Raw genomic sequence first — 60,225 nt, forward strand, 5'->3', positions numbered from 1 at the left:
CTCTGGTTGAGTGGGCTTTTAGCCCTGAAGGAACCGGAAGCCCCGCAGAACGGTAGGCCTCTAGAATTGGTTCTTTGATCCATCGAGCCAGGGTGGCTTTAGAAGCCTGCAACCCCTTGCGCGGACCAGCGACAAGGACAAAAAGTGCATCGGAACGGCGCATGGGCGCCGTGCGGGAAATGTAGAGTCTGAGTGCTCTCACCAGATCTAACAAACGTAAGTCCTTTTCATACCGGTGAACCGGATGAGGACAAAAGGAAGGCAAGGATATGTCCTGATTAAGATGAAATGAGGATACGACCTTAGGGAGAAACTCCGGAATGGGGCGCAGCACTACCTTGTCCTGGTGGAACACCAGGAAGGGAGCCTTGGATGACAGAGCTGCCAGCTCAGACACTCGCCGAAGCGATGTGATCGCAACGAGAAACGCCACCTTCTGTGACAGGCGAGAAAGGAAACTTCCTTCAGAGGCTCGAAAGGCGGCTTCTGGAGAGCAACTAATACCCTGTTGAGATCCCATGGATCTAACGGCCGCTTGTACGGGGGTACGATATGACAGACCCCCTGTAGGAACGTGCGCACCTTAGAAAGACGTGCTAGACGCTTCTGAAAAAACACGGATAGTGCCGAGACTTCCCCCTTAAGGAAGCCGAGCGACAAGCCCTTTTCTAACCCCGATTGCAGGAAGGAAAGAAAAGTAGGCAATGCAAATGGCCAGGGAGACACTCCCTGAGCCGAGCACCAGGTTAAGAAAATCTTCCACGTTCTGTGGTAGATCTTAGCAGAGGTGGACTTCCTAGCCTGTTTCATGGTGGCAACGACCCCTTGGGATAATCCTGAAGACGCTAGGATCCAGGACTCAATGGCCACACAGTCAGGTTCAGGGCCGCAGAATTCCGATGGAAAAACGGCCCTTGGGACAGTAAGTCTGGCCAGCCTGGTAGTGACCACGGTCGGCCGACCGTGAGATGCCACAGATCCGGGTACCACGATCTCCTCGGCCAGTCTGGGGCGACGAGTATGACGCGGCTGCAATCGGATCTGATTTTTTGCGCAGTACTCTGGGCAAGAGTGCCAGAGGTGGAAACACATATGTGAGCCGGAACTGCGACCAATCTTGCACTAAGGCGTCTGCCGCCAGAGCTCTGTGATCGCGCGATCGTGCCATAAATGCCGGGACCTTGTTGTTGTGCCGAGACGCCATTAGGTCGACGTCCGGCACCCCCCAGCGGCGACAGATTTGCTGAAACACGTCCGGGTGAAGGGACCATTCCCCTGCGTCCATACCCTGGCGACTGAGGAAGTCTGCTTCCCAGTTTTCTACGCCCGGGATGTGAACTGCGGATATGGTGGATGTTGTGTCCTCCACCCACATGAGGATTCGCCGGACTTCCTGGAAGGCTTGCCGACTGCGCGTCCCTCCTTGGTGGTTGATGTATGCCACCGCTGTGGAGTTGTCCGACTGGATTCGGATCTGCTCTCTTTCTAGCCACTGCTGGAAAGCTAGTAGGGTAAGATACCCTGCCCCGATTTCCAGAACATTGATCTGAAGGGTGGACTCCTGCTGAGTCCACGTCCCCTGAGCCCTGTGGCGGAGACAAACTGCTCCCCACCCTGACAGACTCGTATCTGTCGTGACCACTGCCCAGGATGGGGGTAGGAAGGATCTTCACTGTGACAATGAGGTGGGAATAAGCCACCATTGCAGAGAGTCCTTGGCCGTCTGGGAAAGGGAGACTTTCCTGTCCAGGGAGGTTGACTGCCCGTCCCATTGGCGGAGAATGTCCCCTTGCAGTTGGCGCAGATGAAACTGCGCAAAGGGAACTGCCTCCATGGCTGCCACCATCTTCCCTAGGAAGTGCATGAGGCGCCTTAAGGGGTGCGACTGGCCTTGAAGGAGAGACTGCACCTCTGTTTGCAGTGAACGCTGCTTGTTCAGCGGAAGCTTCACTATCGCTGATAGAGTGTGAACTCCATGCCGAGATACGTTAGTGATTGAGTCGGTGACCGATTTGACCTTGCCAAATTGATGATCCACCCGAAAGTCTGGAGAGTCTCCAGCGCAACATTCAGGCTGCGTTGTCATGCCTCGAGGGAGGGTGCTTTGACGAGTAGATCGTCCAAGTAAGGGATCACCGGGTGTCCCTGAGAGTGCAAGACTGCTACCACTGCTGCCATGACCTTGGTGAACACCCGTGGGGCTGTCGCCAGACCGAATGGCAGAGCTACGAACTGAAGATGGTCGTCTCCTATCACAAAACGTAGAAAACGTTGGTGCTCCGTAGCAATTGGCACGTGGAGATAGGCATCTTTGATGTCTGTTGAGGCAAGGAAGTCTCCTCGAAACATTGAGGTAATGACGGATCGGAGGGATTCCATCCGGAACCGCCTGGCGTTCGCATGCTTATTGAGCAGTTTTAGGTCCAGAACAGGACGGAAGGAGCCGTCCTTTTTTGGAGCCACAAAGAGATTGGAGTACAAACCCTCGCCCTCGTTCCTGAGGGGGGACAGGGATCACCACTCCTTCTGCTCTTAGAGCGTCCACCGCCTGCAGCAGGGCATCTGCTCGGTGGGGAGGTGGGGCCGTTCTGAAGAATGGAGTCGGAGGACGAGAACAGAACACTGTCCTGTGCACGTGAGCACAATGTCCGTCACCCACCGGTCTGTGACCTGTGGCAGCTAAATGTCGCCAAAGGCGGGGGAGTCTGCCATCAACCGCGGATGCGGAGAGAGAGAGAGAGCTGAGAGTCATGAGGAGACCGCCTTGGTAGCGGTTCCTCCGGCTGCCTTCCTTGGGCGTGATTGAGCCCGGCCGGAATCTGAGCCCGTCTGAGGTTTTGTAGCCCTTTTGCACGAGGACAATTGGGACCTGCCCGAGCTTGGGAAGGACCGAAACCTCGACTGTACTTTTAGGACAGCATTAATAGGGTAAGTCGCAGTGCAGACATTGCGGAGTTACGGACGCCTCTGCGGTACAGATGTACATGTGCTCAAGGCCAGCTGCGCAAGAACAGCTGAAAAGGTTAGGTTGCCTATACGGCTGTGAATGCCGGAGCAACCGACACGCCGATAGCCTCCTAGACAGATTTCAACCAGAGTCCATCTGTCTGTGAATGGCATCTTTAAGTGAAGCCCCATCTCCAGTGCAACTATGGCTCTAGACGCAAGCCTGGAGATTGGAGAATCCACCTTTGGACCCTGGGTCCAGCGCTTGACCACGTCAGGGGAAAAGGGATAACGTGTATCTTAAAAACGTTTGGAGAAGACGCTTATCTGGTAAGCGTGGTGTTTCTGGACTGCTTCTCTGAAGTCAGCGTGGCCAGAAAAATACTCCATATCCGTTTGAGATACTGAAAAGGGACTTCTGCTGTGAAGCTGACTCCTCCACTGGGGGAGCTGAGGGAGAAAGATCCAACCTTCCATTGATGGACGCTATAGGATCATTCCGTATGGCGTTACCATCCGGTGTATCCGGATTGATAGCGATGTCAGGATCAAAGTCCTGGAGAGCTGCCTTATCATACAGAGAGTCCTCCTGGGACCCCCCCCCGTTCCAAATGAGGTTGGTCAGGAAGATTGCCCATGGCCTGTCTGGACTGCAAGTCTCTATCTTATGACAATATATCTGTCGAAACTGCAACTCCGTCCCTGTCCTTGGGCAGGGATGACAGGTGGTTTCTTTGGCCACGACTAGTAGAGACCCCGGCAGACGAAGTGCTAGAGACCCCGGCAGACGAAGTGCTACAGGGGAGCATGCACACAATGGGACGGTGTCATGAACAGCATCCCATGTAGTAAAAACAGCACTGAAAATCTGTGTTGCTTTTTTGCCGCTGCCGACTAGCCATCTAGAAGTATATAGCCAAGATTGGTGACCGTACAGTGCAATGTATAGCATACAAGCATAAAGTACAAATGAACACTGCAGCACAAGCAATACAAGCAGCATAGAAGCCTGTGCCCTGGCACCTCTGCTCTTCTGCTGCTGTATACTAGTCATCTAGGGGAATATAGCCCAGAAGAGTGACCATACAGTGCAATGTATAGCATACAAGCACAAGTACAAATGCACACTGCAGCCCATGCAATACAAGCAGCATAGAAAAAAACCTGTGCCCCAGCACCCTTGGTTTTCTGCTGCTGTAGTCTAGCCATTCCAGGAGAATATAGCTAAGACTAGCGACTGTACAGTGCAGTGTATAGCATACAAGCATAAACACAAATGAACACTTCAGTACGTGCAATACAAGCAGCCTAGAAAGCCTGTGCCTTAGCACACCTGCTTTCCTGCTGCTGATGTGTCGCTCTCCAAGCGGGCATATAGCGACCTATGCAGTTAAAATACACATGTACACACTGCAGTATATATTGGGGTCAGCACTATGTGTGCCGCTTACCGCCCGCCTATAAGCGGGTGTATGGTCGCCACCGTCCTGCCTGGTTGCCGAAAGTCCGAGCTCGGACTGCAGTAATGGCTGCCGGCGTCTTCCCCAGCTCGTGTGAGGAGGGGCGGGCCGTGGGCGTGCCCCAAGTCAGAGCGGGAATCCGGCGTCCGACAGTGTGCAGTGAGAGGGCTGGAGCATGTAAATAAGGCTCCAGCCCTCGGCGCTGCTGATTGCTCAGCGCCTGTCCCCTTCCCTGAGTGACAGGGAGGGGGCGGGAACGAAGCGGCACTAGGCCGCAGAAGCCGGGGACTGGATTTATAAGCGCCGCCGCCGTAAAAGCGCGGTCGGCGCCCAGTCCCCGGCGAACTACAAGTCCCAGCCGCGCCGCCGCTCCCGGAGCGTCCGGCGCGGTAGTTCACAATACACAAAGTCACTCAGCAAAGCTGCAGTGACTGTAACCCTTTACTGTCCCCGGCGCACTAGCACACCCAGCAAGTCTGGAGTGTGCTGTGCCTGTGTGTACGGGGACACAGAGTACCTGTAATGGTGCAGGGCCATGTCCCTGAACGGTACTCCAGCTCCGTATCCAGCAGGTTCAAATGGGTCTGTGGATGGAGCCCGGCGTCAGAGCTTTGAGGCCGGCAGGATCCCACTTCCTCAGAGCCCCCCAGGGGGATGTGGAAGGAAAGCAGCATGTGGGCTCCAGCCTCCGTACCAGCAATAGGTACCTCAACCTTACAACACCATCAACGGGTGAGAAGGGAGCATGCTGGGGGCCCTATATGGGCCCTCTTTTCTTCCATCCGAAATAGTCAGCAGCTACTGCTGACTAAAATCTGTGGAGCTATGCATGGATGTCTGACCTCCTTCGCACAAAGCTTGAAAACTGGAGAACCCGTGATACCACGGGGGGGTATAGCCAGAAGGGGAGGGGCCTTGCACTTTTTAGTGTAGTGCTTTGTGTGGCCTCCGGAGGCAGTAGCTATACCCCAATCGTCTGGGTCTCCCAATAGAGCGCTGAAGAAATATATATGACTTTGTGCATATTTCGGGGTTAAACTGGGTGACCAAGAAAAACCTTTGGCGTCACAAAGTGATGTTGAAAACCTGAGACCGTGAACTAAGGTTCAGAGAAAGGGTCTAGTTCCAGTGTTTGACTATGTAATTTTCTCCCTATTAATTAAAATTTACACAACTATTGCACTCTTGAATAAACTTTTTTTTTTTTTGCATGAAATAAATATATTACGGGTCAGCGCTTCTTCAGAATTTCTCAGAACCCCCGATACTCAACTTTAAAACCTTTTAATGAAATATTAATAATTTGTGAAAAAATTGACGTATTGCATTTATTTTTTATAGAATCCGCACGTCATTGGCTAAAATCAGCAAAAATGCTTAGGTGAGCAGAAAATGTGTTCTTCAGACGTAGACCAGTGTTAATGATTGGTGAGAATCTGACCTCAGGGAATCGCACGGCTCCTGAAGATAAAGGATCTGCAGAGCTGATGTAGCCCGACGTACAGGGAACGTACGGGGAGATGTAGCACGTCACTGTGCAGGCAAAACTGCTACACCGGTGTCCTATCCCTTAATCCTCAGGATCATGGGGCTCCCAGTTTCTAAAATGATGGTGCATCCTCGTAGGGAAAACTAGTGATGAGCGAGCGCTACCATGCTCGGTACTCGTAATTAGCAATTTGTGCGCGGATGGGCTCAACTCATGTACTGGAGTATAATGGAAGTCAATGGGGAAGAGGAGCATTTTTATGGGAAGATTACCATTATACAAGGGTACTTGAGTCCAGACCGTTCGAGCACCAACTGCTCGTTATAAGAACCGAACATAGTAGTGCCCGCTCATCACTAGTTACGAGTACAGAGCACCCGAGCATGGTAGTGCCCGCTCATCACTAGTTACAAGTACAGAGCACCCGAGCATGGTAGTGCCCGCTCATCACTAGTTACGAGTACTGAGCACCAGAGCATGGTAGTGCCCGCTCATCACTAGTTACGAGTACTGAGCACCCGAGCATGGTAGTGCCCGCTCATCACTAGTTACGAGTACTGAGCACTTGAGCATGGTAGTGCCCGCTCATCACTAGTTACCAGTACTGAGCACCCGAGCATGGTAGTGCCCGCTCATCACTAGTTACCAGTACAGAGCACCCGAGCATGGTAGTGCCCGCTCATCACTAGTTACCAGTACAGAGCACCCGAGCATGGTAGTGCCCGCTCATCACTAGTTACGAGTACAGAGCACCCGAGCATGGTAGTGCTCGCTCATCACTAGTTACGAGTACAGAGCACCTGAGCATGGTAGTGCCCGCTCATCACTAGTTACCAGTAGCGAGCACCTGAGCATGGTAGTACCCGCTCATCACTAGTTACCAGTACAGAGCACCTGAGCATGGTAGTGCCCGCTCATCACTAGTTACCAGTAGCGAGCACCCGAGCATGGTAGTACCCGCTCATCACTAGTTACCAGTAGCGAGCACCAGAGCATGGTAGTACCCGCTCATCACTAGTTACGATTACTGAGCGCCTGAGCATGGTAGTGCCCGCTCATCACTAGTTACGAGTACTGAGCGCCCGAGCATGGTAGTGCTCGCTCATCACTAGTTACAAGTACTGAGCACCTGAGCATGGTAGTGCCCGCTCATCACTAGTTACGAGTATGGAGCACCCGAGCATGGTAGTGCCCGCTCATCACTAGTTACGAGTATGGAGCACCCGAGCATGGTAGTGGCCGCTCAACACTAGTTACCAGTACTGAGTACCCGAGCATGGTAGTGCCCGCTCATCACTAGTTACGAGTACTGAGCACCCGAGCATGGTAGTGCCCGCTCATCACTAGTTACCAATACTGAGCACCTGAGCATGGTAGTGCTCGCTCATCACTAGTTACGAGTATGGAGCACCCGAGCATGGTAGTGCCCGCTCATCACTAGTTACGAGTATTGAGCACCTGAGCATGGTAGTGCCCGCTCATCACTAGTTACGAGTATGGAGCACCCGAGCATGGTAGTGCCCGCTCATCACTAGTTACGAGTATTGAGCACCTGAGCATGGTAGTGCCCGCTCATCACTAGTTACGAGTATGGAGCACCCGAGCATGGTAGTGCCCGCTCATCACTAGTTACGAGTACAGAGCACCCGAGCATGGTAGTGCCCGCTCATCACTAGTTACGAGTACTGAGCACCCGAGCATGGTAGTGCCCGCTCATCACTAGTTACCAGTACTGAGCACCCGAGCATGGTAGTGCTCGCTCATCACTAGTTACGAGTACTGAGCACCCGAGCATGGTAGTGCCCGCTCATCACTAGTTACGAGTACTGAGCACCCGAGCATAGTAGTGCCCGCTCATCACTAGTTACAAGTACTGAGCACCCGAGCATGGTAGTGCCCGCTCATCACTAGTTACGAGTATTGAGCACCTGAGCATGGTAGTGCCCGCTCATCACTAGTTACGAGTACTGAGCACCTGAGCATGGTAGTGCCCGCTCATCACTAGTTACCAGTACTGAGCACCCGAGCATGGTAGTGCTCGCTCATCACTAGTTACGAGTACTGAGCACCTGAGCATGGTAGTGCTCGCTCATCACTAGTTACCAGTACAGAGCACCCGAGCATGGCAGTGCCCGCTCATCACTAGTTACCAGTACCGAGCATCCGAGCATGGTAGTGCCCGCTCATCACTAGTTAAGAGTATGGAGCACCCGAGCATGGTAGTGCCCGCTCATCACTAGTTACGAGTATGGAGCACCCGAGCATGGTAGTGCCCGCTCATCACTAGTTACCAGTAGCGAGCACCCGAGCATGGTAGTGCCCGCTCATCACTAGTTACGAGTACTGAGCACTTGAGCATGGTAGTGCCCGCTCATCACTAGTTACGAGTATGGAGCACCCGAGCATGGTAGTGCCCGCTCATCACTAGTTACCAGTAGCGAGCACCCGACCATGGTAGTGCCCGCTCATCACTAGTTACGAGTACTGAGCACCCGACCATGGTAGTGCCCGCTCATCACTAGTTACGATTACTGAGCGCCCGAGCATGGTAGTGCCCGCTCATCACTAGTTACAAGTACTGAGCACCCAAGCATGGTAGTGCCCGCTCATCACTAGTTACGATTACTGAGCACCCGAGCATGGTAGTGCCCGCTCATCACTAGTTACGATTACTGAGCACCCGAGCATGGTAGTACCCGCTCATCACTAGTTACAAGTACTGAGCACCTGAGCATAGTAGTGCCCGCTCATCACTAGTTACAAGTACTGAGCACCCGAGCATAGTAGTGCCCGCTCATCACTAGTTACAAGTACTGAGCACCCGAGCATGGTAGTGCCCGCTCATCACTAGTTACGATTACTGAGCACCCGAGCATGGTAGTACCCGCTCATCACTAGTTACAAGTACTGAGCACCCGAGCATGGTAGTGCCCGCTCATCACTAGTTACGAGTACTGAGCACCCGAGCATAGTAGTGCCCGCTCATCACTAGTTACAAGTACTGAGCACCCGAGCATGGTAGTGCCCGCTCATCACTAGTTACGAGTATTGAGCACCTGAGCATGGTAGTGCCCGCTCATCACTAGTTACGAGTACTGAGCACCTGAGCATGGTAGTGCCCGCTCATCACTAGTTACGAGTACTGAGCGCCCGAGCATGGTAGTGCTAGCTCATCACTAGTTACGAGTATGGAGCACCCGAGCATGGTAGTGCCCGCTCATCACTAGTTACGAGTATGGAGCACCCGAGCATGGTAGTGCCCGCTCATCACTAGTTAGGAGTATGGAGCACCCGAGCATGGTAGTGCCCACTCATCACTAGTTACGAGTATGGAGCACCCGAGCATGGTAGTGCCCGCTCATCACTAGTTACGAGTATGGAGCACCCGAGCATGGTAGTGCCCGCTCATCACTAGTTACCAGTAGCGAGCACCCGAGCATGGTAGTGCCCGCTCATCACTAGTTACGAGTACCGAGCACCTGAGCATGGTAGTACCCGCTCATCACTAGTTACGAGTATGGAGCACCCGAGCATGGTAGTGCCCGCTCATCACTAGTTACGAGTATGGAGCACCTGAGCATGGTAGTGCCCACTCATCACTAGTTACGAGTACTGAGCACCTGAGCATGGTAGTGCTCACTCATCACTAGTTACGAGTATGGAGCACCTGAGCATGGTAGTGCCCGCTCATCACTACAGAAAACCCTTTCACTTTTACACACATTTCGTAGTGAAATTTTGTTGTTCAATTTCTATTTTGAGGTCACATATACAGATCGCTGCCATTGGTGTGCGACTACATTACACGTGCTGCCTGATTATCCAGAACAGGTGATCGGTGGTCTCCGCCGCGCATTGGAGGGACAAGCAAAAATGTAGATATTATCAGAATTAAAAGGATGTTACCAAATAAGTCTACAAAAAGGTTTATTCATATATTAACACAACATGTCCAATGGGCTGACGACTGTCTCCTCTATATGTACACAGGGATGGCGGGGGTCGGCTCGTCCTCGTCTGTTTTCACTTTGCGTTGACTATAGGGGGCGCTGTTGAGGTCACTGCTGTTTAGAGCGAGGCCAAAACCGTCCGGCGATAGAACCTAGTGACATGGGCTGCCTCTTACTGAGCTGGGAGAGCTCTGCTAACCTCTGCTGCTCCTCCTGGGGGGAAAGGAGCACAAAGATATCATATATGCAGTGTTTAAACATGGCACATCACTCGAAAAACAAAGCAGTGGACACTTTTTTTTTTTAGTGACAGGCTGCAGGTTTTTTTTAAGCCAGTTCCCTACACCAGGTGGCGCTCTATGACACTACCTGCTCCAGCTGCGTCTGCCGTCGTTTAAAGGCTTCTAAGGGATCTTCCTCCAGGGAATAGTTCTCCAGGACCGTGCGGACGTCGCTGACACCACTGGTCGCAATGGCTGCAAAAGAGGAGAACAGAAAAACAATGAGGTTTGTACCTTTATTTGGAAAAAAAAGGGACGGCTGTTTTTGCCGATCGTTAATGGGAATGACACACTGGTCCAGAACGGCAGCACCGGTGATGCACGGACCGGCTGCGAGTCTCCTGACCTCCACTCTTTGCATGCTGATGTGTCACTGGAGATTCATCCTTAGGCCAGGGCCACACGGGGACTACTGCGATGCTCGCATGACAGCACAACAGGAGCCGAGAGTCATGCTAGTGTCCCTGCGACTGCGGTCCGACCTCAGCTGCAGGGGGCGGTCCGGCTCTGAGGAGGGGTTGCCAGCACTGCGGAGGGGCGGGCCAGCATGGAGGAGGAGAGGGAGGGATTTATCTCCCTCTCTCCTGCATAGCCGGCTATTGCGACTCTCGCTCTGCACTCGCGGTACACCGGTGTACCGCGAGTGCAGTGCGATTTTTCTCTCGCCCCATTCACTTGAATGGGTGCGAGAGAGAGTCTCGCATTACACCCGCAGCATGCTGCGATTGTTTTCTCGGTCCGATTAGGGCTGAGAAAATAATGGCTCATGTGTGCTGACACAGGCTAATATTGATCTGAGGGGAATGTGATGTTTTATCGCACTCCACTTGCACTGATTCTCTCGCCGTGTGGCTTAGGCCTTATAACAAGTCTCTCTGAAGCCCGATTTTTTTTTCGGGTGAATGCACCAGGGTGGCTCAGTGGGTAATACTGGAGTCTTGGACACACTGAGGATCTAACCTGCATGGAGTGCATACGTTTCCTCCTTTCCTCACGCTCCGAAATATGGAGTCAATAAGCTTCCTATGAAAACGGCCCTCGTCTTCTGGGAGCCTCTACCTGTATACGAACACCATGAGCCAGGGGAGCACTTACTTTTCAGGAAGACGGCGAGTTCGTAGAGCGCCCGGTCTTCAGAGTTTCCGTCCCATGACTTTAAGGCCAGGCCGTTGTACGGCTGCAGCTTGAAAGCTTCTCTGTTACAATCGACAATGACTACACGGGACGGGTCCCTGTTCAGACACGAGATGTCCTGTGCGCAGAAGACAGACAGAATGTGGGAGCGCACACAGCGGCGACGCTTCACCAAAGGCACCAATCCATCCCGAAACTTAGAGGGGTCATCAATGTTCACACTGAAATCCCATCTGATACGAGTGGACCAGGCTATGGATGGAGGGTCCGGCACCCCCACCAATTAGCTTCCTGGTGTACCCAGCTTTGTACACAAATAGTGGCTATTCGTGGGTATTGCAACTATGCTCCCATTGAAGTGAACAGGAGCTAAGCTGCAGTACCGTTAAATGGCCACTACACAGTGTACGCTGTGCACTATGGGCCACCACAGGCTGATCAGTGGGGGTACAGGGTGTGAGACAACCATCAATGATAGGTCATCTATATAACCCCATTAAGATGGTCCATAACTGCAAACTCCATAATAGCACATTAGATCAAGATCTCGCATTTATCATTCTAAGTCAACTGAGGAGAAAAAACCTCAAACAGCGAGAAAAGTAAAGGAGACGATGTGCAAACACCTTCCATGTGTTATGCAGATTTTACTTTAAATAATGTATGTTGTGCAAAAGTGGAGATCCCCTTTAAATCAAGACAGCCAGTAATAAATAAATAAAATATATATATATATAATATATACACACATATACATACATATTTATACACACACACACATATATATCTCGTCATTATGGATGAAAGATACACGCTCATTGACAGTATATGGAGGATTGCTTCCCTTCACCTTCACGTGGTGCCCGTCTGAGTACCGGGTGGCGTCTCGGAAAAGCCGATAGGATACAAATCCGTGTGGGTCTAAGCCATCGATGAGGGGGAATGCGGTCTGGAGAACAAAGCACAGTTTAAGCACAACTTACAAGTAGCAATATAGGTAGCTGCAATTTCTTTTTTAATTTTTCTTACTGTTTAGATGGGGGAAGACAAATCAGAAGATATTGTTACTAGAGGTGCAAGACCCCAACTGATTAGGGGCCATGTTGCTTATTTACAAGCCTGCAAGAAGTACTCAGCATGATATAGAAAATGCCTCAAGGGGCATAAACAATGCCCGCTATACCTGGAAGAGGCCACCGCCCCCCCCCACCCCTGACAGGCCTCCGCCCCCCCCCCCCCACCCCTGACAGGCCTCCGCCCCCCCCCCCCCCCCCACCCCTGACAGGCCTCCGCCCCCCCCCCCCACCCCTGACAGGCCTCCGCCCCCCCCCCCCACCCCTGACAGGCCTCCGCCCCCCCCCCACCCCTGACAGGCCTCCGCCCCCCCCCCCACTCCTGACAGGCCTCCGCCCCCCCCCCCACTCCTGACAGGCCTCCGCCCCCCCCCCACCCCTGACAGGCCTCCGCCCCCCCCCCCCCCACTCCTGACAGGCCTCCGCCCCCCCCCACCCCTGACAGGCCTCCGCCCCCCCCCCCACCCCTGACAGGCCTCCGCCCCCCCCCCACCCCTGACAGGCCTCCGCCCCCCCCCCCACCCCTGACAGGCCTCCGCCCCCCCCCACCCCTGACAGGCCTCCGCCCCCCCCCACCCCTGACAGGCCTCCGCCCCCCCCCACCCCTGACAGGCCTCCGCCCCCCCCCCACCCCTGACAGGCCTCCGCCCCCCCCCCCCCACTCCTGACAGGCCTCCGCCCCCCCCCCCCCCCCCACTCCTGACAGGCCTCCGCCCCCCCCCCCACTCCTGACAGGCCTCCGCCCCCCCCCCCCACTCCTGACAGGCCTCCGCCCGCCCCCCACCCCTGACAGGCCTCCGCCCGCCCCCCCACCCCTGACAGGCCTCCGCCCCCCCCCCCCCCACTCCTGACAGGCCTCCGCCCGCCCCCCACCCCTGACAGGCCTCCGCCCGCCCCCCACCCCTGACAGGCCTCCGCCCCCCCCCACCCCTGACAGGCCTCCGCCCCCCCCCACCCCTGACAGGCCTCCGCCCGCCCCCCCACCCCTGACAGGCCTCCGCCCGCCCCCCCACCCCTGACAGGCCTCCGCCCGCCCCCCCACCCCTGACAGGCCTCCGCCCGCCCCCCCACCCCTGACAGGCCTCCGCCCGCCCCCCCACCCCTGACAGGCCTCCGCCCGCCCCCCCACCCCTGACAGGCCTCCGCCCGCCCCCCACCCCTGACAGGCCTCCGCCCGCCCCCCCCCACCCCTGACAGGCCTCCGCCCCCCCACCATACTGCATTAGTCCTATAAGGAAGGACACTGCAAAATGCAAAGTGAAAATACCCTAATAGGGGGTAAGTCCTCTCTTGGCCCCTGTGTGAGGAGCCCAGGTGATACATGATGATGGGTTGTAATATTACATTTCCCCTACAGCAGTATGGTAAGACAAAGCACCCCAGAGACAGACGGCTGACCACTGCTCGCACCTACCATGCCAGTTTCGGAGGTAAATATAACGATTTCATACAGAGGCGCCAGCTGTTGGAACAGGTTGTCGATACCGGCCCGCTTCTTGAACCTCCATCCGGTTTCTAACTGAGAGCAGAGGACAAGATGAGAGCGGGGAGAGGACAACACAGACACCCAGTGATTTTATAGGGAAATTAAACCTCCACTGCACATGTACAGAGGAGCGGAGCCTGTTGTATACAGGGCAGATGCAGGCTGGGTCACACAGCCAGCATTAGCCTCCGTCAACAGAGATCGGTGCTAGTCAACGTCACAACATTTAAATGGCGCGAAAGTGCAGAAACTGTCTGAAAGGGGTTACAAAAGCACCGTCCTTGTTCATGAACTGTGTCCGGCAATTGCGTCATTCTGTTATATGCAGGACCAGACACCGCTCCGGAAAAAGAGAAGCCTCTTATTTCTAGTCTTGTTAAACCCCTCTAAGGCTATGTGCCCACGCTACAGGATTTATCGCGGATTTGACGCGGATTTAGCGCGGATTTGCCGAAAATCTGCAGCACAGCTACTCCCCAGCCATTTCAATGGCATTTTGGAAATGCTGTGCCCATGCTGCGGATTTTTCCGCTGCGGATTTTGCCGCGGATTTTGATGCGGAACAAACTGCAGCATGTCAATTGTTTGGTGCAGTTTTGGTGCGGATTTTCTGTTTTGAATGGGGGAAAAAAAAAAAAATGAAATCCGCATCAAAATCCGCGGCAAATCCGCGGTAAATCCGCGGCAAATCCGCGGGTGCGGATTTGCCGCGAAAGTTGCGGATTTTCAGGCAAAAAAATCCGCATGGACATTCTAGCGTGGGCACATAGCCTTAGGGTGCGGAGAAGACTTACCGACCACTCCGGATGCAGCAGGACGTTCTTCAGCTCCAGCACCAGCGTGTAGGGCGGCTGGTAATACGGCTCTTTCAAGGGATCCGGTAGCAATTTGGGACTTGTGGGTTCAATGATCATCTATGAAACGGAGGGGTACGAAGTTAGGGGTAAAGGGCCCCCTACGTGAGGGCAAGCGAGCGGAGGACAAAGCGAGAGCTCACCTGCCGATAGTCCTTGAAGTATTGGTACGTCCTTTTAACCTGCTGCACAACTGGAGGATCTGCAAGAGGACACGGCACGGGTTAAAGGCCTAGCAAACCATCTGCTTACTTCTAGTAATAGCGCCACCTTGATCACGTGGCTGTATTTGGTATAGCAGGCTTAATTGCTGTAATGGCAAATAAAGCTTCCAACAGAAGAACAGACAGGGAATCGGACTGTTCATTATGGGTAATTTATAAGGCTTCACCGCCCCTATAATGCGCCAATATCACCAGGAAACTGCCCACTAAAGTTGATAGGAGTGGGGGTGCAGCGCCTTTCACCTCTAGGAGAGGACACATGGAAAGGGGTGTCCCATATATAAATGGCTTTGAAGGCATCTTCCAGGACTCTGGTGTTAGGATATCAGATCGTTCGGGGCCGGACTCCTCACTCACCATACTTTGGATTACAGCCCAGTACCAACCACATGAATGGTCCTCATTAGCCACGGGTCCAATTATAGTCAACCAGACCATGACTAGTGACATCAATGTCAGCTAAGCGCCAACCCCACTATTGTAGGGATGGTTGAACGCCTTAGGAGCACATTCACATTTTGTTTTGCTGCGGTAGAGTCCAAGGTCCATTTATACAGGCGGATCATTGCCAAATGAGCCAACCTAAAAACTCTGGACTTGCTTTATTCTTGACACACCCAACAATTGTTTTTTCCTGGCTCAGTGGTTCGCTCTGTATGATATATAGTACAGCACGGTGGCCCAGTGGTTAGCATTGTATGATATATAGTACAGCACGGTGGCCCAGTGGTTAGCATTGTATGATATATAGTACAGCACGGTGGCCCAGTGGTTAGCATTGTATGATATATACAATAGTACAGCACAGTGGCTCAGTGGTTAGTACTGTATGATATATAGTACAGCACGGTGGCTTACTGGTTAGCACTGCATGATATATAGTACAGCACAGTGGCTCAGTGGTTAGCACTGCAGTCTTGCAGCACTGAGGTCCTGGGTTCAAGTCCCACCAAGGACAAGATCTGCAAGGAGTTTGTATGTTCTCCCCGTGTTTGCGTGGGTTTCCTCCGGGTACTCTGGTTTCCTCCCACACTCCAAAGACATACAGCTAGGGAATTTAAATTGTGAGCCCCAATGGGGACAGTGTTGCAGATGTACGTAAAGTGACAACATGCAAGTAATATGGAGACAACACGATCGGATGAAGAGTCACTGCCCTGTATGTAGTCAATCCGTGCTCATTTATTGGTATAAAGGGCTGTAGATGGCCAATCACTCATAATGCGGAAAGTGTGTCCTGCTGCCCCCCCATACACTGTGCAATCTGTATGTGTCCTGCCGCCCCCCCCCCATACACTGTGCAATCTGTATGTGTCCTGCCGCCCCCCCCCCATACACTGTGCAATCTGTACGTGTCCTGCCGCCCCCCCCCCCATATACACTGTGCAATCTGTACGTGTCCTGCCGCCCCCCCCCCCATATACACTGTGCAATCTGTACGTGTCCTGCCGCTCCCCCCCCCATATACACTGTGCAATCTGTACGTGTCCTGCCGCTCCCCCCCCATATACACTGTGCAATCTGTATGTGTCCTGCCACCCCCCCCCCCCCCATACACTGTGCAATCTGTATGTGTCCTGCCGCCCCCCCCCCATACACTGTGCAATCTGTACGTGTCCTGCCGCCCCCCCCCCCATATACACTGTGCAATCTGTATGTGTCCTGCCGCCCCCCCCCCATACACTGTGCAATCTGTATGTGTCCTGCCGCCCCCCCCATATACACTGTGCAATCTGTATGTGTCCTGCCGCCCCCCCCATATACACTGTGCAATCTGTATGTGTCCTGCCGCCCCCCCCATATACACTGTGCAATCTGTATGTGTCCTGCCGCCCCCCCCCCCCATACACTGTGCAATCTGTATGTGTCCTGCCGCCCCCCCCCCCCCCATACACTGTGCAATCTGTATGTGTCCTGCCGCCCCCCCCCATACACTGTGCAATCTGTATGTGTCCTGCCGCCCCCCACCATACACTGTGCAATCTGTATGTGTCCTGCCGCCCCCCACCATACACTGTGCAATCTGTATGTGTCCTGCCGCCCCCCACCATACACTGTGCAATCTGTATGTGTCCTGCCGCCCCCCCCCCATACACTGTGCAATCTGTATGTGTCCTGCCGCCCCCCCCCCCCATACACTGTGCAATCTGTATGTGTCCTGCCGCCCCCCCCCCCCCATACACTGTGCAATCTGTATGTGTCCTGCCGCCCCCCCCCCCCCCCCATACACTGTGCAATCTGTATGTGTCCTGTCGCCCCCCCCCCCCATACACCGTGCAATCTGTATGTGTCCTGCCGCCCCCCATACACTGTGCGATCTGTATGTATCCTGCCCCCCCCTCCCCCCATACACTGTGCGATCTGTATGTATCCTGCCGCCCCCCATACACTGTGCGATCTGTATGTATCCTGCCCCCCCCTCCCCCCATACACTGTGCTATCTGTATGTGTCCTGCCGCCCCCCATACACTGTGCGATCTGTATGTGTCCTGCCGCCCCCCATACACTGTGCGATCTGTATGTATCCTGCCCCCCCTCCCCCCATACACTGTGCAATCTGTATGTGTCCTGCCGCCCCCCATACACTGTGCGATCTGTATGTATCCTGCCCCCCCTCCCCCCATACACTGTGCTATCTGTATGTGTCCTGCCGCCCCCCATACACTGTGCGATCTGTATGTATCCTGCCCCCCCCCTCCCCCCATACACTGTGCGATCTGTATGTATCCTGCCGCCCCCCATACACTGTGCGATCTGTATGTATCCTGCCCCCCCCTCCCCCCATACACTGTGCGATCTGTATGTATCCTGCCGCCCCCCCATACACTGTGCAATCTGTATGTATCCTGCCCCCCCCTCCCCCCATACACTGTGCGATCTGTATGGAGCCTTGTACTCACCGTTATCAAACTCATCCGGGATCTAAAGAAGAAAAAAAAATAAACATTAAAAAGCGTCTGTGACATATCCCTCCATATTTTACATAACAGGACCCGGCCATTACCCAACAGGGGGCTCAGCAATGAATCTATAGGCGTTCGGACACCAGAAGCATTAGTGGGGGTCTCGCTCAATCCGAGGGTCCATCCATTGTAATAGACTGAGGCTTTGTAGCTATAGATTTGCAGCTTACGCCCAGAAGCCCCCTTATCTAGGACCCTCACACTTGGCACAATTGGTGGGAACAATGGAGAAGTGTGCTGCTAAACACACAGTAAACATCAAAGCCCGGGGACATGGAGTGTGCCGGGGTCCGCCCAAAGTCTGTCAGTCACAGCAAGGTGAGACCCTCGCATATCAAAGGCCAGGAGAGGAAGCCGGGGCGTCAACAGGAAGCCGGAGATGAAAGGGCCGGAATGGGCGCAGACGTACCTGCAATGTGTCAGGAGCCCAGGACCACTGTTCCCACACTGACCAAACGCCTGGGGGCATCACAGCCCGGACCCCATCCCTCCATGTACTGAGAGTCCAGACCTATCCGGGTGACAACCAATATGGCCGACGTGACGGCTTCTACAGGAGATGTCACCGCACTTTCAGCGAAATATTGGACCCAGCAGCCCTTATATCATCCAGACACAGATTTATAGAAAGTCTCTGGGGACTTGTCTTATAGGGCAATTATGGCTACCAAAGATATCCCCCTGTAAGGCCACGGCGGTCAAAAAATGCCCAGATGTTTTTCAAAACCTTGAAGTGGAAGAAAACCGCTCAAAACACGGAACACACCATGGCTCAGTGGTTAGGCACTGTACTATCTATAGAACAGCACATTGGTTAGCACTACTATATACAGTTAGGTCCAGAAATCTTTGGACAGTGACACAATTTTGGCGAGTTGGGCTCTGCATGCCACCACATTGGATTTGAAATGAAACCTCTACAACAGAATTCAAGTGCAGATTGTAACGTTTAATTTGAAGGTTTGAACAAAAATATCTGATAGAAATTGTAGGAATTGTCACATTTCTTTACAAACACTCCACATTTTAGGAGGTCAAAAGTAATTGGACAAATAAACCAAACCCAAACAAAATATTTTTATTTTCAATATTTTGTTGCGAATACTTTGGAGGCAATCACTGCCTTAAGTCTGGAACCCATGGACATCACCAAACGCTGGGTTTCCTCCTTCTTAATGCTTTGCCAGGCCTTTACAGCCGCAGCCTTCAGGTCTTGCTTGTTTGTGGGTCTTTCCGTCTTAAGTCTGGATTTGAGCAAGTGAAATGCATGCTCAATTGGGTTAAGATCTGGTGATTGACTTGGCCATTGTAGAATGTTCCACTTTTTTGCACTCATGAACTCCTGGGTAGCTTTGGCTGTATGCTTGGGGTCATTGTCCATCTGTACTATGAAGCGCCGTCCGATCAACTTTGCGGCATTTAGCTGAATCTGGGCTGAAAGTATATCCCGGTACACTTCAGAATTCATCCGGCTACTCTTGTCTGCTGTTATGTCATCAATAAACACAAGTGACCCAGTGCCATTGAAAGCCATGCATGCCCATGCCATCACGTTGCCTCCACCATGTTTTACAGAGGATGTGGTGTGCCTTGGATCATGTGCCGTTCCCTTTCTTCTCCAAACTTTTTTCTTCCCATCATTCTGGTACAGGTTGATCTTTGTCCTTTGTCTCATCTGTCCATAGAATACTTTTCCAGAACTGAGCTGGCTTCATGAGGTGTTTTTCAGCAAATTTAACTCTGGCCTGTCTATTTTTGGAATTGATGAATGGTTTGCATCTAGATGTGAACCCTTTGTATTTACTTTCATGGAGTCTTCTCTTTACTGTTGACTTAGAGACAGATACACCTACTTCACTGAGAGTGTTCTGGACTTCAGTTGATGTTGTGAATGGGTTCTTCTTCACCAAAGAAAGTCTGCGGCGATCATCCACCACTGTTGTCATCCGTGGACGCCCAGGCCTTTTTGAGTTCCCAAGCTCACCAGTCAATTCCTTTTTTCTCAGAATGTACCCGACTGTTGATTTTGCTACTCCAAGCATGTCTGCTATCTCTCTGATGGATTTTTTCTTTTTTTTCAGCCTCAGGATGTTCTGCTTCACCTCAATTGAGAGTTCCTTAGACCGCATGTTGTCTGGTCACAGCAACAGCTTCCAAATGCAAAACCACACACCTGTAATCAACCCCAGACCTTTTAACTACTTCATTGATTACAGGTTAACGAGGGAGACGCCTTCAGAGTTAATTGCAGCCCTTAGAGTCCCTTGTCCAATTACTTTTGGTCCCTTGAAAAAGAGGAGGCTATGCATTACAGAGCTATGATTCCTAAACCCTTTCTCCGATTTGGATGTGAAAACTCTCATATTGCAGCTGGGAGTGTGCACTTTCAGCCCATATTATATATATAATTGTATTTCTGAACATGTTTTTGTAAACAGCTAAAATAACAAAACTTGTGTCACTGTCCAAATATTTCTGGACCTAACTGTATAGGACATCATGGTGGCTCAATGGTTAGCACTGTACTATATATAGGTCAGCACAGTGGCTCAGTGGTTAGCACTATATATAGGACATCACGGTGGCTCAGTGGTTAGCACTTTAATATAGGACATCATGGTGGCTCAATGGTTAGCACTGTACTATATATAGGTCAGCACAGTGGCTCAGTGGTTAGCACTATATATAGGACATCATGGTGGCTCAGTGGTTAGCACTGTACTATATATAGGACAGCACAATGGCTCAGTGGTTAGCACTGTACTATATAGGTCAGCACAGTGGCTCAGTGGTTAGCACTCTATATAGGACATAACGGTGGCTCAGCGGTTAGCACTGTACTATAGGACATCACGGTGGCTCAGTGGTTAGGCACTGCACTAATATAAGACAGCATAGTGGCTGAGTGGTTATTACTGTACATACATATACATATATATATATATATATATATATATATAGGACAGCACAGTAGCTTAGTGATTAGGCACTGTTCTATACACACTACAGCACAGTGGGTCAGTGGTTAGGCACTGCTATATATAGGACAGCTTAGTGGCTCAGTGGTTAGCATTGCACTATATATAGGACATCTCGGTGGCTCAGTGGTTAGCACTGCAGTCTTGCAGCTCTGGGGTCCTGGGTTCAAATCCCACCATGGACAAATCTACAAGGAGTTTATATGTTCTCCCCGTGTTTGTGTGGGTTTCCTCCCACACTCCAAAGACCATACTGAGAGAATACAGACAGTGAGCCTCAACGGGGACAGTGATGCTGATATATGTAAATCGCTGTGGAATTAACAGCGCTATATAAAAATAAAAAGACAGAGGAACACACGACCAGAAAAACGGATTTCAGTAGAAATAATAAAAGTGGTGGTCCAGATTTTATAGTACAGTCCTGTCGTCTGGATTCTCCGGTGCTGCCAGCGAGTAGGTGACCACATAAATGCAATTTCATCATGCGCCAATCCGGCTTCTCTCAATCCACTCCTATTGAGAGGAGTTGAATCAGCAAATCACATATATGCAGCCATGTATACATTCCCATCGACAACACCAGAGAATGGAGACAGCGAGCGCACCTTCCGGCACGAGATCTAGCATACTTTGCATTCAAACATGGACAACCCCTTTAAGTGTATGCACACAGCGTCTTTTTCAGAATCCGTGCGAAAAATTGCAATTTTTAAGGACTGTTTGGAGCAGACCCCGCAGAATACTCTGGGTGCACAAGACCCCGTACACTGCAGTCTCCTGAGCGTGGGAAAGATGGCCGGAGCTTCCTCTTCACATACCCGTCCTAATAACAGTAATATGGCTGTATACCTTCTGTCCAACACCCTCCTGCCCCTCCCCGGCATCAAAGAGGAGCAGGAGGAAGCGGCCGGTGGTGGCACAAGTCCCCCGCATCAGAGAGGACACACTTGGCACCTGGCTGAGAAGTGGGCTCCATTATACCTGGTGTGTGATATTCCTGCAGGCGGAAGACGAGTCTGGGACCGGATCCCACACGGGGCAAGAGAAGGAGAAGTGTTTATAGGACAGTATACTCTTTGGGCGACACCTCGGAGCAGACTACAGTCATTCAGGCCATTACATTTGGGGGTCATCCCTTCTTGTTTTCAATTTTGAGCTCATCTTTTTTCCTCCTCTACTTCAAAGAGCCTCAACTTTATTTCTCCCCCGACATCGCCGTACGAGGACTTGTAGTTTGGAAAGACGCCGTTTACGCCTACCCCTTAGGCTAAGTTCACATTTCCGTTGATTTGTATCAGTCACATGCGTCGCTTGACGCATGTGACTGATGCGCTGTTCAACGCTGTACAACGGATGACAAAGAACAGAATTCTTTGTCGGATTCCGTTGTGTGCGGGGGGCGGGGCCAGGCGCTGAGGATGTCAGTGGAAGTGCTGCGGTCTGCATGGCTGGGGACAGGTGAGTGTATCTGTGAGTGAGTGAGTGAGTGAGTGAGTGTGTGTGTGTGTGTGTGTGTGTGTGTGTGTGTGTGTGTGTGTGTGTGTGTGTGTGTGTGTGTGTGTGTGTGTGTGTGTGTGTGTGTGTGTGTGTGTGTGTGTGTATGTGCATGTATGTATGTATGTATGTATATGTATGTATGTGTGTGCACATGCAAAGTGCGGGAGGGGGCGGAGCCGAGCAGGGGGCGGGGCCAGGCGCTGAGGATGTCAGTAGAAGTGCTGCGGTCTGCATGGCTGGGGACAGGTGAGTATGTGTGAGTGAGTGTGTGTATGTGCATGTATGTATGTATGTATGTATGTGTGTGTGTGCACATGCAAAGTGCGGGAGGGGGCGGAGCCGAGCAGGGGGCGGGGCCAGACGAGGGTGTCAGTGCTTGTCTGCATGGCTGGGGACAGGTGTGTGTGTGTGTGTGTGTGTGTGTGTGTGTGTGTGTGTGTGTGTGTGTACGTACATACATGTGCGGAGTGCGGGAGGGGGCGGGGCCGAGCGGGGAAGTGTCGGCCTCCCTGCACACGTAACCAGCCTAAATATCGGGTAACAGCAAAGCACCCGATGTTTACCTTGGTTACCCGATATTTACCTTGGTTACGGGCCTACACCGCTTAGCGTTGGCTCCTTGCACCGTAACCAGGGTAAATATCGGGTAACCAACCAAAGCTGGTGACGTGTGCAGGGAGCCAGAGAGCATGCGCAGCGAAATCCGACGGATCTCGTTGCTCAAAAAACGTTACATGCTGCGTTCCCCCCGCCCGGCGGTCAGTCGTTCCACGACTGATCAGTCGGGCGGAGGGTGCAACGCAGCATCATCAGTCACAATCCGCTGCTCATACAAGTCTATGGGAGCAGCGGAATCCGCTAAACGGATTCCGCTGTTTACAAGAGCAGCGGATTGTGACTGATAGATTTTAGCGGAAATGTGAACTTAGCCTTAGACTGCTTGTGAGCCACCGCGCCATCCATCATCTATGGCTCTACCGGTGATGTTGAGAGAGACCCGTAAGGTGTCCATCCCTGGCAGCCCGGTAAAAAAAGTGCGAGCAGCATGGCCAGCCACCGGCGCCGTTTCAAAGGATGGACCCCCAATGGTTCGGCACGTCGGAGCCGCATTATGCCAAGCCCCGGGTCAACGTAGACGTTTGAGATCAGAGTCACCTTTAATGATCAGAAATAGAGTTTATACATAGATACGGAAACTATCAAGAAAAGACACGTTGGGCCTCCTGTAGGTGGTATGAGGTGACAGAAGGACCACGTCGCGCTCCTCCAGGACACACGGCCATCTTCTTGTCCTGCGCTCATCCACTTTTATGACACATCAATTAGTCACGTTCTTACACTGAACTATGGAAGGGCAACAGCTGGGACCCCCGACAATATGTCTCTGGTTTATGGACCGCACATGCTTCTCAACAAACCGGCCTCCATAGTAAAATGTAACTACTGTATGAGGCCGACTGACCAACAACCCGACCCTCATAAAGATAAGTGGCGCCAGAGACCCGGCAGCTGCTCATCACCTGTGGTATAGACGCACAGAAGCCGGGGTCACAGCGTCACATACATTAGATCTGGTTACCCCCCATTCTCTATATTGTTTTAGGTTTTCACAACTTATATGGGAGTCTGTACACAGGTCTATGCCGCCAAGTGCTCTCCAGCCATACCGGGGAGCAGATCTGGGGGATTCATCGATAAAGGAGAGAAGGTATAGGGGGGCTCTCCATCCATAGAGGGGACAACGTCTGGGGGATTCATCAATAAAGGGGAGAAGGTATAGGGGGGCTCTCCATCCATAGAGGGGACAACGTCTGGGGGATTCATCGATAAAGGAGAGAAGGTATAGGGGGGCTCTCCATCCATAGAGGGGACAACGTCTGGGGGATTCATCGATAAAGGGGAGAAGGTATAGGGGGGCTCTCCATCCATAGAGGGGACAACGTCTGGGGGATTCATCAATAAAGGGGAGAAGGTATAGGGGGGCTCTCCATCCATAGAGGGGACAACGTCTGGGGGATTCATCGATAAAGGAGAGAAGGTATAGGGGGGCTCTCCATCCATAGAGGGGACAACGTCTGGGGGATTCATCGATAAAGGGGAGAAGGTATAGGGGGCTCTCCATCCATAGAGGGGACAACGTCTGGGGGATTCATCGATAAAGGGGAGAAGGTATAGGGGGGCTCTCCATCCATAGAGGGGACAACGTCTGGGGGATTCATCGATAAAGGGGAGAAGGTATAGGGGGGCTCTCCATCCATACAGGGAAGGAGGTCTGGGGGATTCATTGATAAAAAGGGAGGAAATCTGGTGTGGGGAGGGGGGTCCTCTCCAATACAGGATAGGAGCTCGGGGGAACCTCTCCATCATTACAGGGGAGTAGGTCAAGGAGGGGAAGGGGAGGCAGTTTTGTTGATAAAGGGGAGGAGGTATTGGGGGGCCTCTCCAATACAGGGGGAGGTCTGAGGGGTTTGCGCTCCCCACACTGCATTTTTCATGTGTCTGGCTGGGTGCTGTATTAGTGCATCACACTGTATTGTGCCCAGCACTAATAGGTGCCGTCTAAACACATACAGTATATGTAATGCCACAACCCCCCCCTCCCCCCTCAAACCACAGCGTGTGCTGCCCCCTAGTGCTGTAAGTTTGGATATAATTCTCCATCCAGCACTTCACCTACGCTGCCCCCTGCAGGGAATATAGCAGACCACCCGCATGCTGTGCTGGGAGTCATAGGTTTACAATCTTGGGAAATCCCTGCAGCTTTAACACCTTAAAGGGAATCTGTCAGGTTTTTGCTCCCTCATTTGAGAGCAGCATGATGTAGAGACAGAGACCCTGATTCCGGCAATGTGTCACTTACTGAGCTGTGTGCTGTCATTTTGATACAGTGCCTTGTGAAAGTATTCAGCCCCCTTGAATTTTTCAACCTTTTCCCACATTTCAGGCTTCAAACATAAATGATGAAAAAATGTTAATGTTCTGGAGAAGAAAACAAGTGGATACAATTGTGAAGGTGAATGAAATTTATTGCTTATTTTACATTTTTGTGAAAAATAAATAACTAAAAATTGGGGCGTGCAATATTATTCATCCCCTTTACTTTCAGTGCAGCAAACTCACTCCAGAAGTTGATTGAGGCTCTGTGAATGATCCAATGTTCTAGTAAATGACTGATGATGATAAATATAAGCCCCTGTGTGTAATGAAGTCTCCGTATAATGCCCCTGCTCTGTGATAGTCTCAGGGTTCTGTGTAAAGCGCAGATCGCATCATGAAGACCAAGGAACACAACAGGCAGGTCCGTGATACTGTTGTGGAGAAGTTTAAAGCCGGATTTGGTTACAAAAAGATTTCCACAACTTTAAACATCCCAAGCAGCACTGTGCAAGCAATCATATTGAAATGGAAGGAGTATCATACCACTGCAAATCTACCAAGACCCGGCCGTCCATCCAAACTGTCATCTCACACAAGGAGAAGACTGATCAGAGATGAAGCCAAGAGGCCCATGATCACTCTGGATGATCTGCAGAGATCTACAGCTGAGGTGGGAGAGTCTGTCCATAGGACAACAATCAGTCGTACACTGCACAAATCTGGCCTTTATGGAAGAGTGACAAGAAGAAAGCCATTCCTCAAAGAGATCCATAAAAAGTGTTGTTTAAAGTTTGCCACAAGCCCCTGGAGACACCAAACATGTGGAAGAAGGTGCTCTGCTCAGATGAAACCAAAATCAAACTATCTGGGCACAATGCCAAACGATATGTTTGGCATAAAAGCAACACAGCTCATCACCCTGAACACAACATCCCCACTGTCAGACATGGTGGCGGCAGCATCATGGTTTGGGCCTGCTATTATTCAGCAGGGACAGGGAAGATGGTTAAGATTGATGGGAAGATGGATGGAGCCAAATACAGGACCATTCTTGAAGAAAACCTGTTGGAGTCTGCAAAAGACCTGAGACTGGGACGGAGATTTGTCTTCCAACAAGACAATGATCCCAAACATAAAGCAAAATCTACAATGGAATGGTTCACAAATAAACGTATCCAGGTGTTAGAATGGCCAAGTCACAGTCCAGACCTGAACCCAATCGAGAATCTGTGGAAAGAGCTGAAAACTGCTGTTCACAAACGCCTCCATCCAACCTCACTCAGCTCCAGCTGTTTACAAAGGATGGGCGAGAATTTCAGCATCTCGATGTGCAAAACTGATAGACACATCCCCCAAGAGACTGCAGCTGTAATCGCAGCAAAAGGGGGCGCTACAAAGTATTAACTTACAGAAGATGAATAATATTGCACGCCCCAATTTTCAGTTATTTTTTATAAAAGTTTAAAATAAGCAATATCGTTCAACTTCACAATTGTGTCCACTTGTTGCTGATTCTTCACCAGAACATTAACATTTATATCTTTATGTTTGAAGCCTGAAATGTGGGAAAAGGTTGAAACATTCAAAGGGGCTAAATACTTTTGCAAGGCACTGTATCTCATCATGCTGGAAGTTTTTGTAGAAGCTTTACATTCATTGCGCTGCTCCTGTATACAGATCTGGTAAATGCTCCAGGGATGGGTCAGTATTGTGCCCAGCACTTAGAAGTTCTGTCTAATCATATATGTAATGCACCCCCCACCCCACAGCCTGGCCCAGGCGGTGACTCCTCTGGAGAAGAAGAGACTAAATGTGAATCCTGCTATTAAACCTCAGACTACAGCGTGTGCTGCCCCCTAGTGCTGCATTGTAAGTAATGATATAATTCTTCACCTACGCTGCCCCCTGCAGGGAATATAGCAGACTACCTGCATGCCGGGAGTCTTAAGCTGGGTTCACATATAGCGACAGCGACGTCACTGTTACGTCACCATTTTCTGTGACGTAGCAGCGACCTAGTAAGTCGCTGTTCTGATCGCTGCTTAGCTGTCAAACACAGCAGACGCAGCAGCGATCATAACGACACACGTCGCTGTGGAAGCCATGCTGCACTTGGTAACTAAGGTAAATATCGGGTAACCATTACCCGATATTTACCTTGGTTACCAGCGCACTACGCTTAGCGTTGGCTCCCTGCTCTCCTAGCCAGGGTACACATCGGGTTAATTAAACGATGTGTACTCCGGCTACATGTGCAGGGAGAGCCAGCGCTAAGCAGTGTGCTCTCACGCTGCCAGCGCCGGCTCCCTGCTCACGTAGCTGGAGTACACATCGGATAATTAACCCGATGTGTACCCTGGCTAGGAGTGCAGGGAACAGGGAGCCGGCACTGGCAGCGTGAGAGCGGTGGTGCTAGTAAGGCTGCTTTCACACCTCCGGTTTCTGCAATGCGGTACAATCTGGCACTTTGCAGGAAAATCGCAACCGTTTTTTTTTGCTGCCGGTTGCGATTTTCCTGCATAGACTTTAATTAGTGCCGCATGGCCTTGCGTTCCGTCCGGTTTTTGCCGCATGCGGCAGATTTAGCCGATGCGGCGGCCGGATGGAACGTTGCCTGGCACGTTTTTTCGTGCGGCAAATAAAAACGCATCGCGCCGCATTCGGCCAATGCGGCGCATTTTTCAATGCATGCCTATGGCGGCCGGATGCGGCGCGATGCGGCAATAACCGCATACGGCTGCCGCATGCGGTTTTTGCCGCTGTGCATGCTCAGTAGCATGCCGCAAGCGGCAAAAACCGGACTGGCCGCAAAGGAAAAACTTATGCAAAGAATGCGGTGTTTTCACCGCATCCGTTGCATAGCTTGCACAGCCGGATTGAGCCGCAGAGCTCAAGCCGGATGTGTGAAAGCAGCCTAACTAATGTAAATATCGGGTAACCAAGGAAAGGGCTTCTTGGTTACCCGATATTTACCCTGGTTACAGCTTACCGCAGGCTGCCAGACGCCGGCTCCTGCTCGCTTTAGTTCGTCGCTCTCTCGCTGTCACACAGCGATGTGTGCGTCACAGCGGGAGAGCGACGACGAAAAAATGAAGCAGGACATTCAGCAACGAGCGGCGACCTCACAGCAGGAGCCAGGTCGTTGCTGGATGTCACACACAGCGACAACGACAGGACGTCGCTGCTACGTCACAGAAAATGGTGACTTAGCAGCGACGTCGCTGTCGCTGTGTGTGACACCACCTTTAGCTATGTGCCCACGCTGCGGAACATTTGCGGAATTTGCAGTGATTTTTTTCGCAGAAATTCTGTGGATTTTTCCAAATTTCTGCAGTACAGCGAGTCCCCAGCCATTTCTATGGCATTTGGGGACTGCTGTGCCCATGCTGCGTTTTTTCCCACAGCGGAAATAATGCGGATTTCCCTGCGAAAAAATCTGCAGCATGTGAATTATTCCTGCGGATTTCTCCGCAGGGTCCCATGCTTACCTGCCTTGATTGAAGACACCAGAGTCACTTCATCTGGTGCAGAGGAGCGCGTTGGTGCCAGGAGCAGGCAGCAGGAGGTGGGCGGGGCCTCCACGAGCTCCGGTCATGTGACAGCCGGAGCTAGTTCAGGCCCGCCCACCTTCTCCTGCACAGTGCAGACAGACACGGACAGAAATTGAAGTGCTGCGTGATGGAGGCAAGTATGAACGCCCCGATCACTCAGCACTTGTTCTGCAATGAGGATGCAGTGCCGAAGCCATGGTACTGTATCCTCAATGCAGAATCACCGCAGCATATCCGCAGGACATTCCGCAGCACATCCACAGTACATATACGTCCGCAGCACAAAACAGACAAAGTTGTGCTGCGGATTTCTGGGAGCTCCTGCGGATATATCTGTAGCACACTTTCCCCGTGGGCACATAGCCTTAGGTTTACAACCTGGGGAGATCCCTACAGCTTTAAGACCTTAAAGGGAATGTGTCACCAGGTTTTTGCTCCCCCATCTGAGAGCAGCATGATGTAGGGGCAGAGAGCCTGATTCCAGCGACGTGTCATTTACTGAGCTGTTTCCTGTCATTATGACTGCAGATCTAGCAGTTATAGGCCCAGTGCCAACGCTGTGTAGTTTTGACGAGTATTTTCAGAAATCTGCAGCTAAATCTCCATGTCCATTGTGAAGCCAGCAAAGTCTATGAGAATTCACAAGTGCTGTGCCCACGTTGCTTATTTTTCCCTTGCGTATTTGGTGCAGAAAAAATGAAATCTGCACCAAATACGCAAGGGAAAAATACTCAACGTGGGCACAGCACTTCTGAATTCTCATAGACTTTGCTGGCTTCACAATGGACATGCAGATTTTGCTGCAGATTTCTAAAAATCTGCATCAAAATACACAGCGTGGGCATAGGGCCATACAGAGCTGGACTACCCGCAGCAACCACCAACCTCAGCTCAGATGATCTGGCCAATTATTTAAAATTAAATATTAACCATAGTCTCCCAATATCATGCATGCTCTTCCCTCCTGCACTCTTCATCAAGCTCACTTTCCATCTCCAAGCCAGTCACAGATTCTGGCAGCAGAAAACCATTACTAAAAAAAAGCCCCCAAAAATCCTGTGACCAAATCTGCGCTGATAAGTACAGAGCGGTCTCTGATCTCGCCTTCATCTCTAAACTCCTGGCATGCTTGGACCTGTCTTGTCTAATGCGCTCTCAGATAACTCTTCTTGAGCCTTCACAATCTGATTTCCGCTCCCTACACTCTAGGGAAACTGCCCTTACTAAAGTCTCTAATTGCTCTATCAGCTAAATCTAGTGGCCCCTGCTCTCTGCTGATCCTCCTGGATCTGTGTATTCGACACTATGCTCCGCTCTATCGGGCTCAAGGGCACCGCTCCCTTCTGGTTCTCCTCCTATCTCTCTGATTGTTCCTTCATTGTATTTTTTGACAGCTCCTCTTACTGTTGGGGTTCCTCAAGGCTCAGTCCTAGCCCCCCTTCTCTTCTCTCTATACACAGCCCCTATTGGACAAACAATCATTAGATTTGGTTTCCAGCTCCATCTCTGCTGATGACACCCAACTGTACACATCACCACTGAATTACTGCAAAACACCAGTGATTGTCTGTCCGCTGTCCCCAGCATCATGTCCTCCCTCTACATTTGAGCCTGTCACAGCCCATTGTGGTTCCTCCCTCTCCTAACCTTCCAAAACCCAATATTGCCATTTCCGTGTGTGGCTCGACCATTACTCCCCTGCAGCACGCCCGCTGTTTTGGGGTTAGATTTGACTCCGATCTCCCCTTCACTCCTTACATCCAATCACTCACGTCACCTCCACCTCAAAAACATCTCTAGAATTCGACCTTTTCTCACCGTTGATTCTGCAAAATGTTTACTGTCGCTCTTATTCATTGCACCTCTATAATAAACTCTCCCCTCCCCAATCCCTCCTGAATGCAGCAGCCAGGATCATTTTCCTCTCCAACTGCTACACTGACGCCTCCACCCTGTTCCAGTCATTGCACTGGTTGCCCATCCGCTACAACATAAACTTATCACTCTCACACACAAAGCTCTGCACAGTTCTGCACTGCCCAACATCTCCTCCATCTCTATCACCCCACCCGTGCCCTCCGTTCCACTAATGACCTAAAACTAAAATCCTCTATAACATTCCACTTCTGTTTCTAAGACTTCTCCCGAGCTGCGCCAATTCTCTGGAACGCACTCCCGAGGACAATTCAATTATATCCCAATACGCACAGTTTTAAGCAGATCCTATTGCTGGCCGGACCCTACAATACAAGCACTTTTTACCCTATTTCCTCAGATTGTGGCTTAGGAGCAGGACCCTCACTCCTTTTGGCATCTGTTGAGCTGTTACTCTGTATTTACCCCCTCTGAATTGTAGATTGCTGTAGCATATGTTGGCGCTATACAAATAAATATATTATTATGGTTCTGTCCTAGCAGGGGTGAAAGTGCTCCGTCCTGGTGGTCGGTGGGGTCCCAGCAGTCAGACCCCACTAACCTAAAAGTTATCAGTTTTAATAGGGAGAGGCGATAACTTCTGCCAACTGGAAGCCAAAACTTATACTGGTCTCGTCTGCAATTGTGCGCAGGGCCCCCCCAACACAGAGGTCGCCGCGCGCAGGCCCCCCCCCCCCCCCGACACTGAGGTCGCCGCGTGCAGGGCCCCCCGACACTGAGGTCGCCGCGCGCAGGGCCCCCCCCGACACTGAGGTCGCCGCGCGCAGGGCCCCCCCCGACACTGAGGTCGCCGCGCACAGGGCCCCCCCCGACACTGAGGTCGCCGCGCACAGGGCCCCCCCCCGACACTGAGGTCGCCGCGCACAGGGCCCCCCCCGACACTGAGGTCGCCACGCGCAGGGCCCCCCCCCGACACTGAGGTCGCCGCGCGCAGGGCCCCCCCCGACACTGAACAGTCCACAAAATCCAGTGGATCCGGTACAGGAGGCTGTTCTGTAATCTCAGCGGGGATGTCCCGGTCACTGCAGTATATGTGTATATAATATATCAGCGATTTACCTTATTGCCCTCCTCGTCCACCGCGCTGCTCCCTGCATCCAAAACAGAGAAGACGTAAGAAAAACAAGAAAGGTGACATCACCCACACTGGACCCCCCAGTATAGAACATGGGGTCCTCACCGAAGGTATACACCATAAAGCCGCTGCCCAGCACGCCCATGACGCCGGCCGCCCGGAGAACAAACTTTTTAGCCCTGGCTTTGTTTTCCTTCTGCTTCTTCTGCTGTTCCTCTGATTCGGGATTACTTTGGGGGTCTTCTGTGACCTGTGGATGGGAAAAAAGAAGGAAAGCAATGAGTCTGAGACAATATGAGTGGGTGAACGTATTGGTATGAGAAGAACAGGAGGCACCGGGTGCCATATGTAGGTGGGGGGGGGGGGGAAGAGGGGAGAGTCAAAGTGCGGAGAGGAGCATCGGGGGCAGAGGTGCCCATATACAGCACAAATAGGCAGAATACAGACATCAGCGGCAAAAGAGCTGAATATAATCTGCAACTTGTACCATGACACCCCCCAGGCTCAGCTCCATGGAAGCACCAGGATGGCAGGGACAGGGGCCTCAGCAACACCCCGGCTGCCAAAACAACCTATCAGCAGCCTGTAATGGCGCCATAGGGTCAATGCTCACACCACCCACAACCCTTCCATGAACATGCTGTTGTCAGACTGTCAAGCGGGAGGAGGCACATTACCCAGTGGGGGAGGTGAGGAGGCACATTACCCGGTGGGGGAGGTGAGGAGGCACATTACCCGGTGGGGGAGGTGAGGAGGCACATTACCCGGTGGGGGAGGTGAGGAGGCACATTACCCAGGGGGGGAGGTGAGGAGGCACATTATTACTCAGGGGGGGGGAGGAGGCACATTACCCGGGGGAAGGGGGGGGGTGAGGAGGCACATTACCCGGGGGAGGGGGGGGGGGGGGGGGGCGGGAGGTTTGGAGGCACATTACTCGGGGGGGGGGGGGGAGGAGGTGGTGAGGAGGCACATTACCCGGGGGGGGGGGGGGAGGAGGTGGTGAGGAGGCACATTACTCAGGGGGGGGGGGGGGGGGGGAGGTGGTGAGGGGGCACATTACCCGGGGGGGGGGAGGTGGGGAGGCACATTACTCGGGGGGGGAGGTGAGGAGGCACATTACTCGGGGGGGGGGAGGTGGGGAGGCACATTACTCGGGGGGGGAGGTGAGGAGGCACATTACTCGGGGGGGGGGAGGTGAGGAGGCACATTACTCGGGGGGGGGGGGGGGGGGGAGGTGAGGAGGCACAATACTCGGGGGGGGGAGGTGAGGAGGCACAATACTCGGGGGGGGGGGGGAGGAGGCACATTACTCGGGGGGGAGAGAGGAGGCACATTACTGGGGGGGGGGGGGGGTGAGGTGAGGGGGAACATTACTCGGGGGGAGGAGGCACATTACTCTGAGAGGGTTGAGGGAACAGCGGGGAGATGGGGCCTCCTCTACACTGGGGGGAAGGGCTTGATGACAGCTGTATAGGAGGGGAGGTCACAGGGTCAGGGGGAGGTGACAGGTCAGTGACAGGTGACGTTCTCCTCGGCTCTCACCTCCTTCTGTTGGCTCCGCAGCCTGTCCTGCAGCACCGCTCCGGTCAGACTCTCCCCCGGTCCGGTGCTCAGTTGCCGGCATGCCAGCGCGGCCCGGTTTGAGCAGAGTAACCGCACCGACCTCCCGCACGCAGGCACCAGCGAGGCCGCCATCTTTCCTGGCACTGCGCACTGCCAACCAATCCTAAGGAAGCCGGGAATAACAAGAGCCAATCAGGACCTCGAAAACGAACAGCGAATCAAACGCTGAAAGAGAGCAGCTAATAGGAGTGAGGGATTTAAATGAGCTGTCAGGGTTCGGCGGCCATATTGTGTGTGGCAGAGGGTAGTACCTGAAGTTACTTCACGTGGGGGGTGGCGCTGGTTACTATGCGAGGAGGAACCAAATAATAGCACTGTACCCCATTAATAATAGTGCTGCCTCAGAGTAATTACATTCATACTGTGCCTGGTGATACACCTAACAGCTCCATAATAATACTACCATAGAGTGTAATCATATAGTACTGCTACACTGGGTTTAGAAATATAACTTTAGTATAATAATATATTTGTTGAATAGTGCTGCCACACAGTGCCACATAAAGAGCCATCAAACACCAGTGTACAGTGACAGCCATCATCCAGCAACAAGGGCTTGTTCATCAGTGTCTAACATTCAGTTTTCATCCATTTTCTTCCCATTGTTTCTTCTATGATTTTTTTCATATGCAAAAAAAAAGCTTCCAAAATTCTCCTACCATTAGATAAAATCCGTACAGCCCCAGGATGATGTGACCCATGGATGGGGTCCGGGCGCTGCCCATTTATTTCATGGACCCACTGACTGACATGAGCGAGATTCACAATGAACTCGGATCCAAATCGGACGTGTCACCATTTTTTATTTTTTTTTACACTTGATCCGAAAAAAACCCCCATGGATATATGAACACCCCATAGACTACAATGGGCACATGCTCCGTCTGTGAGAAACTGACGTCTAAACGGAGCTTAAAATGCTGCCACATATCAGTGACACTGCTCATAGCAGCCACAGTGCCAAAAAATAGAGGAAAAGATGGTGCACCCCTGTAAGGGCTCATTACTGACTGGGGTCTGGACGGAATTTCATTGATACAGAAAACTATGGATGATACTGCCACCTGCTGGCCATATAGTATATCATCCACTGTACTCCATCCATCCGTCTGTCCATCCGTCCGTCTGTCCATCCGTCCGTCTGTCCATCCATCAGTCTGTCGATCCATCCGTCTGTCCATCCATCCGTCTGTCCATCCATCCGTCTGTCCATCCATCCGTCTGTCCATCCATCCGTCTGTCCATCCGTCCGTCCATCCATCCGTCCGTCCATCCATCCGTCCGTCCATACATCCGTCCGTCCATACATCCATCCGTCCATCCATCTATCCATCCGTCCATCCATCCGTCCGTCCGTCCATCCATCCATCCGTCCATCCATCCATCCATCTATCTACAGTCATAGCCAATAGTTTTGACACTCATGAAATTGTTACAGAAAATGAAGCATTTCTCCCTGAACACTATTGCAATTACACACCTTTTGTTATACACATGATTATTTCCATTGTGTGTATTTGAACAACAAAAAAAAAAAAAGAAATAATGGCAAGTATAATATAATTTCACACAAAACCCAAAAATGGGCCGGATTAAATTGTTGCCACTTTTCCAAATTGTGGGTTAACAACTTTGTTTCAAGCATCTGATGCTCGTTCAAACTCACCTGTGGCAAGTAACAAGTGCGGGCAATATGAAAATCACATTAAAAAAACAACTAAAAAAGGAGAAGTTGGCTCAATTTTTACATTGTGTGCTACACTAAGCATAGAGAACAGAGTGAGGCGAAGACAACTGTCTGAGGACTTGAGAACCAAAATATCACGTTGACAGGGCCTGCTCCAGTGACGTCTGCCTCGGTCACCAGGCGCCGCTCTACTGCCATGTCTCCACCAGGGCCTGCTCCGGTGACCTCTGCCCCAGTCACCAGGCGCCGCTCTGCTCACACTGCAGGCACTACTGGTAATGAGGGAGAGGTCAGTTCCCGTGGCTCTGGTGGGTGGAGTCGCCGCACATTCACCAAGCTTGGTCTGGCTGGAACTTGCAGTACTGCTGACTGACTGTAGGGGTGTGTGCCTTCCAGTTAGTATCAGCTCCTACTTCAGCTTATGGGAAGGCACCACACATTTTTTATATCCTTCAGTGTTCTTGGATCTTTGCCAGATATAGTCCTGTGTTGCTGTGAGCCACATCCTTCCTGGTACTGTGCACCTTGTTTGTTGTCTTGCATGAACTCGGCTTTGTTTATTGATGTCTCTCCTGTCTACTGTTTTGTACCTCGCCTGACATCATCTCGGTTTGACCTTGGCCTGTTTTCCGGACATTCCTCCTGCTTGCTGTTTTGTACCTCGCCTGACATCTCGGTTTGACCTCGGCCTGTCAACTATCCCCATCTCTGGACTGCAGCCTACCATAGGAGGCAGTGAACCCCTGGACCCTGCAGTAATTTTAGATCCCTGTATAGGGGTTGAAGGGTTTTTGTGGTACCTTAGGGTCCTGCTTAGTAGCTGGCTTGTCGCTACACAAAATTGTTGAAAACTATCAACAATCTTTAAGGTTACAAGTTTATCTCCAGAGATCTTGATGTTCTTTTGTCCATGGTGAGCAACATAATCAACACAATTTTCTAGGAGAAAGTACAGCATAACCAGGGCCTTTAGGGTTTTCTTATGTATTTTCCTCAGGAGTGCACCGTTCCTCTGCCTCTTGGCTTCCTGCTGTCAGTGGGAACATTGCGCTCCCGAGGATTGACTGTGAGCATTAGAGCAGCGCATGCTCCTTGACTAAAAAAAAACCCTCCTCAAGTAGCAGTTCTTATTGTGAATTTCTACTCTTCTCAAGGGGGCAACACCTTAAAGGGACCAGATCAGGAGGACACCGAGCTGGAAAGGCAGATCCTCATTTAGTTTTCAGGGTGATCTTGTTGGTTATCATGGTGCTTGTTTTTTTAAGGTGATCAATACCAACAATCCTTTTAGTAGAAACCTCTTCAAAAAACGTTCCTTTTTTGATGAGTTTGTCGTTTTTTGAGTGACTTTTCAGGTGTTTTTCAATGTGGACCCGCAAAACAAAAACCACTCCGTGTGCACATTCCCTTTATTGCCCCAGGGCTAACATACTGATGTAGAGGAAGATATTAGCAAGAGGCCTCTGTTGTTGGGTGACCTAGGAGTGTGTGAGCAAAAATCACAATAGTAAACATACAAAGATAATAATAAAGTTCATGTTTAAATATATTGTTTTTATTCCAGAAAAATAAATGCTTTTCAAACAAATCCAAAATATCCAACAGGAGAAAACATAGAAAAAGAACCACAGATAATAATAGTGATAGAAGTAAAAGTAATAATCAACATAATGATGAAAATAATAATAATAATAATAATTAGAGTATAATCATAAAAATATCATAAAATGACTCAAATGTATAAATATATAATAATTTTAATACCCAGAACAAAGATGAGGCAGAACATCCAGAGGGTGCAGAAGTGAGAAGAATCCTGGACGTTCTGCCCCATCTTTGTTCTGGGTATTTGTGGTGACCGTTGGAGGTTCTCGCACCCTCAGAAGATAAATAAATTAAATATAAATAAATATTTTATAAAAAAAAAATATCAACATTTAGGAAAATCCAAAAACATTTTTTTAAAAATACAACTTTTTGTAGATTCAGAAATCACTTCTGGACAGGATGAAGTTGTAGGGAACTTTTGTCTTCTGTGCAGACTGAGCTTTAGAAGCAATGGCCTCATATTTTCCATATCAAAGCTTAAAGGGAAACATTTGCTACTGAAACTTGTGATGAGGCCATGTAGGTGCTAGAACTTTTAGAGCCAGACCACTCGTGTCAGTAGTAAATGGTCCTGTCCGATGTATTCAGGATGTCCAAGGGAAGTCTTCAGTTGAGCTTGAACAATGAAAAACTTCCTCTAGGCTTGTGGATCTTCTCTGAAGGTTCTTTGTATTTAGTTCCCATGAGCCCAACACCCAACATCTTCCACCAGTAAAGGGATGAGTCCAAGTAACACAGCGTCCTGGAGACATTGTGGAGATTCCTACAAGATAATAACATCATGAGACCTTCTGCAAATCCAAGAGCATTTGGTGGTAGAGTCAGTGTCTGCCTCTTAATCTTCTACTCCTCTTGATAACCAAGTATATCTTCTCATATTACTATGGGTCAAAAAGCCCAGTGGGCTCTGGGGTAACCAAGCTTTGCCCGGTGTTGATCCTGTCTTGTGTCAGCATCTAACTTCTCCTGTGAGATATACCATATGCCAGTGGATGTAATGGTACACCTCAAATTGTCTACAAAGTGGGGTGTGTGTGAAATCAATCTTACAATAGTCCCCTTGGAATCTCTTAGACCCATGAGAACCCACAATGTGTCCTGCTAGATATCATCCTCCACCAATGGGCACCTCTGAGGGCTGGTAATTTAGTGCTAGTGCCTCCTAGTATTCGGTGCCGTTCAGTGGACATTGTAATAACCCATCAATGTGACTAACATCTCCCTTCTGCTTTACGAAGACTCTAGAAGTCCATCCCGCTCTCCACCACTGCTACGCTCCCGTCTTCAAAAATTGGTCCTACATCTCTCCTCTGGACACTGCACCTCCTTGATATTAAATAATTCACTTTATTGCCTGAGAACATCCACGTTTCTTACGCAGGACACTTACCTCATTCTTGAAGTCCTGGAGATGGTGCAGCCAAGGCTTCAGGTCCTCGGAGAGGGTCTCGCTGATTCCTGGTGACTCTTTCTGATGGACACAGAAGAGGAGGTTGATAAGTGATGGATGATAAGTCATGTTCATACAATCTAGAAGGAACTGGACATTGGAACTTACACAGATCGTGAGATCGTCTCTTAGTTTAAGGAAGATCATGAGTGACTGGGATCCGGGATCTGTAGCACCAGACGTGGACATGCTCTGCAGAACATCAACGGTTAGTGACACTCGTTTCAAGATCAAGATGAGACGATCGCTGGGCTGCGGAGAAGATGAGAGGGTCACATGGTTATTTTTTGGGTCTCTGGTGGGGTCAGTAAGAGCAGCAAGATCACTATGTATTTACCGTTAGGTCACAGACAGACGGCTTGTGTCTCCTCATACTTCTGTAGCATTTGATGGCACTGGTGGACATGTCCTTCTCCTGTTAACAGATAGAGCAGGATTTGTTGTAGGTTTTCAGCACATAACGTATGTTACATGTTCAGTATCAGAGAAGTCATCAAAATATCTACTGCATATTTTATTATCCAGAGGGAGGGAAAAGTCAGGAACTGACCCTCAACGCCTAACGTCCTTGGTCAATCTGTGCAGCTACTACGAGAGCCGCCATATCATACAGAATGGAGAAAATCCATTGTCTTACAGACTCAGATTGGTTCCTGATGTTGGCACCACCTATACATCCATGAATCTGTCCCCTCTATATAACACAACCCCCCTCCTTACATGTTCATTCTGCTGTTGTCGGATCACCCTGATGTCGGTGGACGATAAGGATTGATATCTGGACATCGGGCAGCGTCTCTGGTGTGGATGTCCGGTCACCGCCACAAGCACGAGGCTGAAGACCACCAGTCTGACGTCCATGGCTGGAGAATTGGTGCCGATCTGGAGACTTTCTTCTCTTCCTATGAACCTGCGTATAAGATATTAATGCATAAAACTTGATTATTATCCATTATGTTAATGTCCTCGGTGCTGTTTGTTTATGTACACCTGGTAGAAGATGCTCACCTGCCCGGTCTCCTTTCTTCTCTCAGTGGCTCGCAGCTCAGTGTCATATCTTCTCATATTTCTTCTTTTATATTTCAATCTCCAAGAGAGAAAATTCTTCATTTTCTGGATGTGCAGAGATCTTCGTCGTACGTCCAGAATACAAGTGACAGGAGACAAGTGACAGCAGCCGTGGGAACTTACGGCTTTCTGTTTCCCTAATCTCCAGTTGAGGAGACGTCAGGTCTCTGGGAGGAGACTCGTACAGGTGAAGCATCTACACAAGAATCCATCCGATGAGGCATGAAAGAAAAGGGTTAAATGTGATGGCTTCGACTCTCCAGTTGACCTCCAGTAGATGGGACCTCAAGGACCTTGAAGAAACAAGAACTTCCAAGGACTTCATGTAGGAAGAAATTGTACGGAAAGGACGTACGCTGATGAGTTTAGGACGTACATCAGAGATTTCATCCTGAAGAAGGAGCAAAGATTCGAAACGCATACAATAATAAAATCACAATATTGATATCCACCTGATCTCCTCTTCATTCTACACGGCAGAGCGGGATTTAACCCTTTTTTCCTCTCTTGCTCCATCCAAAGACCAGTGTTCACGGCTGTCGTGTAGGACATATAGTTAGTTAGGCTAGTCCAGGTGTCGGGAGGTAGCCATCACACATAAAGCCATATGGTACATGCGACAGTGGGTCCAACTTAGGACTAAGCTAATCTCATCCATTGAATGTGGCTTTGGGTTAAAAGGTGTCCGGTTGCTTGTGCTCAAAAGGGCAACCTAAGAAAATTTAAAGGGATCTTCCTGTTTCTGAAAACTCCTGTCCTCCTGTCTACAGTTTGTTTAAAAAAAAAACAAATAGTGCTTTACTCACCTTCCCCGGGTCCAACGATGAGTCTTCGCCGCTGCACGCGGTGTATTTTATTGTCAGCACTGCTGCAACCAATCAGTGAGCGCAGTGGTGAAAACAGCCGGGACTGGCGTAAAAACGACAAAGGTTGCAAAGTTTTTGTGTAACTTCGAGTTTAGGTTGTTTAATACCAAAATTCTGGAGTATACACCGCGATGAATCGTCTCTAGATTTATCTGCACTGACGTATTTGTGACAGGTGACCGGGATGAGTGAGCGTCCACTCAGAGATTGCTTGTCAATCTTTATTTCTGGAGGCATTTGCTTCTCATTAAGAAAATCCAGATAAAAATCAGGCAATGCTCCATGGGAAAAATGTATGCAAATTAGCTGTCCTCCAGAAAGAAGAAAACTGTCTCCCTCCCGCCCCCCATCAGACACTGTGCCCCTAAAAGTCAACGTCCAACACCCTTAAAGGGAATATGTGCTCAACAAATGCTTTATTAAGTTTTTATGTGGTTATATTTTATATATTTTTCATACAACGATATTCATGTTCTTTTCTGCAGTTACATGGAAAAAGGGAACAACAGACAACGGTGACACTATTGTGTTGTGTAGAAGTATTTTATAGGCAGAAGGGAAAGGTGAGCTGTGATATCACGTATTGTGAATGCTGGATCCTGTGTTATCAGTCATTGTATAGGAGGAGGTGAGCTGTGACATCATCTATTGTGTCTGGTGCATCATGTCTTATCTACTGTGTATAGAGGTGTAATCAATCATTGTACAGGAGAAGGTCACCTATTGTGAATTGTGTATTTTGTGTTATCTACTGTATAGAGAAGTGCTATCAGTTATTGTACAGGAGGAGGAGGTGAACTGTGATATCACCTATTGTGAATGGTGGATCCTGTGTTATCTTCTGTATATAGGGGTGTAATCAGTCATTGTACAGGAGGCGGTGAGCTGTGATATCACCTATTGTGTATGGTGGATCATGTCTTATCTACTGTATATAGAGGTGTTATTAGTCATTGTACAGGAGGAGGAGGTGAGCTGTGACATCAACTATTGTGAATGGTGGATCCTGTGTTATCTACTGTATAGAGAAGTGCTATCAGTTATTGTACAGGAGGAGGAGGTGAACTGTGATATCACCTATTGTGAATGGTGGATCCTGTGTTATCTTCTGTATATAGGGGTGTAATCAGTCATTGTACAGGAGGCGGTGAGCTGTGATATCACCTATTGTGTATGGTGGATCATGTCTTATCTACTGTATATAGAGGTGTTATTAGTCATTGTACAGGAGGAGGAGGTGAGCTGTGACATCAACTATTGTGAATGGTGGATCCTGTGTTATCTACTGTGTATAGAGGTGTAATCAATCATTACAGGAGAAGGTGAGCTGTGACATCACCTATTGTGAATTGTGTATTCTGTGTTATCTACTGTATAGAGAAGTGCTATCAGTTATTGTACAGGAGGAGGAGGTGAGCTGTGATACCTATTGTGAATGGTGGATCCTGTGTTATCTTCTCTATATAGGGGTGTAATCAGTCATTGTACAGGAGGAGGTGAGCTGTGATATCACCTATTGTGTATGGTGGACCATGTCTTATCTACTGTATATAGAGGCGTTATCAGTCATTATACAGGAGGAGGTGAGCTGTGACATCACCTATTGTGAATGGTGGATCCTGTGTTATCTGCTGTATAAAAGGGTGTTATCAGCCTTTGTATGGGAGGAGGAGGTGAGCCGTGATATCACCTATTGTGTTATGGTGGATCCTGTGTAATCTGCTGTATATCGAGGTGTTACCCGTCATTGTACAGGTGGAGGAGGTGAGCTGTGATATCACCTATTGTGTATGGTGGATCCTGTGTAATCTCCTGTATATAGATTTTTTACCTTTCAGTCTTATATCTATGATAATAAAGTGCTGAAAAGTTATCTGTATAGAACAGAAAGTTTGTTTTTTTATAATTCCAAGATACCATTGTTAAAATTGCAAGATTTCTTTGTTCATTTTTAATATGGTTATATAAAAGGTAAAAAAAAACTGTAACCAAAAGTTAATAAAATATAATTAATATAAAAATCTAACTTCTGATGACATGTTCCCCTTAATAAGCATTATAAGACCAGTGAGGATTTTAGCCAAAACGGAGCCACATCTACAGTCAGTTGTTTTGGAGAACATGGATCTCCTCTGCGTAAACGCCGTCTCATATACCCGACCGTTCCCGTACTCCGCACTGATGAAGGGTAAGCCCCCCGAAACAGCTGACTACAAATAGGTTCTGGTTTAGGTAATATGTCGGCTACAAGGCTCGTTACAGCCCCAATTACTGCCTTTTTTGGTAGCAGTCACGAATAGACGCGCCAGAGAGTTTCATTCCTTCTGGAGGAGAGCTAGTCAACTTTGCACTTAGTGTCAGAAATCGGATAGCTGGAATAACTGGTTCCAAAGAGGAAAAGAATGACAAAGGGATCAGTTTTCAAGGTCTGGCTCTATCTGAGGATGGGGGATTATAGAGTCAGCAGAAAAGTCTTCTTCAAGAATAGTCTGGACGCAAAATCCTACGAGGATTCACATATTACACACAACGGAGCCATGACGTCATCTGAAGCATCGGATCTGTTGGATTGGGAGGATTCCGATGGACGTAGTTACTCCACGTGATGGGAAGACCTTGGTTATACACAGATATCACATGTACGATATGGAGGTCGTTATTGAGAGCCGGCAGACCCTGGCCACATCTCTGTATATCGCAGGGCTTCCTCCTGTCACCTATATGAGTCTCCTCCCAGGGACCTGACGTCTCCTCACCTAGGGAAACAGAAAGCGGTGAGTTCCCCCCACTGCTGTCTCTTGTATTCTGGACGTACACTGAAGATCTCTGCACATCCCGAAAATGAAGAATTTTCTCTCTTGGAGATTGAAATATAAAAGGAGAAACATGAGAAGATAGGAGACCCAGTTGGAAGCCATAGAGAGAAGAAAGGCAACCGGGCAGGTGAGCATCTTCTACCAGGTGTACATAAACCATCAGCACCGAGGACACTTACATGATGGATAATAATTAAGTTTCTACATTAATATCTTATACGAAGGGTCATAAGAAGAGACGAAAGTCTCCAGATCGGCACCAGTTCTCCAGCCATGGACGTCAGAATGGTGGTCTTCAGCCTTGTACTTGTGGCAGTGACTGGACAGCCACACCGGAGGCGTTGCTCGATGTCCAGATATCAATCTGTGTCGTCCGCTTACATCAGGGTGATCCGACAACTGCAGAATGAACATGTAAGGAGGGGGGTTGTGTTATATAGAGAGGAGTCAGATTGATGGATGTATAGGTGGTGCCAACATGAGGAACCAATCTGAATCTGCAAGACAATGGATCTTCTCCATTCTGTATGATATGGTGACTCTCCTAGTAGGTGCACAGATTGACCAAGGACATGAGACATTGAGGGTCAGTTCCTAACTTTTCACTCCTTTTGGATAATAGAATATACAGTAGATATTTTGGTTGATGTCTCTTATACTGAACATGTAACATACATTTTGTGCAAAAGGTCTATAACAATTCCTGCTCTGTCCACAGAAGGACATATCCACCAGTGCCATCAAATGCTACAGAAGTATGATACACAAACCGTCTGTATGTGACCTAATGGTAAGTACATAGCAATTTCGCTGCTCTTACTGACCCCCAACTCCACCAGAGGCCCAAGAAATAACCATGTGACCCTCTCATCTTCTCCGCAGCCCAGCGATCGTCTCATCTTGATCTTGAAACGAGTGTCACTAACCGTTGATGTTCTGCAGAGCATGTCCACATCTGGTGCTAGAGATCCCGGATCCCAGTCACTCATGATCTTCCTTAAACTGAGAGATGATCTCACGATCTGTGCAAGTTCCAATGTCCAGTTCCTCCTAATTTGTATGAATGTGACTTATCATCCATCACTTATCAACCTCCTCTTCTGTGTCCATCAGAAAGAGTCACCAGGAATCAGTGAGACTCCCTCCGAGGAGCTGAAGCCTTGGCTGCAACATCTCCAGGACTTCAAGGATAAGGTAAGTGAAATGTGGATGTTCTTCATCATTTTTAACCAGTTATGTGATACGATTTTTGAACTCAGGCAATAAAAATTTGTTTGGAGAAGGTAGTAAAGGAATAGTTGAATAGTCAGATGGCTTTCTAAAGTCTCAGTGGAGTAGATAGAGACCCCAGCGTAATTTCTTATCTGCACTCGTCATTATGGTCCCCTCACACGAGCGCATAACTCGCATGAGTATCAGAACGCATCACTTGGTGCGGCCGCACACTCTCCGGGCAGGAGCATGTCAGCCCCATAGAAATAGATGCAGCTGACCCGTTCCTGTCAGCAGAGAAGCCAGCCGTGCCAGCTGATGCGTTCCGATACTCATGCGAGTTATACGTTCATGTGAATCCAGCCTTAGGTTGCATATATTGATAAGTGCCAAGACCACGTGCACATGTTGGGTATCGTTAGCCAAAACCAGTGTGTAAATGGGATTGTAAATATGTTCTAATGAGGACAAGAGAACTTCACATCATGGAATTTGGTCTATGAAGATCTCAAGAACTTTCACAGCCTCTCCATTTTCAACTATTTTGTAGGAATCTCCACAATGTCTCCAGGACACCATGTTGCTCGGCCTCATCCCTTTACTGGTTGAAGATGTTGGGTGTTGGGTTCATGGGAATTAACTAAAAAGAAGTTTCAAAGAAGATCCACAAGTCTAGAGAGTAATCTTTAATTTCGGAATTTGATTTTATGGAACGTCTTCCCCGAACATCACAAAGTCTATTATCTTCATCCTGTGATTAGTGACCGCTACAAAACATTGAAAGGAAAATAAAAGAAGACTCATCATCCATAGGTCAGAAAGTCCACACAGAAGAAGCTTCTCTAGAACGTCCTCAGAACCATCAATATTTTCTGGATCTTTCTAAAATAATCAAGGAACCAAACTTTTCCACTTGCCTTGAACAGATAGAAATAAATATCAGCGCATAGTCCTATTTTATATATTTATAGAAATTATTATATACTCACATGTGTTATTTATTGCTCTCAAATGGGTTTTTTTTCCCCTCCCGGAAACACTAAAATAAATTTGTCCATTATGAATACAGATCTTCTGCTTATTATTGTTGGATTTCCATTCCAGGTGACCTATGAAGTGTTTCTCTGGTGGGTTTGCCATTCGGTTCTGCACCCATGATTTCTATCATTGCATCTTTCCAAAATCCTCAAAATACATTTTTCTTTTCTAACGAGCTGAACCACCGATCAAGTTAGGACGAAGTTTGACTTCGGTCAATGTGTTTCTAAAGTAGTCATTGATAATAGTGTTCCTCGTTTTTTTTTTTTGGTCTAAGAAGTCTCCTCCAACACAACCATTGAGGGTATAAACATTCTTCCCAATTTTATCTATTGGCCGGAGGAGTCCATTTTAGTGCATAAGCCATATTCATTACCAACCTTAAAGAGCACGCTGGGTAACGATTTCCTTACCTTATAGGGACAGTTAATTAGAATCAAAAGGGTTTCTCAATGTTAGCAATGTGTGCTTTGGACACATGTGCTACGGTGAGGGGTGTTTTGCTGCTTTTACTCCAGTTCCTGCTGGCTTTATGCGCTATAAGCACTAGGGGTAGCACTTAAAGAGGTTGTCCACTACTTTTACATTGATGGCCATCATTGTCTGATCGGCCGGGGTCTGACACCCCGTATCCCAGCTGTTCTCGTTGACGGCAACCGAAAATGGTCAATTCCCAGATCTGCCCCGTCTTCTGATAGCGGGTGGAGATGGATACTGCACATCCGTCTCCTATTCAGATCAATAGAAGGCGGATGTGCTGTACTCAGCCGCAATCAGAAGATGGGGCAGTTCCGGAACTGAGCATTTACAGCTGCCTGCTACTGCTGCAGAGACCGAAAACAGCTGACCAGCAGAGGTGTTGAGTGTTGGACCATGGGCAATCAGACATTGATGACCTACCCTAAGGATAGGCCATTAATGTTAAAGTAGCGGCCAACCTCTTTAAGAACTAAAACCGTTCCACTCTATGGCCTGCATAGAAATGGATCACAAGAGGCCAGTCGTAAGGGGCCACTCAACTATCCTGCATGGTCCATTCACTAGAGGCTATGTTTTATCTTCGGCACATACACTTACCTGTATTTGTATGCACATACTCAAGACTTCAGTGACTCCACAAGACTTCACGTTAAAAAGCCAATGATGTTGTACCTCAGCCAACAAAGCCAGACCGGAGGATTCAAGAGCACGTCACCACCATCTCGAATGTTCATTGCATGTTGAAGACACATGAATCCATCCTTAGTGACTTTCTCCAGAAGGTGCACAGTGAGATTTAATCAGCATTTACTGGCATATAGGAAGCTTTTCCTAAAAAAATATTCGCTACAGATTTATGGTTTTATATTATGGGTATTAGCTGGTCAGTGATTTTTCTTAAAATCTTTATTTTCTGATGTCCAGCCATTCTTCTACTCTTGGTGAGAAGAGGCTCCTTAAAGGGGTGGTTCACCCATTTTTTTATTTTCTGTCGAAGTTCTACTTACAATTCTAGGTATTTTCTCCATTGGCTTGTGTTTCCATTTCTGGCACTGAGCGGCGCTATGCTGCACGCTCAGTGCCTGTCACATGACCCCCTGGAGCTGTGGCCGCCGGCATCCTCTGACGTCCCGGCATTTCCAGGCTCTCAAACAAGACGGGTACGTCACAGGATGCCGGCGCCACTCAGATTGAGTGACAGGGCTGTGGGCGGTGACTACCGCACGTCACAGCTCAGCATCGAGGGGAGGATCCGGAGGACGTCAGTGTGGAGCCGGAAGCGTCCTGCAGATGGTGAGGCACGGGGCGCCAGTGTGCAGTACAGGGGGGGGGGGTTCTTCAGCTGAATCCCTCCCTGCACGTAAGTATGTGATCACACTGTCCACCCGCCCGCTCTGCTGCGATGTCAGGAGAGCGGCCGGTGTCGGGCAGTGTGATCATCTGCTCCTCCCAGCAGCAAGACACTGACAGGCATGTCACCGCTGTGCTCTGCCATCTGTCCTGCTGCATGGGACCAACTGTCTGCACTCTGTCACCTGCACCACAAGTCACAGAGTGGAGACAGTTGGTGACAGAGCACCTCTGCCCCCCCTCTTCTTTCCCCACTCTCTTCTCTCCCCCCACTCTTCCCCCACTCTCTTCTCTCCCCCCACTCTTCCCCCCCTCTCTCTCTTCTCCCCCCCCTCTCCCCCCCCTCTCTCCCCCCCCTCTCTCTCTTCTCCCCCCCCCTCTCTCTCTTCTCCCCCCCCTCTCTCTTCTCCCCCCCTCGCTCTCTTCTCCCCCCCTCGCTCTCTTCTCCCCCCCCTCTCTCTCTCTTCTCCCCCCCCTCTCTCTCTCTTCTCCCCCCCTCTCTCTCTCTTCTCCCCCCCCTCTCTCTCTCTCTTCTCCCCCCCTCTCTCTCTCTCTTCTCCCCCCCTCTCTCTCTCTCTTCTCCCCCCCTCTCTCTCTCTCTTCTCCCCCCCCTCTCTCTCTCTCTTCTCCCCCCCCTCTCTCTCTCTCTTCTCCCCCCCTCTCTCTCTTTCCCCCCCCCCTCTCTCTCTTCTCCCCCCCTCTCTCTCTTCTCCCCCCCTCTCTCTTCTCCCCCCCTCTCTCTTCTCCCCCCCCTCTCTCTCTTCTCCCCCCCCCTCTCTCTCTTCTCCCCCCTCGCTCTCTTCTCCCCCCCTCTCTCTTCTCCCCCCCCCTCTCTCTCTCTTCTCCCCCCCTCTCTCTCTCTTCTCCCCCCCTCTCTCTTCTCCCCCACTCTCTCTCTCTTCTCCCCCCCTCTCTCTCTCTTCTCCCCCCTCTCTCTCTCTTCTCCCCCCTCTCTCTCTCTTCTCCCCCCCTCTCTCTCTTCTCCCCCCTCTCTCTCTCTTCTCCCCCCCTCTCTCTCTCTTCTCCCCCCCCTCCTGGCATGGTCAGTACAGAAATCTCTCCATCGTGGAGGGGTGAGAGGGAGTAATAAACATGGAGTCCCTACTGTGTCTGTGTATTTATTTCTAATAAAGTATTTTTCTCTGTGTGATGTCTTTTTTTTTTTTTTAAAACCCTTTGTTGGAGATTCTTAATGGCCAGGTTAAACTTGGCCTGACATTAAGAATCTCGGGCTTTATACCAGCTGGTAAAACATAGCTGGTATTAACCCCTTATTACCCAGCGTGCCACCTGCCACCAGGGCCACTGGAAGAGTTGGATACAGCGCCTGAAGATGGCGCTTCTATGAAAGCACCATTTTCTGGGGCAGCTGTGGACTGCAATTTGCAGTGGGGGGCCCAGAACGTCTGGGCACCCTGCACTGTGGATTCCAATCCCCAGCTGCCTAGTTGTACCTGGCTGGACTCAAAAATTTGGTGAAGCCCACATCAATTTTTTTTTTTTTTTTTTAATTATTTCATGAAATTCATGAAAAAAAAGGGCTTCTCTATATTTTTGGTTCCCAGTCGGGTACAACTAGGCAGCTGGGGGTTGGGGGCAGCCCGTAGCTGCCTGCTGTACCTGGCTAGCATACAAAAATATGGCGAAGCCCACGTCATTTTCTTAAAAACGTTTTCAGGGAAAAACCTTTATAAAAAAAAATGCTTCCCTGCATTTCTATTGCCAGTGAAAGTAACACCAAGCAGCGGGGGCTAGCAGCCAGTAGCTGCTTTGGTTACCCTTAGCAATAGAAAATGCAGTGGGAGCCCCACAAACAATGTGATTTTTTTGTTTTTTTATTTTTAATGATTTTTTTTTTAAAAAAAAAAATCGGCATGGGCTTCGCCCATCGAGCACCAGAGCATTTTACTGCTCAATTCATCCCAAGTAATCAGATGACTCCAGTGTCGGCCGATTACTTGTTCTGTGTCCCCCTGCATCCATCGCAGCGTGTACGGGCTGTGAGGTCAGCGGAGTGGAGACAGTGACATGCTCTGCTCTGACACATAGTGTGCTGCATGTCACTATCTTTCTCCACTCTGGTACTTGTTGTGCAGGTGACCGGATGCTACATGTCACTAACTATCTCCACTATGGGACTTGTTGTGCAGGTGAGAGTGTATACAGTTGGTACTATGCAGCAGAAATCACAGAGTGGGGCAGTTAGTGACATGTATCATCCGGTCACCTGCACAACAAGTCCCAGAGTGGATACAGTGACATGCAGCACACTATGTGTCAGAGCAGAGCATGTCACCAACTTGCTCTGCTCTGTCACCTGCGGTGCTGCATGTCACGTTTTTGCCGTGATTTGGTGCCTTTTTTGCTGCGTTTTTGCTCACTGCATTTTTAAACAGTGCACAATGCCATTAAAGATTGTTGATAAAAAAAAAAAAAAAAAGGTCTGATGTCATTTCCTTATTCAAAATGTTCATTGTATGCAGGAGAGCAGACAGCAGCTGCAGAACTACAAGGCTCAGGATCCTCCATCCAGGACTGTATGCAGTTTTTTAACCAAAAAGAAAAAAAAAAAAAAGACATGGGCTTCGCCATATTTTTGTATGCTAGCCGGGTACAGCAGGCAGGTACGGGCTGCCCCCAACCCCCAGCTGCCTATTTGTACCCGGCTGGGAACCAAAAATATAGAGAAGCCCTTTTTTTTTAATTATTTCATGAATTTCATGAAATAATTTAAAAAAAAAATGACGTGAGCTTCGCCTAATTTTAGTGTCCAGCCGGGTACAACTAGGCAGCTGGGGATTGGAATCCACAGTGAAGGGTGCCCAAGCTTTCTGGGCACCCCCACTGCGAATTGCAGTCCGCAGCCACCCCAGAAAATGGCGCTTTCATAGAAGCGCCATCTTCTGGCGCTGTATCCAACTCTTCCAGCTGCCCTGGTGACAGGTGGCTAGCTAGGTAATAATGGAGTTAGGGCTAGCTGTATATTATCAGCTAACCCTAAGTCCGAAATTCATGGTGTCACGCCAAAATTAGACATGGCCACCATGAATTTCTAGTAATGATAAAAAAAAAAACACAACACACAGAAATTTTTTTTTATTAGAAATAAAACACAACACAATTAGTGACTCCATCTTTATTGAAATAAACCCCCCTCCGCAGTAATCCTGGGTCAGGGTCCCGCGCCGTCCAATCAGGATCGGTTTGCTGGAAGGCAAAGCGATTAGATGATGTGTCAGGTTAAACTACGTGAATCACATCACACATCAGCTGATTATATAAAAGCCGATTATACAATCAGCTGAAGCATCAGTGCAAAAAATAAATAAATAAATAAATACTCACGTCTGTGCTGATTACCGGTAGCTCCTGCAGAGGAGTCTGATCCTGGACCATCACTGCAGGAGCTGCCGGTAATCAGCTGATGAAGTCCCCTGACGGCAGGATCAGCTGATAGCCGGCCGGGCGCGAAAAAGCCGGCGACACCACGAGAATCGATCAGCTGATGCATCAGGTGACTGCATCAGGTGATCCACCGCCAGGTCCTGCAAGCTTCGTACGTGCCCCGGGGAGACTGCACACAGCCGAAGCGGCGGGACCGGGACAGGAGCGAGCATGGCACCCGGACCCTGCAGACAGGTGAGTATGACATACACACACACACACACTGTATATACACACACACACACACTGTATATATACACACACACACACACTGTATATACACATACACTGTATATACGCGCACACACACTTTCTTCCCCTGGCTGTGTAGAGCTGCTGCTGTCTCTGTATGATTGATCTCAGTGCATCCACAGGGAAGAGGCAGGGAGGAGACTTTGGGTGGGAGCAGAGTGGGTGTATTAGACACAATGGGTGTGTTAGATAAGCCAGACACCGCCCTAGAGCCACAAAGAATTCTGGGACTTGTAGGAACTGAACACAGGAAGTCAGAGGAGAGATTAACCCCATCAGAGCTGGAGCCAGCAATGACCGTGTGCTGCTAGTGCACAATAAAGAAGGGAATTTTGTTTACTTACCGTAAATTCCTTTTCTTCTAGCTCCAATTGGGAGACCCAGACAATTGGGGTGTATAGGCTATGCCTCCGGAGGCCGCACAAAGTATTACACTAAAAGTGTAAAGCCCCTCCCCTTCTGCCTATACACCCCCCGTGCTCCCACGGGCTCCTCAGTTTTGGTGCAAAAGCAAGAAGGAGGAAAAAATTATAAACTGGTTTAAAGTATATTCAATCCGAAGGAATATCGGAGAACTGAAACCATTCAACATGAACAACATGTGTACACAAAAAAACAGGGGCGGGTGCTGGGTCTCCCAATTGGAGCTAGAAGAAAAGGAATTTACGGTAAGTAAACAAAATTCCCTTCTTCTTTGTCGCTCCATTGGGAGACCCAGACAATTGGGACGTCCAAAAGCAGTCCCTGGGTGGGTAAAATAATAAATCGTAATGGAGCCGTAAAACGGCCCCTTCCTACAGGTGGGCAACCGCCGCCTGAAGGACTCGTCTACCTAGGCTGGCATCCGCCGAAGCATAGGTATGCACCTGATAGTGTTTCGTGAAAGTGTGCAGGCTCGACCAGGTAGCCGCCTGACACACCTGCTGAGCCGTAGCCTGGTGCCTCAAAGCCCAGGACGCGCCCACGGCTCTGGTAGAATGGGCCTTCAGCCCTGCGGGAACCGGAAGCCCAGCAGAACGGTAAGCTTCGAGAATTGGCTCCTTGATCCACCGAGCCAGGGTTGATTTGGAAGCCTGTGACCCTTTACGCTGGCCAGCGACAAGGACAAAGAGTGCATCCGAGCGGCGCAGGGGCGCCGTACGAGAAATGTAGAGTCTGAGTGCTCTCACCAGATCTAACAAGTGCAAATCCTTTTCACATTGGTGAACTGGATGAGGACAAAAAGAGGGTAAGGAGATATCCTGATTGAGATGAAAAGGGGATACCACCTTGGGGAGAAATTCCGGAACCGGACGCAGAACCACCTTGTCCTGGTGAAACACCAGGAAAGGGGCTTTGCACGACAACGCTGCTAGCTCAGACACTCTCCGAAGAGAGGTGACTGCTACTAGGAAGACCACTTTCTGCGAAAGGCGTGAGAGAGAAATATCCCTCATTGGCTCGAATGGTGGTTTCTGAAGAGCCACCAGCACCCTGTTCAGATCCCAGGGTTCTAACGGCCGCTTGTAAGGAGGAACGATGTGACAAACCCCCTGCAGGAACGTGCGTACCTGTGGAAGTCTGGCTAGGCGCTTCTGGAAAAACACAGAGAGCGCTGAGACTTGTCCCTTAAGGGAGCCGAGCGACAAACCCTTTTCAAGTCCAGATTGAAGGAAGGACAGAAAAGTGGGCAAGGCAAAAGGCCAGGGAGAAAAACCCTGAGCAGAGCACCACGACAGGAAAATTTTCCACGTCCTGTGGTAGATCTTGGCGGACGTTGGTTTCCTAGCCTGTCTCATAGTGGCAATGACCTCTTGAGATAATCCTGAAGACGCTAGGATCCAGGACTCAATGGCCACACAGTCAGGTTGAGGGCCGCAGAATTCAGATGGAAAAACGGCCCTTGAGACAGCAAGTCTGGTCGGTCTGGTAGTGCCCACGGTTGGCCGACCGTGAGATGCCACAGATCCGGGTACCACGACCTCCTCGGCCAGTCTGGAGCGACGAGGATGACGCGGCGGCAGTCGGCCCTGATCTTGCGTAACACTCTGGGCAACAGTGCCAGCGGAGGAAACACATAAGGGAGCTGAAACTGCGACCAATCCTGAACTAAGGCGTCTGCCGCCATAGCTCTGGGATCTTGAGACCGTGCCATGAACGTCGGTACCTTGTTGTTGTGCCGGGACGCCATGAGGTCGACGTCCGGCACCCCCCAGCGGCAACAGATCTCCTGAAACACGTCCGGGTGAAGGGACCATTCCCCTGCGTCCATGCCCTGGCGACTGAGATAATCTGCTTCCCAGTTTTCCACGCCCGGGATGTGAACTGCAGAGATGGTGGAGGCCGTGGCTTCCACCCACATCAAGATCCGCCGGACTTCCTGGAAGGCTTGCCGACTGCGTGTGCCGCCTTGGTGGTTGATGTATGCCACCGCTGTGGAATTTTTTGATTGAATTCGGATCTGCTTGCCTTCCAGCCACTGCTGGAACGCTTTCAGGGCAAGGTACACTGCCCGTATTTCCAGAACATTGATCTGAAGTGAGGACTCTTGCCGGGTCCACGTACCCTGAGCCCTGTGGTGGAGAAAAACCGCTCCCCACCCTGACAGACTCGCGTCCATCGTGACCACCTCCCAGGATGGGGGTAGGAAGGATTTCCCCTTCGATAATGAAGTGGGAAGAAGCCACCACCGAAGGGAAGCTTTTGTCGCCTGAGAGAGAGAGACGTTCCTGTCGAGGGACGTCGGCTTCCTGTCCCATTTGCGAAGGATGTCCCATTGAAGAGGACGCAGGTGAAACTGCGCGAAAGGGACTGCCTCCATTGCTGCCACCATCTTCCCCAGGAAGTGCATAAGGCGCCTCAAGGGGTGTGCCTGACCTTGAAGGAGAGATTGTACCCCCTTCTGTAGCGACTGCTGCTTGATCAGCGGAAGCTTCACTATCGCTGAGAGGGTATGAAACTCCATGCCAAGATATGTCAGCGATTGGGCCGGTGTCAGATTTGACTTTGGAAAATTGATGATCCACCCGAAACTCTGGAGAGTCTCCAGAGTAGCGTCGAGGCTGTGTTGGCATGCCTCTTGAGAGGGTGCCTTGATCAGGAGATCGTCCAAGTAAGGGATCACCGAGTGACCCTGAGAGTGGAGGACCGCTACTACAGTAGCCATAACCTTGGTGAAAACCCGTGGGGCTGTTGCCAGGCCGAACGGCAGTGCCACGAACTGCAGGTGTTCGTCTCCTATGGCGAAGCGCAAGAAGCGCTGGTGCTCTGGAGCAATCGGTACGTGGAGATAAGCATCTTTGATATCGATCGATGCAAGGAAATCTCCCTGGGACATTGAGGCGATGACGGAGCGGAGGGATTCCATCCGGAACCGCCTGGTGTTTACGTGTTTGTTGAGCAGTTTCAGGTCCAGGACAGGACGGAAAGACCCGTCCTTCTTTGGGACCACAAACAGGTTGGGGTAACAACCGTGACCCTGTTGCTGAAGAGGAACAGGGACCACCACTCCTTCTGCCTTCAGAGTGCCCAGCGCCTGCAGAAGAGCCTCGGCTCGCTCGGGAGGCGGGGATGACCTGAAGAATCGAGTCGGGGGACGAGAGGTGAACTCTATCTTGTAACCGTGAGACAGAATGTCTCTCACCCAACGGTCTTTTACCCGTGGCAGCCAGGTGTCGCAAAAGCGGGAGAGCCTGCCACCGACCGAGGATGCAGATTGCGGAGGCCGAAAGTCATGAGGAAGCCGCTTTGGTAGCGGCACCTCCTGTGGTCTTTTTTGGACGTGACTTAGACCGCCATGAATCAGAGTTCCTTTGATCTTTCTGAGGCCTTTTGGACGAGGAGAATTGGGACCTGCCCGCGCCCCGAAAGGACCGAAACCTCGACTGCCCCCTCCTCTGTTGGGGTATGTTCGGTTTGGGCTGGGGTAAGGATGTATCCTTTCCCTTGGATTGTTTGATGATTTCATCCAAACGCTCGCCAAACAATCGGTCGCCAGAAATTGGCAAACTAGTTAAGTGCTTTTTGGAAGCAGAATCTGCCTTCCATTCCCGTAGCCACAAGGCCCTGCGGAGTACCACCGAATTGGCGGATGCAACCGCCGTACGGCTCGCAGAGTCCAGGACAGCATTAATAGCGTAAGACGCCATTGCTGACGTCTGAGCGGTTATGGACGCCACCTGCGGCGCGGAAGTGCGTGTGGCTGCGTCAATTTGCGCTTGACCTGCTGATATAGCTTGTAGCGCCCATACGGCTGCGAATGCTGGGGCAAAAGAAGCGCCGATAGCTTCATAGATGGATTTCAACCAGAGCTCCATCTGTCTGTCAGTGGCATCTTTGAGTGAAGCCCCATCTTCAACTGCAAGTATGGATCTAGCCGCCAGTCTGGAGATTGGAGGATCCACCTTGGGACACTGAGTCCAACCCTTGACCACGGCAGGGGGAAAGGGATAACGTGTATCCTTAAGGCGCTTAGAAAAACGCTTATCTGGACAATCATGGTGATTCTGGACTGCCTCTCTGAAATCAGAGTGGTCCAGAAACATACTCGGTGTACGCTTGGGAAACCTGAAACGGAATTTCTCCTGCTGAGAAGCTGACTCCTCCACCGGAGGAGCTGAGGGAGAAATAGCCAACATTTTATTGATGGACGCAATAAGATCGTTCACTATTGCGTCCCCGTCAGGAGTATCAAGATTGAGAGCGGCCTCAGGATCAGAATCCTGATCAGCTACCTCCGCGTCATCGACCAGAGATTCCCCTCGCTGAGACCCTGAACAATATGATGATGTCGAGGGAATTGCCAAGCGAGCTCGCTTAGTCGGTCTGGGACTGGGGTCTGTGTCAGAGCCCTCAGCCAGGTTTCTATGATAATCCCCGGGGGGACATTGTTGGTCCAAATGAGGGGGGCCAGGGAACAATGATTCAACAGAGTCCCTGTGCTGAGATACCGGTCTGGACTGCAAGGCTTCTAGTATCTTAGCCATAGTCTCAGAGAGTTTATCCTTAAAGACTACAAACTCCGTCCCTGTCACCTGGACAGTGTCAGCAGGTGGAGCCCCCTGGGCCCCCCCTAGCAGAGGCTCCGGCTGAGTAAGTGCAGCAGGGGCCGAGCAGTGCACACAGTGAGGGTCAGTGGAACCTGCCGGTAGCGGCGTCGTACATGCGGCGCAGGCAGCATAGTAAGCCTGTGTTTTGGCACCCCTGCCTTTTGTGGGCACCATGCTATGTCTTCCCTGAGTAACACAATAGGGAATATAGCCAGAAGCAACTGTGCACTATACAGTGTAAAATATCATAAACATATAATTACACTTCTGCACACTGGGGCTAGCACCACAGGTGCTGCTTACCACCCGATTTAAACGGTTGTGAGGCCACCATAATCCCTGCCTGGGTCTCCCAGAATTTGTCCCCCTCTGCAGCGTCCGAGGAGCTGACAGGAATGGCTGCCGGCGTCCTGAGGAGATGAGGGAGCCGTGGGCGTGACCCAGAAAGTGCGGGAACTGGTGCCTCACAGTGCATAGTGAGGGGGGTGGAGTATGCAAAGCATGCTCCAGCCCTCACTGCTGCACGTCTGTACAGCGTCCCGCCCTACCCTTGCCTGTCAGGGCTGTGGGCGGGAGGAGGAAACACTAGGCCGTACAAGCCGGGGACTCAAGTAATAAGCGCGGCTGCCATAAAAGCGCGGCCGCGCGGAAGTCCCCGGCGCACTACAAGTCCCAGCCGCGCCGCAGTGTTAAAACATGGCGGCGGCGGTAGTGCGGTAGTCCCCCTACATAAACACACTCAGCGACGCTGAGTGTGTAATGGCACATTAACCCGGTCAGCGCCGCGGTCCCCGGTGCACTAGCACACCCAGCAATGCTGGAGTGTTGCTGTGCGCGGTCCCCACAGGGACACAGAGTACCTCCAAGTAGCAGGGCCATGTCCCTGAACGATACTCAGCTCCTATCCAGCAGGCTCCCAGGAGTTGTGGATGGAGCACGGTCTCAGTGCCTGGAGACCGAGAGGATCCCACTTCACCCAGAGCCCCAAGGGGGATGGGGAAGGAAAACAGCATGTGGGCTCCAGCCTCCGTACCCGCAATGGATACCTCAACCTTACAACACCACCGACAAGAGTGGGGTGGAAGGGAGCATGCTGGGGGCCCTATATGGGCCCACTTTTCTTCCATCCGACATAGTCAGCAGCTGCTGCTGACTAATCTGTGGAGCTGTGCTGTGCATGTCTGCCTCCTTCGCACAAAGCAAAAAACTGAGGAGCCCGTGGGAGCACGGGGGGTGTATAGGCAGAAGGGGAGGGGCTTTACACTTTTAGTGTAATACTTTGTACGGCCTCCGGAGGCAAAGCCTATACACCCAATTGTCTGGGTCTCCCAATGGAGCGACAAAGAAAGGTAATTTTGCTGAAAAAACATAATAGATGTGTTGAGGGGCACATATTAGCAAGATTTATCAGAAAAAAAAAAATCAGTTTTGGTAACTGGACAACTTCTTTAAGAGTCATCAAGGATTATATAGCCATACCAACAGAGTAAAGTCTAGCAGAGGCTATCAGCTCAAAAAGTCTTCTGCAGACCGACTCCTTCCCTCAGGAGAGAGATAAGTTGCTAACAGAAGTTGTGCGTTGTTGCTCCTCTCGCAGAGAAAGCTCAACGGTCTTGCGTATGTTGCGGGATCAAGCTTTTTGCAGTAACTCAGTGGGGTTAATGAATGGATTGAGGTCTAAAAGTGACTCATTTACTCAACAGGTAAAATAAAAAAAAATTCTTCTAATTTACAAATTTCTCGAAATCAAAGAAAACTCCATAGCAATTGCCTTAGAAGACACCTCTCCAATGACTGCTCAGGTCCAGCTACCTTCATGTTCTTTCAAAAGGAGGGTAAAACTAAGATGGACTTTTGACATCCAATCTTGCCGTTTGGTGAGGGATGTATGGAAAATGGTTTCATTTCAGATACCCAGGTCCAGGTCACCATCATCGAATTCTCCAAACTCTTGTAAGTCCAAGCTGTTCTCTTCAAAAAAATATTTGTTTTATAGGAATTTGTCAACAAGGGGACATGTGAGTGCTTGCCTGATCAGTAACCAACAGTCATACTCTTTTCCAGTCTCCCCACCCCCCAAAAAAACGTGATGGATCTGAAGTCCATCAATTTCTGAAAATATTATACTTCGAGATGAAGATTGCTTCGGCACCATAGAAGTGTGAAACATCATGGTAACATTGGATTCACTTTCTTTTCTTTTAATGACTTTCAGCTCAATCTTGAGCCATGGCAACTTGATGGATGAATGCTCTGTAGGAAGATTGATCTTCTGCAGTCTAGAGAGGTCCACGAAGATCAGCTTCACCATTATCTTGATATGGATTGATCATATCAAGATAATAGGTCCAGCAGGGTCAGCTCCACTATCTAGACTGCAGAAGATCAATCTTCTTACAGAGCATTCATCCATCAGGTTTGCTGGTCCTCCTCTTCGCCTTGTTCCTTCTATTTTTCCGAGCATGATGTTCTTCTCCAGTGATTGCTTGTATCCAAAGTAGGCAAGTCCAAGGAATATATCCACATTCCTATTCACCCTTCCATAAAACATCTCAGGTTGGCGATACATTTATATTCATCTCCCACTCATCTTCTGTCCCCTAATCTACTGTTTGGCGTCATCATTGGCACCAAGTATCTTCCCCAAATTCATTGTAGTTCTAGTAGCACTCCTATCTCCAAGTGGTTTATGTATTCCCCTACGTGGATAATTGGTTCATGAAAGCAGTTTAAGGAAAGAACTAGTTTATCATATTCTCCTAGTCACTTCTGTTCTGTCAGATCACAGCTTCCAGCTGAATCCGTAAAAATCTGGTTGGTCTCTATCCAGAAAGATAACATTCTTCAGGTTCCTTCATGGATTATAGGGGATTAGGATATTCTTTCTACTACCAAAGGTGGCTTTACACACTGCAACATCTCAAAGGACACCGCTGTAACGTCACCGGTTTTGTGACGTACTAGCGACCTCCCCAGCGACATTGCAGTGTGTGAAACACATCAGCGACCTGGCCCCTGCTGTGAAGTTGTGATCGCTACAAATCGTTCAGGACCATTCTTTGGTCCTTTGTTTCCCGCTGTGCAGCAAAGTCTCAGTGTAACACTGGAAACGAGTGATGTGTCACAATATCTGTCAATCACTATTCTCTGTCAGTCGGTCTCTCCCTCTCGGTCTCTATTCTCTCTCTGTCGGTCCGTCACTCTCTCTGTCCCTCTCTCACAGTCTGTCGGTCATTTTCCCCTCCTCTCTCATACTCACCGTTCCCCGGCGCTGCACGGCGTTCACACTGCTGCGGCGGCTTTTCCTCTTTTGAAAAAGCCGCCCGCTCATTAAACAATTTCGTATTCCCCACTTTCCCCGCCCACAGGCACCTATGATTGGTTGCAGTGAGACACGCCCCCACGCTGAGTGACAGGTGTCTCACTGCACCCAATCACAGCAGCCGGTGGGCGAGTCTATACTGTGCAGTGAAATAAATAAATAATTAAAAGAAACGGCGTGCGGTCCCCCCCCCCCCCCAATTTTAATACCAGCCAGATAAAGCCATACGGCTGAAGGCTGGTATTCTCAGGATGGGGAGCTCCACGTTATGGGGAGCCCCCCAGCCTAACAATATCAGTCATGCGACAGTTCTGGGACTGTACCCGGCTCTTACTAATTTACCCTGGTGCGTTGGCAAATCGGGGTAATAAGGAGTTATTGGCAGCCCATAGCTGCCAATAAGTCCTAGATTAATCATGTCAGGCGTCTCCCCGAGATTCCTTCCATGATTAATCTGTAAGTGACAGTAAATAAACACACACCCGAAAAATCCTTTATTAGAAATAAAAAACACAAAAACATTCCCTCATCACCAATTTAATAAGCCCCAAAAAGCTCTCCTTGTCCGGCGTAATCCACGGACCTCCAGCGTCGCTTCCAGCGCAGCTGGATGCAGGTGACAGGAGCAGCAGAAGACACCGCCGCTCCAGTCACCTCCACGCAGCAAATGAAGACAGCCGCGCGATCAGCTGAGCTGTCACTGAGGTTACCCGCTGTCACTGGATCCAGCGGTGGATGCAGCAGTGGCCGCGGGTAACCTCAGTGACAGCTCAGCTGATCGCGCTACTCACCGCCGCTCCAGTCAGCTCCACGCAGCAACTGAGGTGAGTAGCGCGATCAGCTGAGCTGTCACTGAGGTTACCCGCGGCCACCACTGCATCCACCGCTGGATCCAGTGACAGCGGGTAACCTCAGTGACAGCTCAGCCGATCGAGCGGCTGTCTTCATTTGCTGCGTGGAGGTGACCGGAGCGGCGGTGTCTTCTGCTGCTCCTGTCACCTGCATGCAGCTGCGCTGGAAGTCCGTGGATTACGCCGGACATGGAGGGCTTTTTGGGGCTGATTAAATTGGTGATGAGGGAATGTGTTTGTGTTTTTTATTTCTAATGAAGGGAATTTTGTTTACTTACCGTAAATTCCTTTTCTTCTAGCTCCTATTGGGAGACCCAGACAATTGGGTGTATAGCTTCTGCCTCCGGAGGCCACA

General features: G+C 50.2%; 3 protein-coding genes across 3 annotated transcripts; 1 reads left to right on the plus strand and 2 right to left on the minus strand.

Annotated features, from left to right (window-relative positions):
- Positions 1 to 9,805: 9,805 nt before the first annotated feature.
- Positions 9,806 to 33,487, minus strand: TIMM50 (translocase of inner mitochondrial membrane 50). The gene is made up of 11 exons (XM_075322535.1): positions 33,319 to 33,487; positions 31,882 to 32,026; positions 31,761 to 31,792; positions 17,798 to 17,819; positions 14,817 to 14,875; positions 14,614 to 14,733; positions 13,748 to 13,852; positions 12,111 to 12,209; positions 11,222 to 11,378; positions 10,215 to 10,321; positions 9,806 to 10,058 (listed from the first exon to the last, which is right to left on the minus strand). Exons 1-11 carry the CDS (start codon positions 33,469 to 33,471, stop codon positions 9,954 to 9,956), a joined length of 1,104 nt encoding a protein of 367 aa, XP_075178650.1. The 5' UTR covers positions 33,472 to 33,487; the 3' UTR covers positions 9,806 to 9,953.
- Positions 33,488 to 37,367: 3,880 nt separating this feature from the next.
- On the minus strand, positions 37,368 to 39,005 carry LOC142251785 (interferon lambda-3-like). The gene is made up of 5 exons (XM_075324836.1): positions 38,865 to 39,005; positions 38,482 to 38,559; positions 38,253 to 38,396; positions 38,085 to 38,165; positions 37,368 to 37,457 (listed from the first exon to the last, which is right to left on the minus strand). Exons 1-5 carry the CDS (start codon positions 39,003 to 39,005, stop codon positions 37,368 to 37,370), a joined length of 534 nt encoding a protein of 177 aa, XP_075180951.1.
- Positions 39,006 to 43,167: 4,162 nt separating this feature from the next.
- LOC142251786 (interferon lambda-3-like) lies at positions 43,168 to 44,746 on the plus strand. Its single transcript, XM_075324837.1, has 5 exons — positions 43,168 to 43,308; positions 43,613 to 43,684; positions 43,777 to 43,920; positions 44,008 to 44,088; positions 44,657 to 44,746. Exons 1-5 carry the CDS (start codon positions 43,168 to 43,170, stop codon positions 44,744 to 44,746), a joined length of 528 nt encoding a protein of 175 aa, XP_075180952.1.
- Positions 44,747 to 60,225: the final 15,479 nt, after the last annotated feature.

The sequence above is a fragment of the Anomaloglossus baeobatrachus genome, chromosome 9 (assembly GCF_048569485.1).
Source record: "Anomaloglossus baeobatrachus isolate aAnoBae1 chromosome 9, aAnoBae1.hap1, whole genome shotgun sequence".
NCBI lineage: Eukaryota > Metazoa > Chordata > Amphibia > Anura > Aromobatidae > Anomaloglossus > Anomaloglossus baeobatrachus.

Excerpts from the sequence above, each read along its gene's own strand:
- TIMM50 (XM_075322535.1), bottom strand. The coding sequence starts at position 33,471 with ATGGCGGCCTCGCTGGTGCCTGCGTGCGGGAGGTCGGTGCGGTTACTC. Across the intron at positions 14,734-14,816 it reads ACTTCAAGGACTATCGGCAG|ATGATCATTGAACCCACAAG; the intron begins GTGAGCTCTCGC and ends TCCGTTTCATAG. Across the intron at positions 10,059-10,214 it reads GGCAGACGCAGCTGGAGCAG|GAGGAGCAGCAGAGGTTAGC; the intron begins GTAGTGTCATAG and ends CTTTCCCCCCAG.
- LOC142251785 (XM_075324836.1), bottom strand. The coding sequence starts at position 39,005 with ATGGACGTCAGACTGGTGGTCTTCAGCCTCGTGCTTGTGGCGGTGACC. Across the intron at positions 38,560-38,864 it reads GACAACAGCAGAATGAACAT|GAGAAGGACATGTCCACCAG; the intron begins GTAAGGAGGGGG and ends ATCTGTTAACAG. Across the intron at positions 38,166-38,252 it reads GAGACGATCTCACGATCTGT|AAAGAGTCACCAGGAATCAG; the intron begins GTAAGTTCCAAT and ends TGTGTCCATCAG.
- LOC142251786 (XM_075324837.1), top strand. The coding sequence starts at position 43,168 with ATGGACGTCAGAATGGTGGTCTTCAGCCTTGTACTTGTGGCAGTGACT. Across the intron at positions 43,309-43,612 it reads GACAACTGCAGAATGAACAT|AAGGACATATCCACCAGTGC; the intron begins GTAAGGAGGGGG and ends CTCTGTCCACAG. Across the intron at positions 44,089-44,656 it reads TCCAGGACTTCAAGGATAAG|GAATCTCCACAATGTCTCCA; the intron begins GTAAGTGAAATG and ends ACTATTTTGTAG.